General features: G+C 42.5%; 1 protein-coding gene and 2 long non-coding RNA genes across 5 annotated transcripts; 2 read left to right on the top strand and 1 right to left on the bottom strand.

The window, feature by feature from the left end:
* Positions 1 to 29,996: 29,996 nt before the first annotated feature.
* LOC112202065 lies at positions 29,997 to 31,371 on the bottom strand. The gene is made up of 2 exons (XR_002937110.2): positions 31,339 to 31,371; positions 29,997 to 30,164 (listed from the first exon to the last, which is right to left on the bottom strand). It is a non-coding gene; the product is annotated as an uncharacterized LOC112202065 (long non-coding RNA).
* A 2,098-nt stretch (positions 31,372 to 33,469) lies between these two features.
* Positions 33,470 to 36,383, top strand: LOC112165881. 3 transcript variants are annotated; one of them, XR_002923047.2, is made up of 6 exons: positions 33,470 to 33,688; positions 33,812 to 34,031; positions 34,128 to 34,244; positions 34,574 to 34,637; positions 35,345 to 35,431; positions 35,778 to 36,383. It is a non-coding gene; the product is annotated as an uncharacterized LOC112165881 (long non-coding RNA). The 3 variants fall into 3 exon arrangements; XR_005810593.1 differs by having other exon boundaries at positions 33,812 to 34,244; XR_002923049.2 differs by lacking the exon at positions 33,812 to 34,031 and having other exon boundaries at positions 33,472 to 33,688.
* A 1,193-nt stretch (positions 36,384 to 37,576) lies between these two features.
* Positions 37,577 to 38,131, top strand: LOC112164136 (rRNA 2'-O-methyltransferase fibrillarin-like). The gene has a single exon (XM_024300373.1). The coding sequence runs from the start codon at positions 37,577 to 37,579 to the stop codon at positions 38,129 to 38,131; it is 555 nt and encodes a 184-aa protein (XP_024156141.1).
* The last annotated feature ends 33,958 nt before the right edge of the window (positions 38,132 to 72,089 follow it).

Here is a 72,089-nt window from a genome sequence, read left to right as displayed (position 1 = left end):
GAACATGATTTTAGCATAATGGAACTTGTAGCAAAGTTATTTCCTTCTCTTTTTCTATCTCTATTCTCTAATGACAGAACACTACCATGAAAACTTCTCCCAACTTTAATTTTTCTTTTTTCTTTGACTCATTTAAGTTTTAAATAATTTTGTACTCCAATCTCTGCAAAATGCACAAGTTTTACCTTATGGTTATCTGATGAGTTGTGCAACTAAGTGAACTGATCTTAGCGCACTTTTAAATCAACACAATATTACATATGATATTAGTTGACTTGAGTTCCATAATCAAACAATATACCCCTGTAATAATATGCAGGAAGTGAGACCTATTATTTCTGTTTGCTTATTTATTAGGGAAATAGTAGAAGAACTTCAGAGGCTGACCATGAGGATAATTGATAGCTACAAGAAGTACTACTTCGTTGCTAATGTTAAATCAGTAGAAGACTTGTCTATGCAAAAGCAAGAAGCAGTGAAGAATGAAGATATGGTTTAAGAGCCCAATATTTTTATTCTCCACTATTTTTTTTTTTTGAGGGCAACGGAACACTGATCCATTGATATTAAAATCATACGACCTCACTCTGTCAAGTTTGAGAGGTCCATAGACCCCTCATATTACAAATCAATGCTCGCATAAAAGGACTAAAATCCAAAACTGAAACTCCAAAAAACTAAAATCCTAAAGGAACTGCAGAAACAAAATGCAGAAATTAAAAACTCCCTAACCCTACACAGCCCAAAAATGGAACCACTGGATTGAACATCTTGACGCCTAAGACCTTCATGGTGTACGTCGCGACCCTCAACACAGCCACAACAACATTCGAGGAACAATACAGGGTAAAGAGCAGGATAGGCCACCTTCCAGAAATCTCAAAACCAAGCCCAACCCAAGTGTTGGAGGAAAGGGGAACTGAACCAACTAGGCCCAGTTCACCAGCTTGCATCTGCAGCCCAGATCGGTAGAGGCCCAAAAGCCCACTACCCAAATCCTTCGTCTCCCACCCCCAGATCGACCGGTTCAGACCTTGCAGAAGAGGCGGCCTCCGCCCATCACTGCTCCGGTGGCCGTCCACGGCCTTCCCCCATCAAGATTGCTGGAAAGAGACCTCCTGGATTGGGCTCACCTGCAATCGAAGGAATAGGCTAGGAGATCCTAATAAAGCCTCCGGCGAAGCCCCGACAAGCACTCACGCCTCCACAGAAAAACTAGGTTGTTGCTTCCTCACGCCCCGCCATCCTGCAACTCGATGCCCTCCGATTACAACAACCTACATCGCAAACCAGACCTCACGTCACCCTTGCCTTCAAACCTAGCACCAGATCAAAATCCCTGCCGCTGTCCACGTACTAGACAAGTACGATGCCGTAAGACGTCCTCTTGCAGGCAGGATCGAACCCAACGCCGCCGCTCTGCTGCACGAAACCCTAGGTTTCGGTATACGGAGCTCCAAATTTTTAGGAGCTAATTCTACTCATGACACTGAAAATACCACTACAGTTTTTTATTCTCCACTATTCTTTGCTCATGTTCTATTTTTAATTCCCTAGTACTTTTACAATTATGGTTGTTATGACTTTCTCTATTTTTGTAAGACTCGTTGATGAATTTCTTGGTTCAATAAAATGTAACTTAATCTTTTTTGTTGTGGAATATTATTTATCTTTTTAATATTTATTTTTATTCAAAAAGAACGCTTGAAAATATAATTTTTATTACAAATCCTCGGAAATACTATTGTCAAAAATGGTTAGTTTTGACGAATGTTATTGGTAAATAATAGTAAAATGTTTTAGTCAGAAATAATTATTCTGACGAAGTAAGTCGTCATAAATATGTTGTCAGAAATACATGAGTCGTCGTTTACATAATGTATTTTCGACAGCATTAAAATATTTTCGACGGAATATTTTGATGGAAAAATTAATCTTTCCGACCACCACCGACAGCAAAATGTGGTCCAAAATGCTTGTTATTCCTACGACTGGTCGGTAATAGAGTATTTATGATGAGAATATTCTCGACCACCACCAACGGAGATTTTTGGTCGGACACACGTATTTCCGACATTTTTATTTCCGACCAAAAAATGTCTTTTTCGACCGAATTTAGCCGTCAGAAATGATGTTTCCTGTTGTAGTGCCATATATGGGGTATGTAAGTATCTGAAAATATAAACCTGTATAATAAGTTGTTGAAAAGTAGGCAACCTCTTAATCTGGGAGATATTGAATCTGACCTATAGTTGTTGTAAATAAACAAAGTGTACATATGGGGTTCTAATCAACCTGAAAGGCTAACAGGTACATTGCTGCAAATCAATCAACAATAACATGTGTTAACTCAAAAATCTAACATGCCCAACAATTTAGCAAATTAATCAAGCAAGACACAATTTGAACCTACTGCTGCGTAGTAGAATGCATTAGATCGAGGAGACAAAAAACATGCAATTCTCCCTTGTCTGATGCTTATATATATCCAAGGGAATCACAATCCCCAAATTAAACTTTGTTTTGTTCAGTCAATCCAGATCTGCACCTTGTGTTGAGGTGTATAGCTACCACGTAGACATTATCCCTTTGCCAGCATCCACTCTACAACATTAAAAATCAATTTTTTTGGGGGAAACCAGACCTTGCCACATGTTTGTAAAGCTTGATCTAATTTGCAGCTGCGTGATTCTAGTCAACGATGAGGCTTTGAATTGAAGTGATGGATTGAAACACTTTTATGTTGACATCAACCAAGATTGAAGTCGAAATTTGTGTTTTGCATGTTTGATCGATCTCTGATGGCAATGGATACCATTTCATACAATATTGAACCCCAACATATAGTATATTTTGCACATGATTTTACTACACTAGACTAGAATTTTCAATATATTTGTTAATAGTGTAGTTTCGTATGTTTCGATTCTGGGTGCTTTTGTTTATGGCATTGGCTCTGTAGGAAATTAGGAGATGGGAGTGAAAAGAAGACAGTTTGGCTGGAATCGATTTCATTCATTCACGATTGAATTGATATACAAGCAGTATTTATCTCTACAAGGTAACTATCCCTACAATTACGGTGTACAGAATATTCACAATTGATTACTAATACAAACAAATCACTACATTCCTAATAAAGAAGATACGAACTGATTTACTTCTCAACACTCCCCCTCAAGTTGGAGAGTGGATACCCCGAACGCCCAACTTGCGAATCATAGGAATCAGGAAAGTTTCCTTTCCCAAGGCTTTGGTAAGGATATCAGCCAACTGATGTGTAGAACTCACAAACTTTGTTGCAACTGAGCCATCTTGAATTTTATCTCTGATGTAGTGGCAGTCTATTTCTATGTGTCGAGTTCTTTCATGGAAAACAGGGTTGGCTGCAATGTGCAGTGCTGCCTTATTGTCACAATACAACAAGGCAGGTTGTTGATGCGATACCCCTAGATCTTTAAGGAGATATCGAAGCCATGTTAATTCACAACACGCACCTGTCATTGCTCGATACTCCGCTTCGGCTGAAGAAAGCGACACAGTTTTCTATTGCTTTGACCTCCATGAGATTAATGAAGATCCAAGAAAAACACAATAACCTGTGGTTGATCTTCGAGTTAATGGACATCCTGCCCAATCTGAGTCACAAAAAGCACGCAAGCTGAGGTCATTACTACATGAAAAGAACAACCCTTGACCTGGAGCACCCTTAAGATACCTCACAACACGGAGTGCACTCTCCATGTGACATTTGTTTGGCTCATGCATAAATCTACTCAAAACATGAATTGGATAAGTAATATCAGGTCTTGAGACAGTAAGGTAAATTAACCTTCCAACTAGCCTCTTGTACCTAGATGGATCTTTAAGAACATCACTCTTATTTGACAACTTTAGGCCACGCTCCATGGGAGTATCAACAGGGGTTGCACCTAACAAGCCTGCATCTTTAATAATCTTCAAGGCATATTTGCGTTGGGAAATAAAAGTCCCATGAGCTGAGGAAGAGACTTCGATGCCAAGGAAATATTTCAAATCACCCATGTCTTTAATATGAAATTGACTATGCAGGATTTTCTTGAGTGCAGCAATACTATCAGAATCATTACCAGTAATTAGGATGTCATCAACATATATCAGAAGAACAGTAAAGGGCTTGCCTTGTCGTCTTGTGAATAGCGAATAATAAGCTCTTGATTGAACATAACCGGTTGACTGTATAGCATATGAAAACTTGGCAAACCACTGCCGAGATGCTTGCTTCAAACCATATAGAGATTTGTGAAGGCGACAAACAAGATGTTCCTCCTCCTTTCGCCGAAGACCAGGAGGAGGTGTCATATAAATCTCCTCATGAAGATCGCCATGTAAAAAGGCGTTGTTAACATCGAGCTGAGAAAGGGACCAACACTAAAGCAATAAGACAACGCACTGTGATAATTTTGGCAGTGGGAGAAAAAGTGTCTTGGTAATCAACACCTTCCATCTGAGTAAAGCCCTTAGCAACCAAACAAGCTTTATAACGCGCTCAATAGAACCATCAGAACGATGCTTAATCTTGTATACCCAACGACAACCAATGGGTTTCTTGCCGGCAAGAAGAGGTGTGAGGGACCAAGTACCATTAGTGTGGAGAGCCTGGAGCTCATGACGCATAGTGTCTTGCCATTCAGGATGAGGTGCAGCTTCGGCATAAGTACGAGGCTCAATGGCGTGACTGATCTGTGCAATAAAGGAGTGGTATCCAGGTGTATAACGAGCATAGGAAACATAATTGGATAAGGGATACCGGGTACCTTTAGCTGGACCAGGAAACAAGGAAGACAATGGATCCGGAGATGACAACGTGATGTGAGAGCACACGTAATCCCGCATTATGAGTGGTGGAGCAATGGAGCTACTAGAACGACTGAGAGGAGACGGTGGAGGAGGTGATGGAGTATGGTCATTTGAAAGCGTAGGAGGGGCTGGAGGAGGAAACGATTGATCGCTGGTAGGGGACGATCGATCGTTTGGGGTAGGAGGTTCTAGAGGCGAAAACGATCTGTCGCTGGGAGGGACGATCGATCGTTCGAAAGTGCAGCAGGTCTGGAGGGAGAAACGATCGATCACTGGTAGGGGACAATCGATCGTTTAGGGCAGGAGGTTCTGGAGGCGAAAAAGATCGATTGCCTAGAGTAAGAGATCGATCGTTGGGAAACTGGACAGGTTCTAGAGGTGACGACGATCGATCGTCAAGAGGTAGCGATCGATCGCTGCTAAACTTAAAAAGGTCTTGTGAATCAGATGGCTCGGCAATTGGAGAGGGTATTGGTCCAACTGGTGAGGAAGGGTGAGGAACTTGACAACTAGGTTCATAAGGGAAGACAAACTCATGGAAGATAACATCACGACTTGTGAACACCTTATGAGAGGAAAGGTCGTACAATTTGTAAGCCTTCTGACCTAATGGCTAACCAATGAAGACACACCGAATAGCACGAGAAGAAAACTTGTGTTGGACATGAGGGTTTGTGGCATAGGCTAGACATCCGAAGACACGAAGGTGTGAGAAGGAAGGGGATCGTTGATACAAACGCTCAAAGGAGTTTGAAAAGAGAGGATAGGAGTAGGGAGACGATTAATAAGGTGCACAGCAGTGAGGACACATTCTCCATAAAATTGAAAAGGAAGGTGTGCGTGGAAATTGAGTGCTCGTGCGACTTGTAAAATATGACGATGCTTGCGTTCCACAACCCCATTTTGTTGAGGCGTGTAAACGCAAGAATGCTGAAAGACAATCCCGTTTTCTTTGAAGATGACCTACGGAAACATAGCCAAGCAGGCTACAGCCTGAGCCCCGGCTCACCCCCAGATCACCGCCGACGCGGCGTGTCAGGATAGCATCAGAAGCTCCAGAAGCTGAGAACTGAAGCATATTAGTCCCACATCGAAAACATGGAAGATGTCAGCCTTTTCCTCACTTATAAAAGGTTCTCTCATCTCTCCTCATTAATTACGCATTTTGCTACTTACCTACTATTGTTCTGTCAACATAAATACATTAACTAACTTAGGCATCGGAGAAGAGAAGACCGCCTAACGTGGTCTCCCTATGACGCCCTTTGTATTTTACTTGACAGGTAGTGGAAGCTCTAAGAACATCACAAGTAGCGGTCCGCCCATCGGATTAGCGTTAACCGAGATTTGGGCTATCGCTCAATCTTAGACATTAACACCTTTATATAGGCAGAGACTTACTTGGGGGACAAGCCGCCATTACTCACGCTTTTTTATGATCGCATTAACTTACTCATTTATGGAGACAATCATTGCTGCATTAACGACGGTTAATCATGATTTATTTACGACGGTCATTCATTGTGCATTCATGACTGGAATTTATCTCCATATTAGTTGCGGAGTTAATCGCCTTAATTGTGGGCGCATCAAAAGTTAACCACTCCCACAATGCCCCCAAATTTTCTCCTTGGGAATTCATCACAAGAGAAAATTTCCAAAGCTCAAATTTCTCTATGGGCTTCATATCTTTATATTTCTCTTTGGGCACCCTTCTTTGAATTCCATCTAGGCCTTGCTCGTGTTGAAAATGTAGATGTGCTCGTATAAGAAGATCCTCATTTCTTATTCATAGTCGGCATCTCATCGACAATGCCGACGCGCCCAAACCAGGACTTAGATCTGCCTTTGTCTTACAACCATTCCAGTGTGGGGTCTTCGCGTTCCGGACTCGTCTGCTTGTGGCATCTCTGGTGCCTCGCCCACCACGCCAAAGCCTAGTTTCCAGTCTTACCTGCATTCGATGCCCTCGCTGAGCTGCCTCGTTCCTGAGTTGCACCCCCAGCGCAGCTCAAACAAGACGCCGCCCTGCTGCGAAACTCTTCCTCTTCTCCCTTCTTAGTCGCCTAGCATTCTGCGACGTCGGCCTCGACGTCGTGACGTCTCCTTCACAATGACTGTGTCGTCGGCGTCGGCGTTGATGACGTCTTCTTTAATTTCTGTAGTGTCAACCTTGATGTCGGTGACGTTTTTCTCAATAATATCGACACCAGCCTTGATGTCGGTGACGTCCTTCTTAATAACTACGACGCCAGCCTCGATGTCGATGATGTCTTTCTCAATAACCTAGGCGCTAACCGCAACGTCAGTGTTATCCTCGACGTCGGCGCCAACCTCGATGTTGGTAGCGTCTTTCTCAATAACGCCGGCGTCAACCTTGACTTCGATGTCTATTTTGACGTCAGTGTCAATAACCTCTTCACCAACCTCGACGTCAGTGTCAACCTCGACGTCGACATAGGCATCTTTCTCAATAACCTCGACACCCACCTCGACGTTGGTGATGTCTTTCTCAATAACCTCGACGTCAGTGTTAACCTCGATGTTGGCGCCAACCTCAACGTTGACCTAGATGATAATGATAGCTGCCTCAATGATCGTCACTGACGTTTCCATCGCCTCAATGTATATTTCATTGATTCGGCCTTGAGAAAAACTCGCCTGTCCTCGAGAGTTCTAAACATCACGTAATTGTCCTGTGCTTGGTGCCCCTGCTGAGCTACCTCAAGAGCTTGCCTCCTTAAAAGTTCACTTTTTTGTCTTTTCGAAAATTCACCTCCTCGAGAGAAACGTACTCACCTCCACGAGCCTTTGTTTCCTTGAGAGTTTTTCTCTTTGTAAACAACTCTTTGAGAAAAACTCTTCTCCTTAAGAATTCTTTTTCATGACATATAATTTACTTCCCTATATGCCCCCTTGTTTTTCTTCTCTGTGCACGCAGTCACTCGGGAAAAAAACAAAAGAAAACGCAATGTATTAGAGAATTTGAAACCAAACCTGGGTTACCAGCTGATGATATCTTATGGGATTGCCCCCATGCCCGGGGGACCTGGGGTCCACATCTTCTGAGAATTTTTAATCTACATTGCTCCACATCCCATGAGAGTAAGATCTGCCACCTCGTTCCACCCTCGTGTACAGCGAAGGTGAGGTCCATCACCCCACCCCTCCCTGCAGCGAGGGTGAGGCATGCCATCCCACCTCCACCCCAGGGGAGGGTGTGGTCCATCATCCCACCCTCTCCTGTGGTGAGGGTGGGGCGCTCCATCCCACTCCCGCCGCTGGCCAGGGTGTGGTTCATCATCCCACCCCCGCATGTAGCGATGGTGAGACACCCCATCCCACCCCCAACCCAGAGGAGGGTGTGGACCATCATCCCGCCCCGCCTGCAGCGAGGGTGAGGCACTCCATCCTACCTCTGCCGCTGGCCAGGGTGTGGTCCATCATCCCACCCCCGCCTGCAGCGAGGGTGAGGCACGCCATCCCACCTAGCCACCGGCAAGGGTGTGGTCCATTATCTCGCCCCGCTGCAACTAGGATGAGGCACGCCATCCCACCCCTGCCTGCAGCGAGGGTGTGGTCCATCATCCCATCTCTGCAACTAGAGGTGGCAAACGGGCCGGGCCGGGCCTGCTCGGCTCATTTTAAGCGGGACTAATCATGCTTCGTGCCGTGCTCGGGCCGGCCCATTTATTATCATGCCGGGCTCGTACCGGCCCATTTATTATCATGCCGGGCTCGTACCGGCCCATTTACTTAAACATTAAGCCCGGCCCGACCCATGGCCCGAGCCCATATCGTGCCTGGCCGTGCTCGTGCCGGGTCAATAACGGGCCGTGCTCGTGCTTACCCACTATAAAACACGATTTAAAAATCTTAATTTGAACAAATACAAATTAATTTTATTTAATTATTTAGAAAATTAAAATAAATTAAGTTATACAATGTTTTTCTTAATCTTAGCTTTTTAAGATTAGATTTCTAATAATTTTTTATATTTCACTATAAGAAAGAAAGAAGAAAAAAAACTCAAAATATATTGGTTTTAGTATATTATTGTGAGATTAATCGTTATTAATATAATGAAGATTTAGTATCTATTATTCTTTCCTTCATTCTATAGTTGTATTATTATGAGATTAGTTTTTATTAATAAACATATATTTAATATTTAGAAAAAATACTTATGTCAAAACAAGGATATAATGTTTTGTTTCATTATTTTGACAATATAAAAGAAAGTATTGGTGGAATTGTCATGAGATTTTAGATAAAAATGTCTCATATTCAAATCTCATCATTGTAGTTTTTTAATATATTTTTTTTTTAAAAAATGAAATTTTGTGTTTGTAACGGGCCGGCCCACAATATGTCATGTTCGGGCCGTGCCGGGCCCATTACGGGCTCGGCCCTGGCCGGGCCAATGGGCCAATATTCTTAGGCCTAGCTCGACCCATTATTCTAACGTGCTCGAGTCGTGTCGGGCCACTAATGGGCTTGGGCAGTACCGGGCCACTTTTAAGCGTGCCGGGCCTGTGCCGTGCTCGTGCTTTGTGGCCTGTTTGCCACCTCTATCTGCAGCCGGCAAGGGTGAGGCACGCCATCCCACCCCTACTACAGCGAGGGTGTGGTCCATCATCCCACCCTCGCCTACAGCGAGGGTGAAGCACGCCATCCCACCCCCGCCTGCAGCGAGGGTATGGTCCATCATCCCACCCTTGCGTACAGTGAGGGTGAGGTCCAGGAGCTCTGACAAGTTAAGCAAACAATATTTTAGTCATTACGGCCACCAGCTTCCATTACATTTCAAGATCAATTGTAAACGAAAATCACAGGGATAACTGCTAAATACTTATTGGTGTTACCTGGGTTGATGCCCGTTTACTAGTTTGAATGGAGACTTACCGGCGTCCCCTTAGAGGACTGGCTCGGTTACATTCATCGATCACTTTCCTCAGCACATACTTCCTTGGATTGGCCTATACTGGTTCTTCCAATTATTCATCCAATCAGTATGTTGCATGCCTCGGTGAGAGGTATGTTTACGCCTTCGTTGGTGGCGCCGCTGGCAACCGCGTTTGTTACTTTGTTGGTTTGGCAAGCACGGTTGCTGGCCTCACTGCTACCTCAGTCTTTACATCTCATCATTCAGAGGTAAGTTTGGATCTTGGATTAGGTTCGAGGCAAGTCTGTTTAAGGATTGGATTTCGTCACTGCCATTCCTCAGTGACAGAAATGAGATGTCTTGAGGTGCAACTCCCGCCATCACTTTTTAGGGAAAATTGGTTCCCACAAACGGCGCCACTTGTTGGTGACGAAAAATTCTGTAGATGATTTGGACTCACCAATGAATGCGGACTGGAGCGGAAGCTGACCAGGATTGATCGAGAAGCTTCCTTGGTGTGTTAACTCGAAGTTTGACCGTCGAGTCGAGGAGGAGGGGGGTATCTGCAGAAAACCCTTCGATGCCTAAGTCAGTATATTTCTTAGTACTGAAGTACAAAGAGTTGGAATGAGATGCTTTACCTTGACGTTGAGTGGCCTTTATATAGGCAGGGACTTACTTGGGGGACAAGTCGCCATTATTCATGCTTTTTATGATTGCATTAACTTACTCATTTATAGAGACAATCATTGCTGCATTAACGACGGTTAACCATGACTTATTTACGACAGTCATTCATTGCGCATTCGTATGAGACTAGAATTTATCTCCATACTAATTGTGGAGTTAATCGCGTTAATTGTGGGCACAGCAAAAGTTGACCACTCCCACATTGGGTTCACGAACATAGCAGATTATCAAATTTAAGATGAGCATAACTGTTAACTCAATTATCTGCTCACAGTCCCTGATATACCAAAAAAAAAAAAAAGACAAAACTTGGCAAGAATCTTATATATGGAAAATTGGAATGTTCTGATAATTTTTCAGTTTTCATTCTTATGGGAAGTGAAAGAAAATATTGTGTCGTGATTTCTGTCGTTATTTTACCATTCTTACATCTATCAAGTGAAAATATTATTTCAAAACTTTGTATGGAACGTTTTAGACAAATTTCATAATACCAAAAAGGGATTAGAGTGTCAATTTTATTTTTGCGTCATGTCTCTCCTAATAGTATTTTTTTTAATGACTTGTATGGAGAGGAGAGTGGTTTGCAACTTTGCCTCCCCCTATCAAAAATATTGAAAAAAGCCTTGATCCTATAAAGTAAGGCCACACTAAACTAATTATCCAGCTTCACTCCTCCGCACAACTTTTGTTTGTTAGGGTTTGCAGTTACTGTATGAAGAGGATACGGAGGTGACGAGAACGTGGGGGATCAAAAGAAACCGATGCGTCTTCCTCACCTCCCTTTGGAGGTCATGAACGAGATTCTTTCATGGCTACCAATGAAGTCTGTATGCCGATTCAGGTGTGTATCAAAGTCATGGCATTCTCTAATATTAGACCCCCAATTTGTGAAATTACACTCTAAGAAAACCCTTGAGCATGATGATGTGCTCTACCAAAGACAATGAGTCATTGTTATTCGTTAAAGATGATTCTACTCGCTACTTGTACTCTTTCGACCTCGATGAGTTTTTCAATCAAAATGATATTGATTATATTGGTGATGATAATGAAAATCATGATTTATTAGTCACCAAGTTCAACGTACTGAGATCTAAAGATATTGATTATGTAGATTATACGATGAAGATATCTATGAAAGGGATTGTATTTAGGCTAGCGTGGTACTTAGTTGCAACGACGTGTTGTTGTTTCTAGGGTTATATAGGTTCTTTGGGAAGTTCTATTTATTTGGCTTGGGGAAACCAGGGAATATAATCCAGGGTATTACCTGACCGACCAGAAACGTTTATTCCGAACAAACGAATTCATGATTACCTATTTGGGTTTGCATTTGATCGGTGCACCCAAGATTACAAGGTTATTGAAGGGGGAGAGGGAAGGAGGGGGATTGGGGGGTGTGGGGGTGGGGGGTGTTGCTATGAAGGGGAGCTTAAGTTTAGTGTTTATTCATTGAAAAAACGATTATTGGCGAGTGATTGAGAGGCAATATCGCTACGCAGGTTTACAAACTGCTATGGAGGGGAAACTACTGAATGGAGGTATTCATTGGTTGGTTTGGAGAAATTTCAAGGAGCTATCCACGGTTCTCTCGTCTTTTCTTTTATCAAATGAGGGGGTTTGAGAGATTCCACTGCCACCTGATTTCAATGTTGGAGGTATTCATTGGTTGGTTTGGGAGAAATTTCAAGGAGCCATCCACGGTTCTCGTCTTTTCTTTTATTAGAGGAGGAGGTTCGAGAGATTCCACTGTCGCCTGATTTCAATGTTGGAGAATGCCTATGTATGACACTGGAGTATTATGAGTGGTATGAAGCGTTCTGGGTCATGAAGGAATACAGAGTGAGAGAGTCATGAACTAAAATAAGGGTTTGTATCCCTTCTTCTGGATGGTTACATTCAAGTTTCTGGAAGAATTATTATGATTTGGTGTTGTTCGAAGACAAAGGCAAGTTGGTTCTACTTAATTCCGATGAAGAAAACTTTCGCAATATATTATTCGATGAAATTCAAAAAGTTGGTTATGTTGAGATCTATGCAGAGCGCCTTTTTTCACCCAATGTCCTTGGCATCACTGATTGACCACGTTAAGGATAGGATTGACGTAGATAGCAGAATCGAGGTAAAGATGTGCATCCGCTAAATCTCCTGTTTGTTTTTCATTTTCGGTTGGAAAGAAATTCACTAACCAGCCCTGGTCAGGGTAGGCTGACCACATCCACTAACAATTTAACACCTGGCCATTTTTTTTTTTGCATCATTTGTGTCTTCAGTCTTCTGTTCTCCTTCTCCTTCTTCCTCTTGTCCACTCCTTGTCAGCTCCTCACCCCAACCAACTTGACCATCTCTAAACCTCATTCCTCCTCTTTAATTCTATGAGGACTGACCCGACCCACGGAGGTGGTGGTCGGGGAGATGAATCAGACGGTGGTGGTCGGAGAGGTAGGTCTTTTCCGTGAAAATCAATCATGGGAGTTCGAGCTCCAATGATCGCTTTGGTGAGTCGAATCGGAGACGATTTCTGAGCTCCAATCCGTCTACATGTACTAGAAATCCAAGGATGGATAGAAGGTTTGACAACAAATTTGGGGATAATGCTGTGAAGGAAGATGGGTTTTCATGGAGGAGAGGTCCGAATTTCAGAGGGAATTGAATGCAAGTTCGAGTTCTTTGAGTAGGAGAGGAGGGAGAGAGGTGGATTCGGGTTTCAGATAAGGCGGCGAGGGGTTGAGGAAAGGTGGGAGAGATTTGAGAAAGGTTGCGGTGGATGATAGGGAGTGCAGAAGAGGAAGAAGTAGAACTGAAGACACGCAAAAAAAAAAAAAAGGAAAAAAAAGAAACCCGTGTTGGACCGCGAGTGAGACACGCCACTCTTGGCTAGGAAGGACTGCCCATAGTTGGGCAGCGAAGTATTGTCCTTTTCGGTTTAATGATTCTTATGCACTACTGAACATGGTTGAATAGTTATAACGCTAGTTAGACCATCTCCAATGGAGTGGTCATTTGCCACATGGAATGTTCAACGGTTACAAATGAAAGATGAATTCAATTCAATAGATATGTCAAATCCTACGTGGATTTGACATTCCAATTCTTAATGTCAAAATTGACAGACCCAAACTCGTCTGTCTTTTCTTTTTTTATTCATTCTCTCTCTCTCCTTCTCCCTTCTTTCTCGTCTCTCTCTCTCTCTTTATTCATACCCAGAACCAGACCAAAGAAGATAGATGGTATAACGACGAAACAAGAAGGGTTCATACTGAAACAAGAAGGGAATATGTACAAGATCTCTTCATGTTTGTTTCTCCTTCTCCCTTCTTTCTCGTCTCTCTCTCTTTGAAGATGCTTAAACCAAGTTCTTTGACCCAATTGCTTAAACCCAAGCAAATACAATCGGATCCAATATAATCACCAATTAGAACAACTATCGTAGAACACTCAGATTCATCATTCACATCCTAGCAGGATAGAAATTTAGACACAACAGTAGAAAAAGGAGGAGACAAAGAAGAGAACCAGAAGGAGAAGAAGATAAGAGGAAGATGATGTGATGATGAAAGAGAAGGGAAGGAAGATGGAGGAAAAGAGTAGAAACAGAATGGGAGCCGATCTGGGGATGAGGATGGAGAGAGAGAAAAAGCACTCTTGATTTTTTTTATATTAAATAGTTTGACAAATAATAAAATAATATTTAAATTTAACATATCTGCTGGAGTAAAAATTTGTCAAAAATGACATTTGACACATCAACTGTCAAATTTGAATTTGACACAAGCATTTTAACACTACCATTGGAGATGCTCTTAACAACTCTGAAACTGTCTGTTTTCATATACTTTTTACTAAAAGGACTCCACAGAATGGCAAGATACAAACTGATATTATGATAATAAAAGGTAAATGTTTCTATTTCTATATGAGTTTGGACTGCTGTACTGTATTTGGTTATTTAACTTTTGTCCGAGCTAGCATTCTGTTTCACTATTGTATAGTTGCTAGTATTGGTATATAGGTTTTAGGAATGGAAAAAAAATTTCTTGTGGTTTTTTGCATTGTTTCTTGCTAAATACTCGATAGAGGTAGCAAATGTTCCTGTTGGACATAGATCTTCGGTTTATAGATATAAGCATTGAATTCATAATCAATGTTATTGTTTAGTCTCTCATATATGTTTTTGATTTTTGGTGCTTTTTCTTGTGACACTAGCTTTGTATTTTCCAAGGGAATTAGGAGACGAGAGAATCTATGAGAGCACCTTAGGTATGTCTTCTTTTTTCTATAGGCTTTAAAGTCAATAGAAAAGAAAAGAAAGAAAATTCATTCCTTAGCAGAAGTGGAGGAAAAAAAAAGGTTAGCATGATCCCATTAGCTAGGTATGTACCTAAGAAGTGACAGGTGTGGATTTCAATTTTATTTATTTATTTATTTTTCATCAAGTTGTTCATCTTCTTAAATGAACCGAAGATGATTTGACAAAAAAGAAGAAGAAGAAGAATTTGGTTGTAATAAATAAACCCTATGGTCGTGTGATGAATAAACCTTAGGGTTGGGTGCTAGGGTTAGCTTGCATAGGTTCTTTTCTTAAATACAATTTGTTTGAGCCCAAAAGTAATTTTGGCAAGATCGTTTAGTGGATTTAGCACAGCGGGCCGAAGCCTACTTGGGTTTGGGTTACAGCTTCGCCCATTCCATGATCCATAAGGAAAACGAAAACTTATTGGAGTCAAGTAGCAGAGATTGAATAGGAAACTTCAATCAATAATCCTTCTATAGCAAGGAACAGTCGAAACCCTAGGTATAAATACCAGGTTTCAAGGACAAAGAAAGGACCTCTCTCAAATCAATCAATCACAGCGATTACAAAGCCTCCCCGGAGAAAACCTTCAACCTCGTTGAAACCCGGTGACGTCGCGCCAGTCTTAGTCTCTCCAAGAGCCGATTGTCAGCATCACCAGATCAACTCGGCGACCATACTTCCAGTCCTAGTCTCTCTAAGAGCAGACTGCCAGTACCACTGCCACCGAGACTCTCTCAACCAGGGAAGCAAGGGTAACGCCCTCGCAACCCAATGAAGCTAAAGTCACGCTTTAGCAACCCGTGCTTTCTCCAAACTTCCCAGTGATTGCTCTGATTAGCCTACAACATTGAGTATCGATTCGGTGACGCGAAGAGATCACATCCAAAGTCCTTATCCGTAAGACAGGAAGTCCTTTCTCGTAAGGCTAGAAAAGAACTTTGTGGTGAGGTTGGTGCTCTCCTCGTCCACAACGCTTGAAGAAGAAGTCAGGTCAAGGGACTCCCCCGACGACTGCACCCCACGGTGCTGGCACGCCCGCACACACGCTCAAAAGAGACAGTTTACACGCCAACTGGTTTTGGAGCCAAACACAATTTAGAGAGAATTTCACAAATGATCACTCAACTATAATTCATTCGACACTTTGGTCACTCAATTTTAAAAAATATCACTTTGGTCACTCAACAATTATTCTGTGAATCACATTAGTCACCGAAGAGGCATTTTGTCTCACTTCAATCACTTCTCCCAATATTTCCAATTCAAACTTCTCAATTTCTCACAATTAGTCAGACGAAAATATTGTCGCAAATAAAGTTTTTTTTTAATGAAAAAAATTAACAGAGTGACTAAAGTGAATAACATAGTTAAAGTTGAGTGACCAAAGTGATATACTTAAAAGATGAGTGACCAAAGTATCAAACAGGTAAAAGTTGAGTGACAATTTGTGATATTATCCATAGAATTTAAACCTAAACTTAATTAGTAGTGGACGAGTTCACAAAGGGTTTCAGGGTTTCCCTATCCCCAAAATTTAAAGATAAAATCCTAACCGTGGGTAGGTTAGCATGTCAATATCAGCCATTCTTCCAAGTTTCCAATAGTCAGGACTCTTACATAGGCGTACTTTTCAGGTGTTTGATATTTTCTGAAAAGGGGTTTAATTGATAATCAAATAATGAACTGCAGGAATCTATTAAGGGAAGCCAAATATTATTAAGACTCACCTTGTGGTGAAGAATGAAGGCAAAGATGGACGCAGAAAAGGCATTAGTTTCTGATCAGTGTGCCGACACATGGCATATCCATCCCTAGCCTAAACCCTAAACCTCAAAAGGTTGCTTTTGCGTAGATTAAGCCAACTGCATGTAATGGACTTCTAAAGTAGATGCATACATTTCCAATAAGTTGACTAATCTGGTAGAACAACTCAAGGTTTTGTTTGACACCGAGTTTAAGATGTCCTCAACGAAACACTACAAATTATTCCTGATATATCTCTACTACTATAAGCGAACTTTTTAGAAACTTTATCAAATTTTGAACTATCCTAATTACCCCTATTGAATTAATTGAAATAAATAAATACAAGGGTTATTATAGTAAGAAGCAAAAGAAATAAACAAAAAAATAAATAAATAGAAAGATAGTTATGGAAGAGAGAGGTGTGTAGTGGGAAGTATAGTTATCTACATTCAATTAAAATTCTCACGTCTAAAAACAAGTGGATAAACTAACAAACCAAAAATTAACTACTTTTGCTTTTTTATTTATATTTATATTTATAATATTATGTGAGTTCGTGCAGATGCACGGAAGAGGTTTTCTGGAAACAAAAGTCGAGAAATACTTGGCTGAGAGAAGGGGATAAGAACACCAGTTTCTTTCATCTGTCCACCATTATTCGTAGAAGAAGAAACATAATTGAAGGTCTTGAAGATGAGTATGACATTTGGAGGACTAATAGAGATGACCTGCATACTATTGTTGTGAACTATTTCAAGGGGTTATTCAGAGAGAAGAATACTATAGGAGTGAGTGAAGCTATTCCTAATCTGTTCCCAAGAATAGAACCAAGCGATCTTGGTGACCTTAGTCATGATGTTTTTGAAGAAGAAATAAAGAATAGTATGTTCTCCATTGGTGGTCTCAAAGCACCAGGCCCAGATGGAATTCTTGCAAAGTTTTTCCAGGTTCATTGGTCGACTTGTAAAGATGACATTATTAAGATGGTTAAAGAGTGCTTTGATAAATGCGAGCTTCCTGAGAATCTGAATAACACACTCATTGCCTTAATTCCCAAAGTGGCAAGCCCTCTCTCTATGAAGCAGATGCGACCAACTAGTCTTTGCAATACTTTATATAAAGTGGTCTCAAAGATTATTGTGCAAAGATTAAGGTCCATGATGAGTACGCTGGTCTCTCCTACACAGGTTAGTTTTATTCCTGGCTGAAATATAACTGACAATATTATTGTAGCTCAAGAACTTTTGTATAAGTTTCGCAACTCACAAGGGAACCTTGGGTTTATGGCATGGAAGATTGATCTTGATAAAGCGTATGATAAGCTACAATGGAAATTTATTAAAAATGTGCTATGGGAAGTGGGTATTCGGGATAAACTTTTACAGCTGATGATCTAATGCTTTACTTCTGTTAATTCCAGAGTCATTGTTAATGGAGAAGCTACTGAAAATTTCAGTCCAGAGAGTGGGCTAAGGTAGGGTGATCCTTTGTCCCCTTACCTTTCTGTCTTGTGTGTGGAGAAACTATCGCATTTAATTAATTTTCAGGTGGAACAAGGTACCTGGAAACCTGTGAAAACTTCTAGAAATGGTCCTGCTGTCTCTTATCTTTTGTTTGCGGATAACTTGATCTTATTTGCAGAGGCTTCTCTATCTCAAGCTGATGTGATGCGCTCTTGTATTGATTGCTTTTGCTTAAATTCAGGCCAAGAAGTCAGTTTTGAGAAATCATCCCTTTTCTGTTCTCCAAATACTGAGGAAGGTCTAGCTGCTCAATTATCAGATATATGTGGTTCTCCGTTAACGGATGACTTAGGGAATTATCTTGGAGTGCCTTTGTTACACTCGAGAGTTACTCCTGAAACTTATAAAGGCCTAGTTTAAAAAGTTCAACTCAGACTTGCCTCATGGAAAAGCCACACCCTTTCTATGGCTGGGAGACACACTTTAATTCAATCGGTTATAGCTGGCCTACTAGTTTATACTATGCAATCAGTAAGACTTCCTATGTCCATTTGTAATACTCTTGATAGATTGAACATGAACTTTCTCTGGGGCCACACTGAAGAACAGAAGAAAATTCATCTTGTGAAGTGGGATATTGTCTATAAACCTAAATGTTATGGTGGGTTGGGATTGAAGAAGACATGTATAATGAATCAGGCTTTGTTAGCCAAAACTGGATGGAGGCTTCTACAATAGGAACAATGGTTGTGGGCTCAGGCTTTGAATAAAAAATATCTTAAAGATAATTGCATTATGCAGAAGCTCTCATCACCTTTTCCTTTTCTAGTTCTTGTACATGGAAAGGCATCCTCTACGGAGCTCAACTGCTCCCTTAGGGGTCTAAATGGAGGATTGGATTTGGTACGCAAGCATCCTTCTGGAATGATAATTGGATAGGTCTTGATTGTCTGTCTGCTATAGCCTTGAAGCCTATTCCTCCCAATGTTGAAGGGCTAAGAGTGTGCGATGTTCTGGGTGATGATGGATGGGATTTACAGTGGGTGGTGCAAGAATTTTGATTTGAGGATGTGAAATTAAAAATTTTGAGTCTGCATGCAGGAGGTATTCAAAGTGGTGATGACATGATCATATGGAGGTTATCTCAGAATGGTAACTTTTCTGTTAAATCTGCTTATTACTCTCTGTTTTTGAATTTAGAACCTCAACCATGGCCATGGAACTTTATTTGGAAGCTTCAAGTTCCTCCTAAGGTGAAAACCTTTTCATGGACCCTTGTGCATGATAGATTGTTAACGAATGAAGTAAGGGTTCGTAGAGGTTTGGCTATAGATACTCGTTGTCCAAGATGCGGCTTCCCGCTTGAATCCTTGGACCATCTCTTCAAAGACTGCACTATTTCTATGAGGATTTGGTCTACCCTCCATCCTACAAGTGAGTTCTCTTCCACTTACAACCTTCCCTTTAATCATTGGTTGCTTATCAATTTGAAGTCCTCTGTGAGAATGCATTATGAGGTTCCTTGGTGTTGCTATTTTGCTATAGGGCTTTGGTATATATGGAAATGGAGGTGCAGCATCATCTTGGATCATAATTTTAAATTTCCAGTTTGGCCTTCTTTAATTATTCATCAGTTTACCAGAGAATATTTTGAAGCAAATACGATTACACATGCCAAACCTTCATGACAGGTGGCTCAACTGTGTTGGCATTTTCCGCCTAAGGATTGGCTCAAGTTAAATGTTGATGGCAGTTTGCATAAAAGTACTGGATTATATGTGCTGGAGGAGCCCTTTGAAATGGTAACGGTGAATGGATGAATGGGTTTTCTGCCAAGTTGGGCATTGGTCAAGTTGTTGAGGTTGAACTTTGGGGGCTTCTGAAAGGAATGGAAATGGCTTGGCAAAATGGTTGTAGACAGTTGAAAATAGAAATGGATTCACTTGTTGCGGTTAAGTTGGTTCTCTCTCCTATTGATCATCTCCATCCTCTTTATAGTATTGTGGCAAGTTGTCAAGAGTTGTTGAGTAGGGATTGGAATGTGTCCCTTACCCATGTTTACAGAGAGTGTAACTCAGTGGCTGATTTGTTAGCAAATATTGGGCATAGTTATGAGCCTGGCTGCATATTCTTTAGCTCCCCTCCTACTGATGTCGTGCCTCTTTTGGAAGCTGATCTATTAGGCTTGTCTAAGCCAAGATTAATTTTGATTTAGGTTTTTGTCCTTTGCCTTCGGGCATCCTTGTAATAATTTTTTTTTTCAGAGATATATAGTGAACCTCATTTCTTGGTGTTGACCTTTAGATGAATATACGATTGTCTTTGTATGGTTTATGCATCATTTTATTTCCATATGAACATATATTTAAATAAAAGCTTCAAATTAGAAACCCAATTGACTGCTAATCATGATTAATATGACCTGACAAAATTTTGTCACCTTTCCAAATTCTATCTCGGGTTCCTTCTATCTCATGCTAGAATTTTCGCAGTGGACTGAGAATAACATTTGAATATTGTAGGCTTGCCTTTGCTTAAGTTATGTCACTGTTTATTGGTGGTGTTTGCCCCAAGGCACCTACATTAGAGGGGACCGAACCTCTATTAGTGGCTGCGTAGATGCAAAGGGTACTACAACTATACTGTGGAATGGATAAATTTTTAGTACTGGTTGTAGCTTGTGATTGTGTATACATTCTGTTGCGTGAATGTATTTTTAATAATTATACCATGCACAAATTTCTTTTACGAGAGATTGAACCGAATCCCAGAAATGGATAAATAATATGTGTTGTTTTAGCTAAGAGGTCTTTCCAACAAATGTACTACTAGTACAAGTATGCAAGAACGACAAGCACGAATGACGCAGCAAAAACCTGCCTGCCTCATTTTTGAGCTTCTAATTTCAAGGCCTTGAGCTCAAAGACTTGGTCTCTCGCTCAGCTTCTCACACAATTAGACTTTCTAGCTCGCTGTGGACTGCGGTACCTTCAGAGACACTAAGACATGATTTACAATGGAGTTTTTTTTTTTTTTATCAAAGTGTCGTCCCTATGTAAATAAGGATAGAAGCCTAGATCCTTGTAAAACATCGCCTACTTCTTCCATCCTTCACCTTCCCGTCCGGCGATGTAACCTTGATCGGATCAGAAGGGAGGGACTGGCGCTTCTTGAGCAGTTGAGCCTGGATGGACTCGAAGGTATAAGTGTAAACCTGCAGTATAAATATATGCTGAAGCTCTTCGTTAGTTTGATGAGGGGGACCAAGCATGAAGATAGAACAGAGAAAATGTTGAGGAGAGCTTAACCCTTTTGTGAAAAGATTAGCTAGCTGTTCTTTAGAGGTGACAAACTGAAGTATGATGGAACCATATATCCTTGACTTTGTCCTTTGTTCTATGAACGTCTATGGAATAAAGCATCCATGTGAGAACCACACACCATGTAGAAAACTTCACCGGACATCAAATCCTCTCCATGGATCATAAGATTTACCGTTTAGTTTAATCAACGATAGTTTAGAAGCTAAATCGTTGTTTTCTCTTTAATTCGAGATATACTAGCCAGGAAAAAGGTGCAAAAAGTGCCAGACAAAAGAAAGAGAATTAAAAAAAAAAGAAAAAAGGTTATGTCCTAAACAAGTTTTTATGGCGGTAGAAACTTGGCTAGACTTGCAAGTTTGGCGAATGTGTGCTGAATACTGAAAGAGGTCCAGTGTTCGATCATCCACTTGAGAAAAACACCTCCTAAGAGAGCTTTATCCAAATCAGGTCCCGGGTCAGAGTGGTAGATTGGTAGTACACTTTACCACTAGTTTTTCTAACTAAAAACAAATAAACAAGCTTGGGCTCAGTACCTAAAACTAAGCTTGGGCTGAATACCTAAATTTAGCTTGGGCTCATATCCTAAAACAAAACTTTGGGCTGAAGGATGACCCGAACCCAAACTTGAAGAGGGTCAATGCCTCCGCAGAAGTTCATTCGTTTCAGTTGGATTCTAGGGTTTTGGAGTACAAAAATGGCGGACGAACCGACAGAACTCCCAAACCTTCCGATGGAGATCATTCGCGAGATTCTCACCTGGCTTCCGGTGAAGCCGTTATGCAGATTCAGGTGCGTATCGAAGTCATGGAATTCCCTAACTTTTGATCCCAAATTTGTGAAAATGCACTTTAACAAAGCCCTTGAGCACGACGATGTACTCTACCAAAGACGAAGAGTCATGGTCAGCGACTGTAATTCCGGCAAGTTTTACTCTTTTAACTTAGATGAGTTTCTCAATCATGATCATATTGATAATGTTGGTGGTGGTGATGGTGGTGAGAATCATGAATTGTTAGTCACTGAAGTCGATAGAGTCGGAGATGTTTCGGGTTGATTTGTTTTTTACTCCAATGCCTTGTTGTTGTTCCAGTCAACTGAGAGGTTTTCCTTGTTTAACCCGGTAACCAGGGAATCCAAGGTAGTACCTGAGTTTCCAAGACTTGGTCCATGGAGTAGAATTTTTGGGAAGCTATATGGATTTGGCTTTGATCCATCCACCAGGATTACAAGATGGTTTATGGGATTAGTGGGGTTTGCTCTACAACCGAACTTAAGTTTAGTGTCTATTCATTGAAAACCGGTTCTTGGCTAGTGATTGAGAAGGGATATCCCTATTAAAGTTTCCACCATGGTATGCAGGGAAGACTGCTGAATGGAGGTATTCATTGGTTGGTTTATTGAGACTATAGATATGATCTATGGTTCTGTTATCTTTTGTTTTAGCAGAGGAGGAAGTGCGAGAGATTCCACTACCGCCTTGTTTCAGTATCGAGGGGGAAGATGTTTATTTAAGTGTCTTCAGAGAATGCTTGTGTATGATACTGGGGTATAATGAAGAGCTTTGGGTCATGAAGGAATATGGAGGGAGAGAGTCTTGGACTAAAATAAGGATATCCATCCCCCCTTGTCAGTGGTTACACTCGGGGTTCAGGAAGAAAAATTATGATCTACTGCTGTTGGAAGATGCCAATGACAAGTTGGTTCTGCTCAATTTTGATGAGGACACCTTTCGCAATCTATCAATTCGTGGAGTTTCGCAAGTTGGTTATGTTGTGGTCTACTTGGAGAGCCTTGTTTCACCCAATTACTTTGGCGTCACAGATTGACAACCTTGAGAATGAGACGGATGTAGATAGCAGAGGTGAAAAATATGCATCCACTCAATCTCTTTCTTCTATGTTTTGCAATTGTTTTGGTATGGAGTTTTTGTGCTCCACTGAATAAGATTGGATAGTTTTGTTATTGGTTGACAACTTTGACATTGTTTGTTTTTCGTACTGGGTTTAGATTTTGACTAAAAGAAGTCTGCAGATGTGGGCATGTGGATAGGGTTTTTCAATGAACAAAGAGCCAATTGTGCCTGGGAAACAAACTGATCTTATGATAAGAAGAGAAAAATGTTTTCCTCTATACATTTGTTTATGACCATGGACTGCTGTGCTGGTTCTGGTGGTTTAAGTTTTTTTCCCATTGTTCTGTTCTACTGTTATAATGATAGATAATGGTATACTTAATTGCTAGTTACGGTACATGGGGTTTAGGATGGAAATAGTGTTACTAGAGTTTTATTTCGTTTTGGTTTTTGTATTTTTTTTTTCTTGGTAAAACTGAATAAAGGAACAGTTCTGTTTGACTAAGCTCTTTGGTTCATAGATGTAAGTCCTGATGTTGTTGTCTAGTCTCATAGTTTTCTGATTTTGGTAGCTTTTGTTTGTGACATTGGCTTTGTAAGGACTTTAGGAGACAAGAGACTCTAACTGGTTGCTCCTATTACATTTTCATGTCTTTTTTATAAGCTTATAAAAAGTACCTAATGGGTTCATGCATAACTTATTCTTTCCCAATTCTCATTGTGAATGAATTTTCACTATGGTTATGCTTGATTTTCATTGTTGACTTATAACTGATACATTCTTCCTGTAATCTGTTAAAGGATGGTAGGCGTGTTTTTTCCTTCTTTTTTTTTTTTTTAAAAATTTTTTTTTCCTAGTAGCGTGTTTATTTTTAGTTATTTTTTATTATATGAATTCTCTTGCTTATGATTAGTTTAAAACTTTAAGTGCATAACTGCTTTTGCCATATGATAATGCTGAAAACTTTTGATGGAAATGACTGCTGAAGATCATTTTCTCATTATCTACCTTATGTTGCAGGGGGATCTGTTTTCACTAGAAGAACTGAGCTTCAAAACTAATGAATTTGCTGGTGTAGCTATATTCATGCACAGTTTTTTTTTCATGATTTTGTTCATCTTACTATGATTCTGTTCATCTTCAGAATTGCAAAATTCTTTGTGGATATCCCAAGATGGTAGTCTGCAGAAATTTTAGGCGCTATCCCTGAATTAGAAATAGGACTGGTGGATTTGTTGTTCGCGGTGGACAATTAGTATGCATTGCATGAGTTGCTTCTACTGTGTTTCTCGTTTTCATGTTTGCTACCCTGATTGTAATCTAAATGTCATGCTTATTATGTGATACAAGCTTCAGTCTCTCATGCATAATGGATGCACAAATAAGCATATCCCTGCTTATATCATCCATCTGGCCTCGTATTGTCTTCGAATTCTCACTACTTTTGGCACGGCTTTGATGAAGGTACACATAGGTAGTTAGGTCTATTGTATATTCTTTGAAATTTGGTTTTTGCCGAGAGATTGAGAGACAATATATGTTAAACAACGACAAGTGTGGCCCGTGTCCCACCATTGTACCGATATTGTCTCCAACTTAACCACTTGTTAGGTGTTGAGTTTTAATAACAAAAGACCTCGTTATAGTCAAGTGTGATAAGTTATATTATATTTTGTTATTTTTTTAATATGAGTCTTTATTTTGCAACACACTCTTTTATATGCAATCTAACTCTAAGTCTGCATGTGAAATCAATTAACAAATCCAAATCTTACATTGAAAATTGGGACACAAATCTCATTGGAAAATTGATCAAATCAAGTAACAATCCTAGTCCCACATTACAACGGCATCATCTGCTGTGATTATAAATTTGTCCCAATTGGAGAAATCCCATTTCCGATGTTATAAAACTGCATAAAACCATCCTATTAGCTCATCTGATTTGGTTATTTGGTCATTCATTACTCTCGTCACAAAGAGGCTTGATGCCCCCAAAATGATCCTTTCTTCAGCTTCTCCAGAGCCCGTGAAAGTTGCGTTTATATTGCATGTAGTTCGGTCGTGGTGGTCTTATCTTCTTCCTTTTAGTGTCAGTTAATGCTATAGCAGCAGCTTTCCTCTTTTGTCTTGTCCTTTTTGTTCTTGTTGCTTCTTCAACAGGTGTTTTCCTTTTTTTCTTTGCCCTTATGATTGATATGTGTATATGATATGCAAATGTAATTTTCAGTATTGCTAAAAACTAAAATTATTGACCTTTTGTGTAACATTTTTATGAAAAATACTGTCGCTCAGCTTACTCAATATCCATATATCTTATCCTAACTATGGTGTGACGGAAAATGAAGGACAAAAAAAATCTACAAACTACAATTGAGAGAGCTAGCAAGAACAATATCAACAACCCAAAGCACAATTCTAAGAAGCAAAACAACTGCAGCACTGCTACATGGTTTATCATACAGTTTTGTGCTACTTATGATGCATACACAGGATGAAAGTGAGTTTTGAGTAAATTTAGCATTTTCCGTGAAACTACATGTTTTACATACGAGTACGAAACGAATCTCAAATGATAAAGCGACTGAGGCTTAATAACTTTGAAAAAGGTATTGAGACTCATAACTTTGGTGTCAATCCTGTTAGCAGACCAAAGAAAATCCAAAATGATAAACCTACTAACCCTCAATATGCATATTAAAGATGAGAACTCATCAATTTCCATGGTAATCCTATTTAGCAGACCAAAGAAATCCCAAATGATAAACCTACTAATCCTCGATGAGAACTCATTAATTTTCATCAAACCAAATTAATTCCAAACGATAAAGGTACAAACTCTCAATAAGCATGGTTAAAAACAAGAACTCATCAATTTTCATCAGATCAAATAAATCTCAAACAATAAAGTTACTGACCCTCAATAGAAATTATTAAAAACGTGAACTCATCAATTTCCATTAGAACAAACAAATATCAGAAACTAAAACTACACCCTCAATAAACATAGTTAAAAAATGAGTACTCGTCAATTACCATCAGAACAAACAAAACGATAAGGGTCAATAAAGTTCTGGACTTACACATGCATATTGCAAAAAAGTAAACCTGTTGACCCTTAGTAAGGTCCATAAAACTTTTATTAAGAAAAATGATGAAAAGCAAAAAACTGTTTAAGTTGAATGCCTTATGCAATCAGCTAAAACTATTTACCCTCATAAATAAACATAAACATGAGCTTGCAATACACATAGGGTTAGACATACAAATAAAAGCATGAAGCTAAAGCTACTGACCCTCATAAACTAAAACTACTGATTTTTGGAGTGTCCATATAACTCTAGATTGCACATATTGCAACATTTTGATGTTGTTGACTCACAATAAGCTCATAAAACTCATTTTGTACTATTCTTAATCACAAAACTCATTATTTTTCATCAAACCAAACAAATGTCAAAAACTAAACTTACTGCCCTCAAAAGCTAAAGATACTGATCTTTAGAGGGTCTATATAATCCTAGATTGCACATATTGACTTCGATAAGCTCATAAAATTCATTTTTTACTGTTTTTAATCACATGACTCATCTATTTCCATAAGAACAAACAAAACTTAGAAACTAAAGCTACTAACCCTCACAAACTGAAGATACTCATCTTTATAGGTTCGTACAATCCTAGTTTGCACATATTGCAGCATTTTAAAGCTACTGACTCTAAAAAAGCTCATAAAATTCGTCTTTACTATTCTTAATCACAAAATCAGTCAATTTGCATCATAAAAAACAAATCTCATAAATTAAAGCTACTGACCCTTAGAAACTAAAGTTAATGATTTCAAATGACATTGACCTCCTTGCTCAACGATGGATTTGCAGGCAAGGGGCAATCTCTAGCTTCGCTGCCTTGCTCGATGATGGATTTGTGGGAGGGGACCAAACACTAGCTTTGCCTTCTTGTTCAATGGCAAATTTGAAGGTTAGGAGCAATCCCTAGCTTTGTCGCCTTGCTCGATGGTGGGTTTGTAGGTCAGGGCCAAACCTTAGCTTGGACACTTTGTTAGATGATAGATTTGCAGGGCTGGACCAAACCCTAGCTTCACCGCCTTGCTCGCCACCTAACTTCACTGAAATGGATGAGAAGGTTTTGATTTTGGGAGAAATAGATTTAATGGGTTTGGTTTGGGAGAAAATTGAAATGACAGTTATGGCAATTGTCGTAATCAAGGTTTGGTTACTGTGCCCTTTTGTTTTTGTGCAAAATGGGTCGTTACTGTTACTCATCCCAAATTGCAAAATATAAATCGTGCGCGTGGGAAGAATCAATAGCCTATGTAGTTAATGTTCACTATCCCTTTTTTTTTTCGATATTAATGAAATTTCATTAATAATTACCAATGAGAGTGAACTCAATGAAAGGTGCCCAAAAGAAGGCCCAAGTACAAATAAACCCAATAAGGAAAATTACAACTCAACCATAATCCACATGGATAGGGCAAAAGAGTGTAACCCAATAAAGAAAATTACAACTCACTATCCCTTTTAGTGGTCAAGAGTTTTGGGCCATGAAGGAGATAGTCTTGGACTCAAATACAGATCTCCATCTCGCGTGATGGATGCTTAAATTCCGGTTTGAGGCCGAAACATTGAAAGGTTGGTTCCGTATAGTTTTGATAAAGAAACCTTCATCAAACTGTCGATTCGTGGACTTGAGATAAAATGCATTGATTATGTAGGGATTTACGTGGAGAGCCTTGTTTCCCCAAGTCGCTACAGCATCAATCATTGATCGATGGAGAAAGCATTAAGCATGAGGCATATCAGCATATGTACGCTGATAGGAAATTGACGGCTTGGTTTTCACTTTTGGGTGAATGAATTGTTACCTTCGTTGTGCTTGGTTTTCATACTGACTTGTAACTGTACGTTCTTCCTCTTCCTTGTTACGTCCTAATTTCCTTTTTATCATCAACTGTGGTTGTTTTCATCAGTGATCCTTATAACTGTACGTTCTTCCTCTTGTAACGTCCTAATTTCGTTTTTTATTTTTATTTTTTATGTGTTTAATCAGTGACAAAGGAAATAGTTTTGGCTTTCATTTAGTTAGTGTTATTGAACTAATTCCTTTGCACACTATTTAGGGATCTCAATGTTAACTATGAAATTATATATATATACTATTTGTAATAGATTTTTTTTTTAAAAGAAAATTGAAAAAAAAAAAATAAAACAGTTATTGCAGAGAGAAAATAGTGGGAGAGAAAAGTGGAGATGGGAATTTTTTTTTTTAATAAAAATTCATTTTGTAATTGTCATATTTACCCTTGTGATTTAATTTATTTTCAAAGTTTTTTAATCTTTCAGGGTTAAATCGATCAAAATTTTTTATTTTGGCTAACAAAGCCTCTTCTCTTAATAATAGTGTGTATATATATATATATATATATATATATATATGGATTTATGGAGCTACGACTCTGATTCGATCAGTTTGGCAGATCGACTCTGGGATAGACTTAGAAAAGTGAGAAAAACACTACATAGTTAATCCATGCCAATGACATCATGGAAAAAAAAAACAAAAAAAAACTTCAACTACATCGAATCCTTGATTCATCGTGTATCAAATCATTCATACGTGTACATCTATTAGTCAAGGTAGTGCAAGTCAATAAGGACCAAATTAGGTAGCAAGGTTGGGCTTGCTATACATTAATGTATATTGGGTTATTTCCATTCAACACATACTCTCTTGAGGCTACTAGGAGATCAGAGTTTTCAAAAGATTAGGAGAGTCTTTCTCTCCTACTTTCTTGGTGGTCCAAGGAAATTGAAGGATGAGCAAGAAAGCGGAAATCAAGCTCACTAATTTTAAGATAAAGGTAATATGCACATCATATCAATTTGCATGTTTCGTGGATCTAAATTGTTATGCATTTCTTTAAATTGTTTTGGAAATCTTATATGCATTCAAACGTTTTCAAAATACATATTAGATAAAGATTGCGTTTACATATAGTTAGCGAGGATTGATTGCGTATCAAAGAATCAGTTTTGAAAACCTTTCTATTAGGGTTGGCAAATTGGGCCGAATGGGCTGAATCAGCTAAGTTTCGAACTGACCTGAACCGTTATGGGCCGAAATATAGGCCTACCGACAATTTAGCTAGGCTGAGCTGTGTTTCAGTGGTCTCGAGGGTGGTCTCGTCCGGCTGAACACGAGTTGTATCAGTATGCTACTATCGCTATCGGTCTCGCTTATCTACAAAACGGATAAAGGTCAGAGGGAAGATCGGGTGTGCCGGCCTTCAACTCTCCGATGCTTAAGTCAATATCGAATAAGATAATGATAATGGAAAGCGATAGTAAACAGTTACCTCTTTAGGTTGTTGGAGATGAGCTTAATGTAGCAGATTTGTGGGAGCTTGGTCTCGTTTCTTTCGGTGTGGGACACTCGGGATCCCGATATCCCCCGAGGGGTATCGGGACCCTCTGTTGGGAGCTTATCTCGCTGGTGCATTGGCGATACGAGCCTTGTGCTTCCGATACTTGTGCCTAGGAGGTATGTGTATACCAACAAGTCCCCTAAGTCCCCGGTCAAGAGTTCTCTTGGGTGGGGAGTTTGTTGCTGGTAAAAGTATCGGAAGTTCAAGGCGAGTTTATGCCACGTGGCTTCCGTACAACCGTTGACAGGAGCCGCCCCGGATTTCACCCTGAAATCCGAAGTGGACCTGCGGGGCCCACCTTAGAAGAAATTTTGCCAAAAAATTTGGCAGAACTTCCCCTAAAGTGGACAACCCAAAACCTGTAGAAAGAAAATTTACACTTCTAAATCACCCATCCTTATTCTCCTGGAGCCACCCTGCTCCCCCAAACAACATCAACCAAAATCATATGACACAAAACACAACTTAAATAACATTAATTTCCTCATGTAATCAGAGCAAATCTAATAGCAAGGGTGATCAAGGAAAACCTAAATCAAATAAAAACGCGGAAGCCACGCTGTTGTCTATGCCTCAACTCCAATGTACGCCCGACCTCAACTAATTTCGCCTGCAAACTGGGCATTTGAAATCGAAGGGCCCAGGGGAAAGTAATTGAAAAACACGTTAGCGTGAGTGGACAAAAATAAATAATTTAATATGAATAAAACAAAATAAAACTTCATACTTTCCAACATTTTTCGATATATATAAAATCCGGATGCATGCAACATTTATAAAACACTTAAGAAAGTAATCCGAAAAACGTTGAACTCCAGAAAACCGACTAGCCCGGCTAGCCACAACAACAGAGTAAAAGGTTGAAATTTCAATACTCGAAAATATAAAACCAGCCCCGCTGGTTAAGAAAACTCAGACTAGTCCCCGCTAGTCAAAAATAGTATAAGTAGGGGAAGATGATAGCCATACGAATGAGCCTCCCAGGCTTGGGTGATAGCCTCCCAGGCTAAAGTACTCCCATTACTCCCATAATATACCCTTACGCCACTAAGTGTAGCGATAGGATACCGGGCTACAGAATTACTGTCACAGAGACAGTAACCTGCGCCACAAAGGCGGAGGGCTACGGTGATCCCATCACCGCGCCACAAAGGCGGAAAAATCAATGCTAGCATGATAAAATCACCCCTCAGTATGGCACAGGGAAACATAACCGAAAATCCAGTAAATCCAAAATACATAAGGCTTCCCCCATCTCTCGTAAAAGAATTTCCAACGACGTGTCCCACACGCCAAAAGTATCTCCAAATCAATAGCAAAAAGGCGAGAAAAAATAATAAATCGTAATCCCCGTAAACCGAAACAATACCAATTCTAAAATCATCATCAAGGCATTCCCAATGCCAAAATCGAAAGTCGATAAATAAATAGGAAAGATCAATAAATCAACGGCGTGTCCCACACGCCAAAATATTCTCGGGTCAATAATGAATAAGCAAGGAAGTTCAATAATGAACTAATATTCCATTTTGGAAAATACCCTGGAAAATACTTTATTGAAAAACAACATAAATCATAATTTGAAATCCGAGCATAACAAAATTAATATCCGAAAATCACAACCGGAATAATTCATAATAACTTCATGAAAATCGTCAATGAAAGTAATTCCACGAGATAAATCAAAATTTTAAACAATCCTATGCTCAGAAGATAATATGATAATTAAATAGAGCACTAATTCAAGAATTAAATGCATGCATCATTATTTAAAAACAAGAGTCCACTCACAGTACTATTCAGGCGATCATGCATACGAGTTCCTTCGTCGAGCAATAGCTCGGTACATCGCCCTGTACACAATTATATTCCGTGAATAGTTATTCAACAAATTAATACGATTCCTAAATCAATTCCTCATAATTACATCTCCACTTCTCCTCGGATGCAACCCAAATTATACCACTAATACCAATTCGTTTATTTAAAGGTTCCAAGGCAGAACCGAGAGATATCTGACGGCCGGATTCTCGTAATTCGATAATCGAAACCCTAAACTTCAAAAATTCATAATTAATTCCAAGCTTCTCCAAAATTCACCAAATTTCATATACAAGCTCTACAATATTTATAGGATTTAATGGGCTAAAAACTGGAATTAAAACACAGCCCAACACGCCTCCACGCGCCGGCGGCCACCACCTCCGATGGCCACCAAAAATTGACAGTAGCTGCAAAACTACAAACCCAACAAATTTCTCAACTGCAACAAGTCCCAATTTTACCTTTAAGAGCTCGGATTAAGCCGATGAAGAAAACCCAGAAATCAAGCTTTGGACCCTAGGATGTTCTTCGTCGATTCGACCTCCACGATGCAAATCGGAGCAAGAGGCCTTAGGGGAAACGTTCGCCGGCTCAAGGCGCTCCTACGGTCCCAATTTGGTGGTCGGAAACGGCCGGAAATGGAAGATTTGCCGGAAAAAAGCCAAACTGCACCTATGAGGAACTTTGCTTCGATTCAAGGTTTTTCGGCCAAATTGCCACAACCTAAAGCTACTAGGGTACAGAGGGGAGGGATGAGCTCTTGTGGTGGTCGGCTGCACGCCGGTTGGTGGCAGGAATGCGCGGAATCGAAGGGAGGAAGAAGGACCGGAAAGGGAAAGAAGAGAGTTCGGGGGAGAGGAAAGAGAAGGTAGATTTCCGGAAATGGAAATCTACCACAGTAACTTTCTATATATGTAGAAAGTTACCATGAACAGTAACGTTCACCTTTTCGCTTATAACGTTCGTATACGAGCTCCGATTTTTACGTACCACATATGCACGCGCTTGGTTTAACGTCATCTACAACTTCCGTGAAGAAAAGTTTCTCAAATTCTGATCCGAACAAAAAGTCGACTTTTAGGGTCACTAAAGTTACCGAAAAAGAGTAAAAGTAAAACAAATTATCGTTTACTGTCCAAATGACTAGTAAACTGGTAAATTTAGGTTCGGGACGTTACAACCGTTACCCCCCCAGTCCCCCATGTCCCCACTTAAGAGGAGTCTTGGCTGGGGTGAGTGAGTTGTGTTGGCATTCGACGTGGTGTCGCTATTACGAATCTGTGGTGGGTTTGTATGTGTCTCTTAGAGCATAGGCTGTGCCCTGGTGACACGTGTGGTGAGCTTATTCGTTTTCGTGTGCTGGAAGACCGGTGTACTGGGATCCGTAACATGTAATAATGGTGTAATGGTGAGTAGCCGAGGCAACGACGCATGACCTCTGTAACGTTCGGGGATGTCGGACACATGGTGAGATCTGGTGTTGTCGTCCTTGCATGTCCAACGGTCCCGATGTTCTCGAGGTGCTTATACAAGAACAGGGGAGAGAGGTGGAGATGGTTACTATTCCTTCATTTGTGTTGGAGCTTGAAAGAAAACTAGGTTAGACTTGGGTCGTAGCTGAGTGGAGAGCTTCTAAGTGGTCGTGGAGTGGCCGTCGCTATCTCTGTAATCGATCGGAAGAGTGAACAGGTACGCCACCTCTTGACCTTTTCTAGGTTTATTTGAGGGTATTGGTGTGTGTGTACCTTGTGAGGGTAGTGCTCCGGGAGATTTTTATCACTATAGGAGAAAGTGAATCAGACGACACATAACAGACAACATATTGAATTTATATGTCGTCTGAGTACGTCAGACGACATACATGCTAAACCTGTCGTTTCTCTTTTCCTTAGCCAACACAGGCTCAAAAATGAAATTTGCAAAATTTGGGACAACACTTGCAATGATATGTGTTGTCTGAAAAACCCATAAAAAAAATTCAATTAATTGGGTGGGTTGAAAATCCTAGAAACCTTTTGTATCCAAAAAAAAAAAAAAACCTCGAAATCTATCTAGTTTAGGGTTCCCTCCCTTAGCTAAAAAAATTGGCCCTTCTCTTCCCCTGCGTATTTGACTCAGCCTCGCTCACCCGCTAGCTTCTCTTAGTAACGATACACTCTAATCAGATTCAGTCGATTACTCCCTCTCTCGCTCTCTCTCTCTCTCTCTCTCTCTCTCTCTCTCTCTCTCTCTCTCTCTCTCTCTCTCCACCGCGAGTTCTCTCCCCCTCGGTCGTGACTCTCTTCACTCTTCAGCCTCCATCTCTCTCTCTCTCCTTGTAAGTTCTTCTTCTCTGTCTCTTACTTGTTAATCAGATTCACTTCGTTTTCTCATTGGGTTTTGGTTGGGTTTCTGAATTCCGATATGACTAGGTTTTCTGGTATTGTTGTGTATTGATTAGGTTCTGAAATCGATTGATACTTTTAATTTTGAAATTGGATGGTGCCCAGAAGTCTATATATAGAATCTATGGCTCGGAGCCAACAGTCTCAGAGTCAGAGCCCAAGTGCCAAAGCTCCGACCTTTATCTTCCACAATCTACCTCAACCTCCCGACCGCGTAACTGGGCTCGAAGGAGAACAACCCATCCTGTGTTAGGGTTTCAAGAACCCTAGAATTAAGTTAAGGAAATCTGGGGTTGATTGAGTTTGAATTTTTAGGGCTCAAAGTTGATTGAATATTATTAGGATTTTAATTATGATTTTGGTTTCTGACAGGGTTCATTGGAGGTTTCGGCGACAGAGATGAAGAGATGGACGCCCGGTGACTTTGATATTGGAAAGCCTCTGGGACATCGAAAGTTTAGTCATGTCTATTTGGCAAGAGAGAAGAGGGTATGGTCCTTCTTCTTACTATGGGGATTTATTTGTTCAATTTGTTTTTTACTTAGCTTTTTTCGATTACAATCTTGGTACTTTTCTTATTGATTATGTAGTTTATGGGGTTTATGGAGTGGTTCTGCTATAGCTGTTGACAAAAGGGACTGCACTGATTAGTATACATAAGTGATTAGATGTTCAATGATCTACTGATTTCTAGGAGTATGCTGTAAAAATTTTGGTAACTTGAGTGTTAAGGGGGCGACAACAACTCTGGAGTTATCTCTTTCTGTGAAACAAGGCTTTACAGTTGTTTAATTTGTTCTTTTTATTAATTTTTCTAGGTGTCATGGATACCTATCTACCTCTTAATAAATTGGCTATGCATTTGGTTAATCAGAATGACAAGTAAGTATACCTTATCTGGTATTATTATATCACTTCTATGTGGTTTTGTTTGGTACTGAACGATTTGGATATGTTGGCTTTTGCAGAATAGATTTAGACGGAATTTAATACAGGGAGGAATTGCATACACAACATAATGTTTTTGTTAATTTGTTTTTCTCTGTTTTGGTCAGTAACTTAGCTACTCCTATTGCTATCTATCTTGAAACTCAGTAGATTTTTACTTTGCAGCAGAATTGGGTTTGTTTGTGAATTTCCAATTGGGTTTTTGTTTTGAATTGGAGTTTGAGGACGTTGGAATGAAAATGATCTATGCTTTTGATTTTTGTTTTGAGTGTGTGACATGAATTGGTGAATAACAGTGTTAGTTATTGATGATTCACTTTCTTTTGGTCTTAGCTGTTTGTGATTATTTGATTATGTGGCCTATTCACTGTGCTTGGGACTGTTTATTAAGCAAGGTTGATCCTAAGTGATATGGGTTTATGGGGTTTTTACAAAGGCCAAAGTTAGTTTGTGTTCTTTATGCACACCTGGAGATCTTAGCTTTGCATTATTTTATATTGAAAGTTTGAAACCCATTAACAGAGGTATAGGAATTCCAGAATTGAAATTATATCAATAAGATTATATATACTAAATTATATATGTTGTTCTTTTAGGTGTTTGCTTTGATGTATTAATGTTATATATGACTCCTACTGTAGGCATTGAACCTTTTGTGAGCTGTTGCACTTTGACTTGCCACAAGCCCTGGAAGACAAGTATAAAGGCTACATGAATCGCAGATTTGTGTAAGTCTTGAACCCTAAGCTCTAACCACTGTTGGATTGTAAACATGATTTGAAACAAATAGGAAAGGCTGCCTACTTTTTCTGCAGAAGAGTATGTTAAAAATTAGATTTTGTTGCGATCAATTACTATAAGTCATAGAGTATGTTAAAAATTAGCAACCATCTACTACTGAAGAGCGACGCTATTCTATTGAAGTAGCAACTGAACAAACAAGTAGAGTATTATTTATCTATCTAATTGTAGGTTTGAACAGAAATGGGATTCCTCTTGGCTTGGTACGAAAACTCAAATCTTTATATATCTGCATATCTACTCATGTACTTATAACTTATGTTTACATTGCAGGACAAGGGAGATTGGCCAGACGGGTTGGAGAAACTGATGGTCTATATAAAGCAAAAATATCAAAACCCAAAAATCTATATTGCTGAAAATGGTTTGATTTCTTAAACTTCAGCTAAGCCCCGTTTATACTAAAAAATTATCCTAACATGATTTTTTTATATCTTATCCGTGTCTTTTCGATCAATGTAAGATTTCCTCTTTCCAGGAAGGACAACTTACCACTTCCTGAACAGAGGACTTAGATCGAATCTCCTATATTGTTTCTTTTTAGACAGTAGTTGTTTTTTGCTTGGGCAGATGAGTTTCAATTTTACTGGCAAGTTGTTTATTCTGCAGTTTGAGTTGCTGCAGTGTCATTGTTTATGGTCAACCAAAAAATGGCTAAGAGCTGGGGTCTCGGCACAGTATTGCTCACTCTTGTGGTTAAAATTTGGTTGGACATGAATTGCAAGTTGTACTTTGAACTGATACATAAGAAGTACATTGTAGTAGGAGACCTCTTTGTAGTTTTTTGTATGTTTTGGCAATCTATGAGAATGATGTGCTACTAAATGACATTTGGAACTTATTTGTATCAACATTTTCATATTTGCCTATTTCCAGGAAGCAATTGTGTCAATTCAATTCAAACAACATACAGGACAAGTAACTGTAGTAGTGCAAAGTTATCAGACAACACATGCATCCAGTAACTTGTTATATTAAATGCAATTCAAACAACAAAAAGAAATAGTAAGGGTAGTGTGAGGATCATTTAAGACAACACATGCATCCCTCACTTGTTATCTAAAATGTATTTCAGACTACATATATATCCTGGAAATTGTTATCCTAAATCAAATTCAGACAACATAAAGGGAAAGAATGTGTAATCTGAGGTTCATTTCAGACGACAAATTATCCCACACATGTTATCTTAAATGAATTTCAGACAACAAAGTCATCCTCAAACTTGTTATTCAAAGTAATATTCAGACAACATAAAGGGAAAACATGTGTAGTGTGAGGTTCATTCAAGACGACAACTGGTCCTACACATGTCATCTGAAGCTTATTTCAGACAACAGGGCCATCAAACAAATTGTTATCTAAGGGTGAATTCAGACAATAGAAGGAAATAGTATTTATAGTATGAGGTTTACTTCAGACGACATATTTATCATTGCCAAATGAACTCTTGTTTGAGGTTCACTCCAGACAACATATTTATCATATCTATGTTGTTGGATGAATCACACAACCACACAGACATGGAAAAATTGTTGTGCTAAGATCATTTCACACAACACTTGGGCAATGAACTGTTGTGTGATTCTATACTCTACGACAGTTTAGCCAAATTAATAGAAATTGCATAAATTCAGACAACACATATTTATATATACATGTTGTATGAATGAGAAAAAAGACGACATAAAAAGCCTGTCATCTGATTGAATGCAATCAGACGACAGGCTACTAGACAACAGCCTCATTTTCAATCAGACAACAGGCTTTAGCCCGTCGTCTGATTCACTTTGTCCTATAGTGTATCGGTGGGTTTTGGTGTGTATGTACCTTGTGAGGGTTGTGCTCCTAGAGCGATTTACCGGTGGGTTTTGGTGTGTATGTACCTTGTGAGGGTCGTGCTCCGAGAGCGATTTATCGGTGGGTTATGGGTTGCTTTAGGTCTGGTGAGATTGTGGAGGGGTTGAATTGTGGGTCGCGCTGAGTCTCATTTGGTTGCTCCGGATAGGGCTGGAGCAGTGGAATTTTGTGGGGGAGTCTTGGAGAAGGCGATATTGAGGGAAAACCGTAGTATGGTGTGTGAGAATCGTAGTCGTGGTAGGAGAGAGCGTTCCTCTCGTGAAGGGCTGGGGGCTTCTCGCGGTGGTGTCGGTGAGTCCCGTGGCGGGGGAGAAGGTGCCTCTCGTAGTCATGATGGAAGTGGTTCTCAGAGAACTGGCGAGGGCGATTCCCGAGGAGGTGGTGGAGCTCCCCGCGGGAGTATTGTGGGGAGTTCCCTAGGGAGTGGCAAAGGCTCGTCTCGTGGAGTTTCGAGTAGGGTTGAGCGACTCATGGTCGCTGATGTACCTGAAGCGGAGGTCATTAAAGTATTGGATATCTACCGTTCGCCACTGGGGCGGTTACTCCTTGGCGCTACGCGCATTGATCAACAGGGTCCGAGTATGACTGAAGAGCAGATTGCCGAGATGAGGACCGCTTGGGCCATTCCGGACAATATCTCGTTACGTCCCTTAAGGGATGGTGAAACGTTCAGCCACCCCCAGTTAGGATGGGCGTGCTTTTATGAGTATCAGCTCAGGTGTGGGTTGAGTTTCCCGATACCGGAGGAGTTGCAGTATCTGCTATAGTGCCTGAATGTAGCGGTAGGGCAGCTGTTGCCCAATGCCCTGAGGCAAATAATGGGAGTATTGCTGTTGTGGAAGCTAAGCAAGTTGCTGTGTCCCAGTATCAGTGAGTTCAATTCCATGTTCAAGATGCAGTACTCGACCAAAGCCAGTGATAGCGGCTGTGTGAATTTTAGGGCGCGCGGTCGTACTGTTATCGAGGACTTGCCTTCAAATATCTATGCTTGGTGGCGGGGGAGGCCGTGCTTAGTAGGCGGCTAGTAGCAGAATCCGGATATGGTGCACCGGGCCCCGAGCTGGTTCCAACCCATCTGTGAGTATCGTGATTGCCTTTGTTGGTGGATTTTCTTGTCTTTAGTGTGTACTAATAGCGTTTTTGTGCATCGTAGTGAGGCAAGAGGTGGAGTTGACCACGCTGGAGCGGAAGTGTGTGGCGAGGGTGATGGGTGGGTTTCCCAAGGGGGCGAGGGGGTTCTATCGTCTCTGTAGGCTCCCGATATACGAGAGATTTGATTTGGGGAGGTTTCCAGGTGAGGGATTTTCTATTTGTGTGGTGTGGTGTGTTGTGTGTTATCCTTGCTGACATTGTATTTATTTTGCAGCAGATATGTCAAACGAGGCCCCTAGCAAAAGTGACGCCCCGTATGCTGACATCGATCCCGATGCCATTATTCAGGGACTATTGCGAGAATCGCACACGGCGAGGTGAGTGGATGTTGGCCTACCGGATAAAGTACGTGTGATTGATCATCGGGTTAGCATGTCGTTGCCCGATGAGATGTATCTGAGGTTTCCTAATACCGTGCTAGAGTATTTCAATCAACGGGCTGAGGAAGAAGCTGGCGCTGAGAGGCATAAAGGTGGCGTTTCCTGGGAGCTGACATAAGATGTCCAAGGGCCACCCATGCATGCTGGTGAGGAGAGTGAGCGTCTCCAAGTGCGTGGTGGCGAGCGTCAGTCCCCTAAGATGCAAGAAGTGACGAGCCTGGGTCCCTACAAGAGAGAAGGGTCTTGGTGACGTGGCTGGGGTCTCGGAGCCCACGGTGGAGGTAGAGATTTCCGTCGAGGACTTGCTGGAGGAGGTGGAGCGGCGTTAGAGTGATACCAGCGCTCGTGCTTGCTTGGTGTAAGATGCGGTTCTGGGATAGTTGGAAACCGTTCTAATTTGGGGATGAAATTGGTGATCCTGTCTCACGGAAGTCATCACTGTGGATAGTGGGGAGGCGGAGGTGACCAGCCATGCCATTGGCGAGACAGGGCTGACAGTCGAGGTGCCCGAGGGACAACCTGAGTCTGGAGAGGGTATAATTGGGGTCGCCCAAGTCACCAAAACGGGGACTCAAGATGGTGAGGGGGATGGAGTCTGAGTGTTGGACACGTGTGCTCGGACGGATGGGGTCAAGTCGAGGAAGAGGACGGACTCTCAGCTCTATCTCGGGAGTCCCCCAGTTGGTGTTGCTATCGACACTCGCAGTAGTAAGAGGTCTCGGGTTGACAATGTGTCGCGCTCGAGATTTACAAGTGGGGGTTCACGGGGTTCTCGCGATGAGGTTGCTGGTGGTCTCGCGCGCACCCTGGGCAAGATTGGAACTATCGATGGGGCCATCCTTCACATGGTTGCTGAATTGCGAAATTGTCATCGCAATCGTGGTCGTGTGAGTGCTGAGGGCCCACGTCTGGGGTATCGGGAAGCTCAGGAGAAGTTGATGAGGGTATGCATCGTTATGAGTTTGCCTCTTCTCTATTTTTTTTTTTTTTTTTGCATTCACGTAGATGTGTTGACAATGTTGTGTGCTGCAGGCTGTGAACCTGAATTACCACGCCTCGAGCGAGTTGGTGGCTCATTTTGATAAAGAGATAGCTCGGCTGCAAGGGGAGCTGGAAGCCGAGAGGGAGTGGGCGCGCGAGCTTCAGAATGTGGTGGACCAAGGTCGGGTGGAGTGTGAGGATATGAGGCGAGTAATCGAGGAAGGGATCGAGAGGAGGATGGAGCTGGAACGAGCACTTGCTATATAGGAGGCTCGTCGTTAGGGAGCCGAGGATGCTATCGCTCCACTGAGGGAGGCGAACCTCGATTTGATTGGGAAGCTGCAGCTGGCAGAGGATGGCCTGAGGTTGGTGGAGCTAGTTAGGGCTCGGGTGGCAGAGGCCGAAGAGCGTCTGCGAGATTTGGAAAGGCAGGTCCAGAAGCGTGATACCGAATTGGAGCTTCGTGCTGTTGCCTCGGAGAGTTTGGCTACCTATCCCGATCGCGTGGTGGATTTGGAGGGGCAGGTTGGGAATCTGCAGAGGGAGGTGGACCGTTTACTGGATGTGGAGCTGGAAGCAGGCGAGAGGGAGGCAGAGATGGAGTGGCTCAGGACGGAGTTAGCTGAGCAGCAGGCTCGATCGAGTGACTTCACCGAGGAGTGCATTCGCTTGCGCGCGGCTGCCGAGATGCATCGGGACAAGCTCGCCAAGGCTAGACGAGATGGTGCGGATAAGGCGGTGGATCTCTATCTCCGGACACCCCACTTTCAAGAGAAAATGAATAAAGCCTTCTCGGATGGAGTCTTGCAATCGATTTGAGATGGTATCGCTACTGGGTGGATTGACCATGAGAAAGTGGTACGTGACATGCAGGCCAAGAAAGCGGCGAGATCGCAAGCCAGCGCCGCAAGTGGTGGCCAGAGTTCTGGCATTGTGATAAGAGAGCAGCCTGTTCCGGAGCGTGCATCAGGACAGGCTGGTGAGCCCGAGGTGGAGGGTGTTGTCGGCGAATAGGAGGCCTTCACGTGTGTCGGGGACGAGGTGCAAGGCGAGAATGTTGGAGAGCGAGACGGAGTGGAGGGGCGAGATCGGGTAGAGGAGCAGACACGTAGTGCCGAGGGCGAGACCTAGCCTTTGTACATCGTTTTGGGCTAGCGATAGGTTTTTCCTGTTCTTGTAAATGCGTTGGATTTTGTTTGGAAAATTGACCGAGTGTTCTGACTTTTGAGATGTCTGTTTGGTATAGGAACTTGTGAAGTTTATGGGGAATTGATAGTGTTGGGCGATAGTCCCTCGTTCGTTGAATATATTTATTACTTTGTCAATTGGTTGCCTTGTCATTAATGTAGGTCATTAAGGCGACGCGACAATTGGTCTTCTGGAGTCGGTTGGTGGTGATGGCGTCCCCTATAAATAGGCAGTAAGGAGAAGGGTGGATTATATTTTCAACATGGCGTTTTCTTTGTTTTTCATTGTGCTCTTGCTTCTGAAATCTTCTCTTCGCTATAGGCAATATGCGTTTCTAGATTTCTGGGCTTTATAGCTTAATCTCATCTTGGGTTATGGGCTTTATAGCCTAATCTCATAAGGACTCGGCTTCATCACCCGCTTGGGGATTGCACAATCTGTGCCTCTGTGAAACTGAAAACCCGTCCGACTGAGAAACCCAACGGCCAAGATCACTGGAGGGGGCGGTGGGCTATAACAATGGAGATCGGGTGGCGATATGGCGGAGAGTGGTGCGGTGCAACTGCTCCCAGTCTTTTGCACTGGAACCTGGCCAGCCTATCAATCCTCCAATTCAGTGATCTTCTTCTGAGGCTCCTCCAATTCCAAAGAATCAAACTTGATTGGAGCCATCCTGTAATGGACTCAGAAGGGCAAGCGAGGATAGTGATGTGTGTACCGCATTTGTTTGAATATGTAATATGTTTTTGTGTATCGCACTTGTGCGAAGTAGCAATTGATGTATCGTTATTGGCGGCAAAGCCTTTTGTAATGAATATTTCATTTTGGAGTATGTATCGCATTTCATTGCTCTGTCGTTCGGTATTTCTGTAGCTTGGTATGGTGTATCGCCCATCGCGGAGTGCGAGAGTGTAGGAGCCAAATGGCGAGGCAGCATAATGTCGGTGCTGGAGGCGAGAGCGAATGGCGAGGCAATACATAACGCACTACTACAAAAAACGGATATAAGGACATTGAACAAGGACACATTTATTATGTGGAGTCCTTGAAAGTTTATAAGGACACTGGACACCGGACACCCAACGTTTAAATGGAATTTTTAAGTGGAGGGCGAGTCTTTCAAGGACAAACGATATCCGTACATGCCGTGTCCTAAACTCCCAGGTCAATTGGCTCCAGTTGAAAAACTGAAATCCAATTGAAATAAGAAAACGCGCTACATTTCGCGTACTCCGCGTTTTCGATTCCCTCCCCAAATTTCACTTCCCTCCTCCTCCAATTTTCGACTTCCCTCTTCAATTGAAAGTTTGAAACCCACCGCAAGATAAAAGATGTTGTTTCATTCACTCTATTTCCATTTTTAGTTGTAATAGAAAGAAAAAGAAAAAGAAAAAGACTCGAGCTCAAGATACAGTCGATCTGATTCGACTCGGCAGAGAAGGCGGCGACTCGTAACAAGGGCTCAACTCGTAGTAAGGCGTGAGACATATTCTGGGTTGATAAATTCTGGGAAAAATTTCAGTATAAGGTGCGGTTACTCGATCCTCTTTTTCTTTTTTTTTCCTAATCTTTTGTTTACATAATTTGTTTGATATGTCAACTGTGTATTGATATTGGATTGTGTTATACTGATGATAAGATAGTGTAGATATTGTATTGTGTACACTATTGATAAGATAGTGTTGGAATACTACTCTAGCATTTATGGTTTGGGAAATTAGGGTTCTTGCTGATTGTGTAGTAATTCAATTTTGGATTTTGAACTGTTATTGATGCTTAATTGTGGTTCTTTTTATTCTTATAATTTTAATATCTACCAATAATTGTAAAGGTGCTAGTATTCAATCTGCTAGTTCTGAATTTTGATTCCGTCAAGAGGAATGACGCCACTGGGCAACCTGCTACTGCAACTACTGGAGGGTAAGTAAATACCTTTATCTGGAGACTGTAGATCTAGTCTCTAAACAAACAGCTTCATAGTATAATATGGATATTATCTACAATGAGATGAATTTCATATTTTCTTAGATAATCTTAATAAACTTTGTAGTTCCAGCATAACAATAGCTTTGGATGTATAATGATTGCCACATTCTTGAAGGATAAGTACTTTGGAAGTTGAGAAACTCCCGGCTCATAGCTGCAATGAATTAGATTATATACAAAGTTTTACTGATAGGATATATTTTGTACATACTGGGGTTGTATTGTACACTTGCAGAAACTTAATATTCCTATGGCTGAGCTCGTCTATAAGACGCCCTATATGTTAGAGGATGGAGCAGTTACACTTGGATCAAAGAAGACCACTATCTTTGTGATTGATCCGATGACTGAGGGATAATTCACAAATACACTTCATCCGGTGGAGAGGAGCAGGGTGTTCTATACCCTGATATTATTAAAGGCATTAAGCAATTGATCAAGCCTGTTCCAACGAATCCAAATGCTGCTAAGCCGCTACTATATGTCACGGTGACAGTTCCCTGGTTAGAAATTAGATAATGCCAACTTGTTAGATGATGCCCTTCTTATTTCTAATCATTGTAGTCTGCTTGGGATTTTGATCAGGGAAAATAAGTTCACTTGGATTGTTGATAAAACCTTAAAAACAAACTTTGGTCATCTCCTGGAATTAATTGAATTAAATAAGTCAAGGGATAAAGGGTGGCAGGGAATAAAGTTCTAACATAATCATTTTGATCATACCAAAACCTAAATAGATTTTAGTATGCCTCTCTAATACTGTTTTTATATTCTTGCAGGTGCTACTAATAAGCCTCAGGAACTAGATGACGCAGTTCTTAGGAGATTTGTTAGTTTTATTTTCTTCTCTCTTTCACTTTGCTGAGACTATCTTGTGAATCAATATTTTAAAATTTGTGTTAGTCTGAGGGTGCATATTAATACTATTCCAACGTTGGTAGCCTAGTTTTGGCAGGGGTTGGGTTCAAGGAAATTGTTTGGACTTTCAAGTGAGTAGCGACCACCTTATTTGGTTCTTCTGTTACTTGGACAGTGGTCATGTATCTAAGTGGTCTTCTCTAAAAAAAAAGAAAAAAAAATACACACAAAAAATACGTTTTGTATTCTGAAAGATTTTAAGCAAAGAAATCAGTATGGAAAGAGGGGAAGTTGATCGACACATTCTGAAGTATCATTATCCTGTGTTTAGCTATTATTATGTCCATTATGTTTACTTTCTATTGCTTTTTTCTGGTTAAACTCACTGTAAATTGAAACTCTAACAGGTGAAAAGAGTATACATACCTTTATCATAGAGGGAGGGAAACATAAGGGAGAAAGCAGGGAGGGAGAGATGAAGAAGAATATATGAAAACAATAGCTAGAAAAGAAAACGTAGTGAGAATTGTTTCCGGTGTTTAGTTATTATGTTTCATTTGATTTACCATTCCATTTGCATTATCATGCTTCCTCACTTACAAGAGGGCTGTCCTGTATATTTTTGGCAGCGTTTTCTATAGCTGATTTTCCTGTGAGACAAATTGTAGCTGTCAAAATCTGATTAGAAGCTTGACTTAAGCTGCCAAATGATTGACATATATATGGCAACGACATCATGCATTTCTTACCTTGCAGAATGCTATTAATTTAGTGCTTTTAGATCACCCTTGCATAATGACATTAGTGTTTTAGTTAGTAGGTTCAGAGTTGAATATATTTGTTAAATCTTTGTTTCTGTAATTGTCTTTCTGACCATGTATCATATGATTGCAGATATAATTGCAGGCTGATGAGAGGTTCAAGTTAATCTTGTTGTAACTTCTAAGGGAAGGAGAGGGCTAAAAAATTCTGAGTCATTGACTATTGTGTTGAAAGCTAGGAAGTGACATATTGTTTTGACTGAAAAGGCTCTCATATAAATATATAAGTTCAGATACACATGTATACATGAATAGCGGGCTCAATTATATGTAATGGTGTTTTTGATTAGTTGCGCATGCTTACCTGGGCTAATATGTAAGTAATATGCCTTATTCATGCAACTATGTATTGTTCTATTTTTTTTTTTTCCTGATGACATCTATGTTTGCTGCAAGGTTGTACAGTTTGAAATTGGTTACTAGCTTTCTTATTCAATCATGAAGAATGTATGCTTTTGGTGTTATGACTTCAAATGTGGAATGAATATTTATGGGATTGTAGATTATCTTCTTTGTTCATTTTTAATTACTTTTAGAGTCTAACAATTACCTTGAGTATTAGATATAATTATTCTGATATTTAATTTGACATAAGTTTATGATTTCTAAATGTTTTAGTTGACTGCAGGAAGGTTGCAGGGAGAGACAGCGGCAGCAGCTAGGAGAAGATCTGAGACTAATCCTGAGCTGGACAAGCCAACAACCAGGTAATTCAAACTTCGTCTAACGCAATTATGGCCTATGTAAATTCTACATATGTTTTAGTTAATTTATCTAAATCCCTGTGAGTTCCTTAACAGCTAGGTTGGGTTCTGTTATGTTGTTCAAGTGCTTTTAGGTTAGGACATTATTAATCAGACAGGGTCAAGTATTTAAATAGATAAGAAAAGGATTCTTTCATTTGTTCATTTGCATAATTTTGGTCATTATTCAATATTTGGAAGCTTAGCAAATAGTAATTCTATTTGCAGTTTTTGTATATGGATGAAGTGAAGCTTGCAAACTACTCAGCCTTAATGATGCTTTCGGTTTGTGCAGATCAATACTATAAGGATAAATTCTCTTTGGAAGTTGGAGGTTATGGCAGTGATTAGAGTGAAAGTTCAGTTTAGTAACTGTTAAGTTAGGACAAAAGAGGTTTGAATGATAAACTTTTTTTTCCTTCTCTGTTTTGTTGATTTATAGGAAATGGATAGGTCTGGATTTGTGTAGCTGTAGGATTCTTTTTTCAATGATAGATAGTTGTAGTGAGCGCTGTATGATGTTTTTGATGATTTAGGGGTTTGCAATTATCATAATTGGCTTGTTGTCGATAAAGAGAAGGAGGATAAGTTTTGGAGTTTTATTGAGGAAAGCGAGACAGCTGCAGGTCAAATATTCTTTCTTGTCTTATATATATATATATATATATATATATATATATATATATATAAGTTGATGCTTATTTTGCTTGATATATATTCACACCTAATTTAGAAGATATATATAAGTTTTCATTATGTTCATCCGGATTTTCATTATTTCTTCCTTGTAGTGAGGTATTACTTTCTGACACAAGAACTTATCACTTGTGATCAGATTTCATACTAGATCATGTATACTAATTTTATCTTCCCTTTGCCAGTGGAAATTTGCATTTATCTTCCCGTTTTAAATGTTCATTGCTTTGTTCCATTTCTGCCTGTAGAGAACAAAAGTTTCTGGTGATTGTGAGCAATATCTTGGACTGGAGCATGCTAGTGTAGTTTCTGGTGAAAGTTGCTATCTGAACCCTTCACTTTCAAGAAATCAATTATACTGTAAACAATTAGAATGCTAGTATAGTCTATCCCAAATACTCAATATTTTGAACTATTCTCATTTGTAATTGAGTATAGCTGGAAGATTTGATATTGTATTGAACTAAATATTACTAGTTTGCATATTGGTTTGGTCGGCCAAGTCATATGTATTGTGATATGGACTTGAATTGGAGTACGGATCATACTTTTAATATTTTTTTTTTTGGACAATTTTTTAGTTTTAAGGACACAGGTTATGTGTCCACTATTATATTTAAGGACATCTATTTTTGGGATGTAAGGACACAATTTAGGTGTCCTCTTATACATATAAGGACACTGTTTTTGATAATACAAGGACACAAATGAAGTGTCCTCTTATAGTTACAAGGACACTGTTTTTGATGATATAAGGACACAATTCAAGTGTCCTTTTATAGATACAAGGACACTAGATTTTTACTTTTAAGGACACAGTTTCGGTGTCCTAGTAGGGAAAAGAGGACTCTTTTCCAGTGTCCTTGTAAATGACTTACAATGACTGCTGGATAGAGGACTCTTTTTTAGAGTGTCCTTAAATGTAATAGAGGACTCTGTTCCAGTGTCCTTATATGCAGTTTTTGTAGTAGTGACGTAATCTTGTTTGACGCGGTATCGAGGTGGCCTTGGCCATCGCTGTTTTACATCGCGTGTCTTCGCAATGTTAAGGGGGCTCGTGAATCGCGATGTGTCGTGTAGCAGTAACTGTTCATGGAGATGTACCACCCGGTATTCGACTAGTTGATTCATGGCGAAGTATAACGTTACATTCACTCATTCGTTCATTGGCGCATCACGTAGCATTCATTCGTTCATTCATTGGTGTATCGCGTAACGTTCATTCATTCGTTCATTGTCGTATTGCGTAACAGTCGTTCATTCGTTCATTGGTGTATTGCTTAACATTCATTCATTTATTGGATCGCCACTGGCAACGCAAGGGTTCGAGATGGACAGCATCTTGCTGTGTCAGCAAGACCGGTCGTGGGCGATACCGCATTAAAATTCATTCATTGGTTGGCGTATTGCGTAACATTCATTCATTCATTGGCATATCGCGTAGTGTTCGTTTGTTCGTTCATTCATTGGATTGCACCTGGTAATGCAAAGGTTCGCGAGAGACAGCACTTTTGCTATGTCAACGAGACCGGCTGTAGGCGATACCGCATTAACATTCATTCATTGGTTGACGTATCGCGTAACATTCATTCATTCATTGGCTTATAGCTTAACTTTCGTTTATTCATTGGCGTATCGCGCAGCATTCGTTCATTCATTCATTTGATCGTACCTAGCAACGCAAAGGTTCATGAGGGATAGCACTTTGCAGTGTCAGCGAGACCGGCTGTAGGCAATATCGCATTAACATTCATTCAGGCGTATCGTGTAACATTCGTTTACTTATTGGCGTATCGCACAGCGTTCGTTCATTCATTCATTGGATCTCACTGGCAAAGCAAGGGTTCACGAGGGACAGCATTTTGCTGTGTCAGCGAGACCTGCCGTGGGCGATATCGCATTAACAATCATTAGCATTCATTCATTAGTTGGCATATCGCATAGGCAATAAGTTGGGATTACTGTACAGCGTGCCCTTGCCTGTTGTTTTATGATGGCCATCGTAAGGCCTATGGCGATAATATCAAGAGAAATGTGGCCAATTATAGGTCAAAAGGTGAGAAACGTTAACATTTTGTTGATAAGTAGGTGTGACGATGAGGAACGTCGTGTTCATTATGAGAGCATGCGAGATATATGTGATGTCATAGCATATAATACTGCGCGGAGATAGTTGCAAAATACATGACAAGGAAAGGTAAAGGAGATAATATTGACACTTACAAGCATGAGGGGGGGGGGGTTGCGATAGTGCTGTGGAAGCGAGTCTGGAGCTCTTGCCCTACTTGGCGTAGTATCGGAGATGCTGGGCGTTCCATGGGTGTGGGAGGGTGACACCATCTGCCCCCATCAAGTAGAAGGTGGTGGGTCCGACGGCCTCAACGATTTCGTACGGCCCCTCCCAGGTGGCCTTGAGCCCTGTTGGGGTTGGCATCTTTTCTTTCATCACCCAGTCCCTGACGGAGAGGAGGCAAGGCAGGACCCTGGCGTTGTAATAGCAAGCGATACGCTGTTTGTTGTTGATATTCCTGATGTGGGCCCGCTCGCATCGCTATTCCAGGAGGTCCGAGTCAAGGTTTAACCCCTCCGAGTTGGTGAGCGGGTAAAAGCATGTGACTTTCTCGCTATGCACCTCCTGCTTGACAGGGATCACGGCTTCAGTGCAGAAGGATAGGTAGAAAGGGGACTCGCCATTTGCCTCTGTCGGGGTTGTCCTTATCGCCCATAACACCTCGGGGAGTTTTTAGGCCCATAGGTCCTGGGTATCGTCGAGCCTCTTCTTCAAGTTCTGCTTGATTATTTTATTGACAGCCTCGACTTGGCCATTTGTCTGCGGGTGTGCGGGGGAGGCATATCTGATCTGCGTGCCATACTGGCCAATGAAGTCCCGGAGAGTGTTGTTGTCGAATTGGGCATCGTTATCGGTGATGATGGTCTCAGAGATTCCGAATCTGCAGTAGATGTTCTTCCACAGGAAGTTAATAACTTTGGCAACTGTGATCGTGACTAAAGCCTCGGTCTCGACCCACTTGGTGTTGTAGTCCACTGCAACGATGGCAAATTTAAGTTGTCCCGGTGCTGTTAGGAACTTACACATGAAGTCGAGGCCCTACTAGCAATATGCCCAAGGGGCAATGATGATCGAGAGTGGTACCGATGATGCGAGAGGGGAGTTGGCGAATTGGTGGCATTTGAGGCAGGTGCTAGCAATGAGTTTTGCGTCTTGTTCAATTGTAGGCCAATAGTACCATGTACGCAAAATCTTGAATGCTAGGTTCCTCGCTCATGCATGGTTGCCGCAAATGCCGCTATGCAGCGATAGTAGGACTCGCTGTCCCTCTTCGAGGGAGATGCACTTTAGCAGGGGGAAGGACCTGCCTTTCCTGTATAGTTTGCCTTCTCGTACTGTGTACAGCGTCGCTCTTCTGCGGAGCCTGGTGGCGATAATCTTGTCCTGGGTCGCGATACCCATAGAGAGGTAGTCAATAAATGGGTCCATCCATGATGGCGGACGCTCGCTCTCGGTCAGGAATATTTTCGAGAATGGATTATCAATGCTTGGTTTGTCGAGGATTTCCAATTTGAGGCTTCCGATATTGGTGTCTGGGGGCGATGTTGCCAACCTCATGACGGCGTCTGCCTTGCTGTTCTATGCCCGAGGGATTAGGGCGATTGTATAGTTGGGGAGACATCGCTGGAGTAAAGTCTTGACGAGAGATTGGTAGTGGGATAGATGCGGCTCCTTGGCTTGGAAATCGCCGCCGACCTGGTTGACGACGAGTTGGGAATCGCTAAAGATTGCCAGTCTCGTAACGCCTAATTCCTTGGCTAGCTGGATGCCGGCGATCAGTGGTTCTTACTCGGCTGCGTTGTTTGAGGCTGTAAACCTAAATTGTAGCGCGTACTCACATGTGTTCCCCTCTGGGTCAGTCAAGACCACCCTAGCGCCACTGAGTTTACTATCGGAGGATCCATCTACGTGGAGAGTCCATGGGGGCGTGATATGGGGTCCCGAGATAGTCTCGCCCAAGAGCGCGATATCTTTTAGGGGTATGAACTCTACGATTAAGTCGGCAACGGCCTGCCCCTTGATGGCCGTGCATGGCGTGTAATGAATGTCGAACTCTCCAGTTCGATGGACCATTTTACCAGTCTTCCTGAAGATTTTGGTTTCTAGAGAACTTACTTTAGGGGTTGGTTGGTCAAGACATGTATTGTGTGCGCCTGAAAATATTGCCGTAATCACCGAGCGGTCGTAAGGAGTGCGAGGGCGAACTTCTCTATATCGGAGTACCTGGACTCGTCATCGTTGAATCCCTTGCTGGTGTAGTAGACTGGTAGCTCATTGTTGTCCTCTCGCCTGACCAGGGTAGCGCTGATCGCAGTGCCTGATACAGCTAGGTAGATGTATAGGACCTTTCTTAGGATAGGTTTTAAAAAAGTGGGTACTGACGCTAGATAATCTCGGAGGCCCTGGAAAGCCTTGTCGTGCTCGGGTTCCCAATTGATCACCTCGGTATGGTGAGCTTTAAGGAGCTTGAAGAATGGAGTGCACTTGTCTGTTAGACGCGATATGAACCGGGCGAGGGCAACAACCTTCCCAGTGAGGGACTGGACCTCATTCCTGGTTTACAGTGGTGCCATATAGAGAATTACTTGTACCTTCTCGGGGTTGGCTTCGATGCCCCTCTCGCTGACCACGAAACCCAGGAACTTGCCTCCCCGTACGCCAAATATGCACTTGTTTGGGTTAAGTCACATGCCATATTGGATTAAGATGTCGTAGACGATACCCAGGTTTTTAATGTGACCTTCAAGGGTGACACTTTTGACGAGCATATCATCCACATATACCTCTATGATCTTACCGATATGATTTGCGAACATGGCGTTAACCAGTCACTGGTACGTGGCCCCAACGTTCTTTAGACCAAACAACATTACGTTGTAACAGTACAAACCCTTTATCGGTGGTGAAGGATGTGTGCTCTTGATCGGAGGGTTCCATGGCAATTCGGTTATAGTCGGAGAAGGCGTCCATAAAACTAAGGAGCTTGTGGCCTGCGGTGGAGTCAACTAGCTGGTCGATTCTCGGGAGGGGAAAACTATCCTTTGGCCAAGCTTTGTTCAAGTTGGTGTAATCGACACACATGCGCCATTTTCATTTGGGCTTCTTTACCATTACAACATTAGAGAGCCATGTCGGGTAGGAGACTTCTTGGACAAACCCAATGTCTTGGAGTTTCTTGACCTCTACCTGGATTGCTTTATATTTCTCCTATGTGAAGGCCCTTCATTTTTGGCGAATTAGGGGAACGTCCGGCTAGATGGTTAGTTTGTGGGTCAACAACTCTAGCGAGATTCCTGGCATATCGGCGTATGACCATGCAAACACTTCCTGTCGGGACTTAAGGAAGGCGATGAGCTATGCTTGGAACTGTGGATCCGTCTTGGACCCGATCTTGACTTTTCTCTTTGGGTATGCATTGAAAATGGAGACCGATATCAGGTCTTCCAAAGCATCTGGTCTCGGTTGCTTGAGTTTGCGCTTATCCTCCTTCCTTTTGCCGGGTGTATTGCAATCATCTGAGGTTTCAGGATCTTCCCTTGGGTCATCGGGCTTGTCGGATGGGGAGGGCGGGTAGGAGGTTAGGAGTACCTCTTGTCTGGTGTGTCCTCTTCTGACAGTCAAGGAGTTGCACTGTCTCGCTAGCTCTTGATCGCCTCTAACGGTGAGGATGCCACCCGGGGTGGGTATCTTTATCATTAGCATGTGTCCTGCCACAAAGCATTGGAATCCCCGTATGGCGTCACGCCCTAGGATGACATTGTAGGATGAGGGGCAGTTGACGATGATGAAATGTGCTGTCATGGTGGCGATAGTGCTGTCGCCACCTAGTGTGATCCACAAATTAGCAGATCCTAAGGGTTATGTAATTTCTCCTGCGAAGCTGATTAGGGGTTCATGATCGGGGTGAGTTTCTTCCTATCTCGGTTGAGGCCCTTGTAGCAGCTGCAGAACATGACGCTGACCGCTGCGCCACTATCTACCAAGACCCTGTGGCAGCGATAGTGGTCGATGACCATGGTGATTAAGAGTGGGTCGTTGTGGTGCTTCTGGATGGTGTCCTCGCTGCGGTTAAAGGCTATCGAGTTCCATTCGACTTGGGGGGTGTGGCAGCCATGGCTGAGTCCCAATATTTCTTGGCCCCGAGGGCATTAGCGCTTATGGGCATGGTGGGTCTCAAGTGTTCGGGGGCACCACCGTGCATCGTTAAGATCTGGCTGTAGACTTATATGGTGTTAGGGCCAGTGGCGGGAGTACGATATTGTGAGAGTTGGCCGCTCTGGATGAGGTGCTCGATGGCAATTTTCAGTGCCCAGCAGATATTGGTGGGGTGGCCGGATTCCTCGTGATATGTGCAGTATTTACCATTATCTTGGGGTTTGGATTGGCCGGACTTGCGCTTTGGTGGGCGCGGAATGATGTCCTTGTGATTGTTCCAGTTGTCCTCATAAGAGGCAGTGAGTGTGGTGTAAATCTCATATCGGGGTGCCGCAAATCGCTTGTCATCCCTGTGTCGGGTGTCGCCGTATGGTGCATCGCGATGTCGATTGCTTGAGGAGTTGTATTTTGGCTTCTCGGGGCTCTTGCCGTATTGCTTGTCTCTCCTATCGCTATAGCCTTGTCGTTCCTGTGGGGCCCTGTCGTTTGGCTGGGCAGGTTTGTCTTGATTGGTGTCTTTATTTCTGGTATCTGGATTGTTCACTTGAGGTGCAGTGGTTAGATGCGCATTGGTGTTGGTATCGCGGCCAAAGGTGTTATACTCGAGGAGGTCATCGTATGTTGCAGGGGGATTGGTGTTGATCTGCAACAAGAAGTATCCAGGCTGGAGTGCCTGTTTAAAAGTCGACGCCGCGAGGACTGGGTCCAGGGAGCGGCATTGGGTGGCCTGCTTCTGCCATCAGCCAACAAAGTCTCGCAGTTGCTCCTTCGGTCGTTGCTTGAGTAGAAATAGGTTGGGAGTTGTGCGATATCCACCGCTGCACAGGATGAATCGTCGCAGGAACTTGTCTCCCAGTTCTTAGAAACTATCAATGGAGTTGGTGGGTAGGTTGAGGAACCAACGTAGGGCCTCGTCCATCAAATTTTCCTCTAACGCGTGGCAAGCCATGGCGTCGATGTATCGAGTTCATGGAGTATGGATTGGAAGATTTCTAAATGATGGTATGGGTCCCGGGTCCCATTATACTTTTTGATCTTGAGGGACTTGGCTTCTGGTGGGCGATTCTCGGCCTGTATGTGGGTGCTTCTCGGACTGTATGCGGGCACTTCTCGGCCACTGAGGAAACATCACTGTGAGGTTGTTCATGTAGCCGACACAAGAATGCAATCCACTATGAAATCAAGTCTTTACAATACACAAGTAGTGGTATTCAACACAACCACTTTACAAGCAAAATAGCTAACTTGTTTACAACTTGAAAGACCTATTCTACACAAGAATGAATCAATCTATTATTGTAACCGAGACTTGAAAGTCGTTCCTTTTCTGTTTGAATCAAGGCCTCACTGATCTCAAGTATGATGTATGGGATGAATGCAGTAAGAAAGCAAAGTAAATAAACAATCAAAGAGTGTTTTCAAAGACAATAGTTTGTGAGGACTATGCAACACACAAGATGACCATTTAGACACCAAAAACACTGACTTACTGAATCCAGTTTCAAAGCCTTTTATAGGGGAACATGACTCCCCCTCAATCAAATCACCTTAACCACAGAATAGGAGAAACATAGAAAGTAGGGCTGGATTCAGTACTAAACCGAGGCCATTTCTCGTCAACCGCCTGCCAAACCGACCTTCGTTGGTAGCCAATTTTTCAAACCGTTACCGTCCAATATAATCGGTATACTGACTAGTCAGTAACTGAGATTTCAGTTTGCTATTGGTCGGCAACCGCAATGAAACCCAGAGAAGAAATCTGATGAAAAAACAAAGATGATCGATCAGTTTGCAGACACCCAATTGTTGTGGGAGTGATAAATTGATTGGTGTTTTGTAAAGAATAGAAATTTGCATGACCCAATTTGTCTTCTGTGGATTAACAACTCAGAATTTGACTTCTTGGATTTTGATTATTAGGAAATTTGGAGTTTCAACAGTTCACTTGATAAAGAGAAGAAAGAAGACGGAAAAGCAGACGAAGAGAGAAAAAGACGAAATGGAAGAGAGAAGAAAGAAGACGAAGAGAGAAAAAGAAGAAATGGATGAGAGAAGAAAGAAGACGAAGAGGGAAGAAGAAGAAAGAGGAGGATAGTATTTTGGCATTCTGCAAGCTGTGTTTGATGAAAGAGGGAGGAAGAAAGAATATTGAGTTTCTCGAATTGGGGGAAAACAATGACTGAAGACATTTTGTTTTAATTCGATAGTAACCAAGTAGTAATAAATATAAAATTTGAACATATTATATTGAGAGCACAAGCTGCTTTGGTGGTCGGGAGCAGGGGTGGTGTGTAAGAGGTTTAAGGTTCGAACCTTACCCTCTCACGAGTTTTCATCCATTTTGACATATAAACTTGGTATATATACGTATACAGTTAGTACTCTATACCGATGGTATGCGGATATCCATACCGTAGCCGAGCCGAAGAGTCAACTTGGTACGGCTTGTTGGTATACACATACCTTCTAGGCACAAGTATCGGAAGTACAAGGCTCGCACCGAGATAAGCTCTCAACCGAGGGTCCCGATACCCCTCGGGACGATATGGGGATTCCAAGCATCCCACACCGAAAGAAACGGGACCAATCTCCCACAAATCTGCTACATTAAGCTCATCTCCAACAACCTAAAGAGGTAACTGTTTACTATCGCTTTCCATTATCATTATCTTATTTGATATTGACTTAGGCATCGGAGTGTTGAAGGCCAGAACACCCGGTCTTCCCTCTGACCTTTGTCCGTTTTACAGATAAGTGAGACCGATAGCGATAGTAGCATACTGATATAACCAGTGTTCAGCGGGACGAGACCACCCTTGAGACCACTGAAACATTTGGCGTTAGAAGGACTCCCCTCGCTCCTTGTTGGCAGGACAACACATCGATAGCTACCCGCAATCCCGATACCAGCAGCAAGGATCCGCCTATTGAGACAACTACCCATGAGGTCCAGCGTACCCTCCAGTTTCAGAGCCCAAGTACCGAGACTGGATCAGTCGTGACCACCTACCCAACCACAACGCTACAGATAGCAATGCGCGACCTCATGGAGACACGTGCATAGGTCGAGGCTGAGCACGCAGCGGCCATGGCTGCCCGTTGGGAGGTCGAAAACATAACCAACCAGAATCGCACCCTATGAGAAGCACTCCAGCGGCGAGTCACGCATGACGACGTCTTAGACAGGGCCCACCAGCAGGAGACCCCGATACCAACCATTAGCGTGTCCCCACACCGGGATCGACCCTCACTGTAGACCCCACCACTGGCCTCGCTGGCACCTTCATCCCTACAAACCTCCTGTCGGGAAGGCTCGCTGGCCCCAAGCCAATACCGCCCGCATACAGGCCGAGAAGAGCCCACCAGAAGCCAAGCCCCTCAAGATCAAAAAGTATAATGGGACCCGGGACCTATACCATCATTTAGAAGTCTTCCAATCCATCTCTATGGAACTCGATACACCAACGCCATGGCCTGCCATGCGTTTGAGGAAACTTTGACGGACGAGGCCCTACGTTGGTTCCTCAACCTACCTACCAACTCCATTGATAGTTTCTAAGAACTAGGAGACAAGTTCTTGCGACGATTAATCTTGTGCGGCGGTGGATATCGCACAACTCTAGACCTATTTCGACTCAAGCAACGATCGAATGAGCGACTGCGAGACTTTGTTGGCTGATGGCAGAAGCAGGCCACCTAATACCGCTCCCCAGACCCGGTCCTGGCGGCGTCAGCATTTAAACAGGCACTCCAGCCTAGATACTTCTTGTTATAGATCAACACCAATCCCCCTGTAATACACTATGAGAATGGAACTGAATACCTCTATATTACCTCTAATTAATGTGGAAGGGAACACATTTTAGAGAAACTAGTGAGTCAATCTAGTGGACTGTACCTCATTACTATTCGGATCATTGAATCCTATGCTGTCACTAATAATGAAATGTGGGACACTGACTCTGTAGATACCTCTACTAGTGACACTAGTTTGCTATCTCATCAAGCATAAGTAACACCCTCTTTGGGACACCCACAATCCATGGTGAGGCCCAACCGCTACTTGCATCTTGTAGCCCAATGTTCAAGCTACGCTACGGTATTCGGAAGTCGCAAATCCGTCGCCGGGAAGCCACCTTTCCGGCCTTGCAAAAGTTGCCTTCACAAACATGCTTTCTAGACTAGAATAGTGATTTTAGTCATCCCACATCTAAAAAAATGTAAAGGAGAAGCATTCCTTCACCTATAAAAGGAATGCCTCCTCCCACTTAAACACCATCCCCATTACATCTTTTGTAATCCCCTTGGGCCACAAGGCTCAACACACTAGTGTAACATTCAAGTGGACGTAGTTTCCCGCTAAGGCGGGAGACGAACCACTATACATCTCATGTCACTCTCTCTCTCTCTCTCTCTCTCTCTCTCTCTCTCTCTAAAGCTAACTAGAGATCCCACAGATCACTAACGTTAACATTGGCGTCGTCTGTGGGAAGCCAACACAAAGGCTTCGTCACCTACCACAAGCTTTGACCCGAAAGAGTCGAGTCAACGCTCGTTCAACACCAAAATAGGGCTGGTCAACGCCCAACTCAAAGGTCAACGCTGACCTACACAAAAAAAAATAATAATAAATTCTGGTGCCAATCTTCTCTGGACACCTAGAAATCTTTTCTGGACACCTCCTATCCTTCTTGATGTGTTGAACGGCACCGGGTTCTCCTCTGAGAACCGTCTTCTCCACTGAGCTAATTGCCAGAAGCCCAAAACCAACAGTCCCCAAGCCGACACCGCCAGAGCATGCAGGCCCTGTGACCGCTAGGCACCACCGCCAACTCAAGGTGTCGCTAACCTCAACTGCTCCGCCAGAGAACCATCAGCGGCACTTCTTCCGCTAATCTCTGTCGGCCACTGGTTTCTGTTTCGATCGATCATCAATGGTAGCCACGAACCGCTGACCAGCAAGCCTCTGCTGAACTCCAAATCTCTGCTGAGAACCAAGTTCACTTGCCGGCAAAACCCCGCTGAACAACTTCTCCCTCGACCAGCAAACCTCCGCTAGCAACAGCTCCGCTGTCAAGGGTTCCGACAAGCCTCCGCTCAGTAAAGCTAGCGGCACCATCAGACCGCTGATGATCAGGCTCCGCCAACCATCACCTCTAGCACAGCTCCGCTCCGCCGAGATTCTCCGCTGGCCCAAACCCCGCTCCGCCTATCCGCCGAGTTTCACAGCTCCGCTCCGCCGAGTTTCCTCCACAAGCCAGCTCCGCCGGCAAAGCTCCGCCGGGCTCTGTTCCGCTGACCCGAGCTTCTGCCACTAGCCAACCTCAGCGGCCCCACCGGCGGAACCGCTAGCCTCAAACCAGAGGAACCGGCCTCCTCCGCCAGCTGTTAGGCTATCCTCCTCTGCGGGGCATCACCGCTCTCCATGGCTGAATATAGCTCCTCTGATCGCTAGCCATCCTCTGCCGGAAAATCACCCGCTGGCCACAACTCACCCAAGACTAACGCTCCACTTGCTCATTGCCGCCAAGCACCATCCACTAACAATCTTGACGCACTGCCGGTGTAGTCATCTCGGAAAACCGCCAGAAGTTCTTGGCCACACACCAACATCTTCTCTTCACACCCAGAAATTCTACCTGCACACCCAAAACTCTTGGACACTGAGCTTGACGCACGCGAGAAGCTTACACGCCGACTGTGCAGCGTTCACCATGTCTTCTCTCTACGCACGAGCACAATGCCCGCCGTTGCCGACATCGTTCGTCTCTAGGCTCTCACGAAAACTTCAACAGAAGCCATCAATTGCCAGTAATCAACCATGCATCGGCTTCATCCGTGATGACTGGGTTGGGCTCATCTTCTTCTTCCACCGCCTACTTTGAATTTCTCTGGTTTGAAGTTTTGAACGCTTGCCTACTTCGAAGTGTTGAAGTTTTGCAGCAAGGACAACCATAAGATAAGTCTTGCTATCCTTTCCTGTGCTACACACGTGCCTTTGCAGAGGCATGGCTTATAATTTAAACGCTACTAATAGCTATACCACTATCTGTCTGGCTCACAAGTACCCTCTTTTAATGCATTGCACACTTGCAACGAGCCTTACCGCTCAAAACACGTCCATTTGTTTGCTTGTGTACACCTACAGCACACGTCACTTATTTGAACATGGGCTGCTTTTGTACAAGTACCCAGCTGCCACCTGCTAGGAATCTTGCCTCTTGCCATATTTACATATAATTAAAGAGACATATACATATATATATGGGCTGTTCCAGACACCACGTGTCCAACTACCTTTAGGCAGTGACCTGCTAGGCATGTGTTCTCTACTTCTTTCATATCATCATGTATATCTTTCACTTATATACATGATACATCGTTTCAAGATCAAGGCCACCGCATCAACAACATGGTCAAATGATATATCTTTCACTCATGTATATCTTTCAATTATATACATGATATAATTATTTATGCAAGCACATATATAACTAGTGCCATTTGGCTAGTGGTCATTACAATGTTCCAATTATCATTGCACATAATGAGTTCGGTCGAACACAAATTCAAAATAGACATATATACATGTTATTTGTCATCAACCACCACTTGCTTATACACTTTGTTTACAATTTTGTCAAAGTCCATATGCAAATCATTGTTGTTGATTTTACAAATCCACATATTAATCATCTATTTTATTTCAAGGAAATACAACTATTTCTATGGGGCATTCAACCTCAACTGCGAGTTGACGTGCATTATCGGAACACTTTATCCGCCAATACAATGGAGCGTCATGCTCAGACAACTCCGCTAGCCTCCAAATCGGCATAAGATAAGCAATTATACCTTCTCTTTTACGCTCTTGCGATTAGAGCTAGTGCCATACACATGCCATGCTTTAACTACTTCTAAGCATGCCTACAATATATCACACTTGATATATCTTTACATGCTTCTATAACTTTTAAGCATGCCTACAACATTTCGTAGATTTGGCAACACTTTCTAGGTCTCACATGCTAGATATGTCATGCTTCACATACCGATCTCAATGATCCTTTACCATATCTACAAAAATGCAAAAAATGATATTAGCATCCACATTACTAGTACATGCTATACACATATGCCATGCTCCTATTTAATTGCAACCCAATTAAATAAGTATGGGACACTCAAACAAAATATTATAACTCGCTCTATTTGTTTGTCATGTTTCATACAAGTACAAACTTTACGAGTCTATGGTTACCACCAAGCGGTAAGGCAGCGACTCATAATGACAATGACCGCTACGCGGCATTGCAGTCAAGTTTCTCCTCCAAGAAATAGTAAAAGGACTAGTTAATACAGCCCACGGCAGCTATTGATCCGGCAGTTAACCCCGATGCTTGGGTACCAAAGATTGGGCTCGCTACCCAACACCCTCTGCTCCGTGCAGCTCCCCCTCAACAAACAATTTACCGACCATCCGGAGGTTCATCATGGCTGGGAAGTAGGGGACTCCCTGGCGGGACTAGCAGGGGCCCACCAAAAGGGCAAAAGCGTTCGTATCAACCCGCAAGAACACCCTCCTTGACTGGGGACTTCGGGGACTTGTACATACAGCCCAGCATAATTAGCAACGGTCACGCTCATGCCTCAGGGCATCACCCTCGAGCTACCCGTTAAAGCCTCAGCGGCATCCTCGAGCTCTCACACTCTCGCCGCAGCGGTACCGCCGAGCTGTCGCGCTCTCGGCTCAGCGGCATCCACGACCTCTCACGCTCTCGCCTCAACGGCACCGCCGAGCTGTCATGCTCTCACCTCAGCGGCATCCTCGAGCTCTCACGCTCTCGCCGCAGCGGTACCGCCGAGCTGTCGTGCTCTCGGCTCAACGGCATCCTCGAGCTCTCACGCTCTTGCCGCAGCGGTACCGCCGAGCTGTCGCGATCTCGGCTCAGCGGCATCCACGAGCTCTCACGCTCTCGCCTCAGCGGCACCGCCGAGCTGTCATGCTCTCACCTCAGCGGCATCCTCGAGCTCTCACGCTCTCGCCACAGCGGTACCGTCGAGCCGTTTTGCTCTCGGCTCAGCTGCATCCACGAGCTCTCACGCTCTCGCTGTAGCGGTACCACCAAGCTGTCGCTCTCTCGGCTCAATGGCATCCACGAGCTCTCACGCTCTAGCCTCAGCGGCACCGCCGAGCTGTCATGCTCTCGCCTCAGCGGCATCCTCGAGCTCTCACGCTCTCGCCTCAGCGGTACCACGGAGCTGTCGTGCTCTCGGCTCAGCGGTATCCACGAGCTCTCACGCTCTCGCCTCAGCGGCACAGCCGAGCTGTCAGGCTCTCGCCTCAGCGGCATCCTCCAGCTCTCTCGCTCTCGCCTCAGTGGCACTGCCTAACTGTCATGCTCTCGCCCTAGCGGCATCCTCGAGCTGCCGAGCTCATGCCTTCACGGCACCCCCGAGCTTCCGCTCATGCCTTCGCGGCACCCCCAAGCTTCCTGCTCACGCCTTCGCGACATCCACGAACTTTCCGCTCATGCCTTCGCAGCACCCCCGAGCTTCCGCTCATGCCTTCGCGGCACCCCCGAGCTTCCCGCTCACGCCTTCGCGGCATCCCTGAGCTTCCGCGCTCATGCCTTCGCGGCACCACGAGCTTCCACTCATGCCTTCGCGGCACCCTTGAACTTCCCGCTCATGCCTTCCCGGCAACCCTGGAGCTTCCCTCTCATGCCTTCCCTGCAACCCACGAGCTTCCCACTCGTGCCTTCCCAGGCAACCCACTAGCTTCCGCTCATGCCTTCCCAGGAAACCCACGAGCTTCCGCTCATGCCTTCCCAGGAAACCCACGAGCTTCCGCTCATGCCTTCCCAGGCAACCCACGAGCTTCCGCTCATGCCTTCCCAGGCAACCCACGAGCTTCCGCTCATGCCTTCCCGGCAACCCTTGAGCCTCCGCTCATGCCTTCCCGGCAACCCTGGAGCTTCCCGCTCATGCCTTCCCGGCAACCCTTGAGCCTCCGCTCATGCCTTCCCGGCAACCCTGGAGCTTCCCGCTCATGTCTTCCCGGCAACCCTTGAGCCTCCCGTTCATGCCTTCCCGGCAACCCACGAGCTTCCCGCTCATGCCTTCCCGACAACCCTTGAGCTTCCCGCTCATGCCTTCCCGGCAACCCTTGAGCTTCCCGCTCATGCCTTCCTGGTAACCCTGGAGCTTCCCGCTCATGCCTTCCCGGCAACCCACGAGCTTCCCGCTCATGCCTTCCCGGCAACCCACGAGCTTCCCGCTCATGCCTTCCCGGCAACCCACGAGCTTCCCGCTCATGCCTTCCCGGCAACCCACGAGCTTCCCGCTCATGCCTTCCCAAGAAACCCACGAGCTTCCACTCATGCCTTCCCTGTAACCCTGAGTTTCCCGCTCACAAGCTTTCCGCTCATGCTTTCCCGGTAGTCCTTGAGCTTTACACTCATGTCTACCCGACACACCACACGTTAATGGAACATTGAATTCTTCTACCATTGGTCGCTTGCGAAAAATTGAATTCTTTTCGCGTTCCATTAATACGAGACAACCAAACAAACACAAGCGTTCACGTATTCATCATTCACGAATTACAAACGTTTACCTTCGCAGCGCTCATGCAACTTACATTTATCATATGCAATCCATATGCTCACACGACCATACGCGTTCTCGAGTTTGTACGTCATAATCGATCGTACTCGGCACCATTCGCGTGTATACATCAACATGTATCACGGACCCCATACGTTCATATATGCCAACGCATATCAATGCAACTCACATTTATTGCCCAATGCAACGAGCATTCTACATATGCCTGTTTTTTGTCTTTGTTGTGCAGGTTAACGAGTCCCTTCCTGCTTACGGAGTTCGGGGACTTGTAGGGGCTCCGTCCCGCCCGGTTACTTATGCTTGATGACTTCATGATATAACTCCCCAACCAAGAAGCTCTTCTTACTTGGGGACTTCGGGGACTTGTAGATACCTCTACTAGTGACACTAGTTTGCTATCTCACCAAGCATAAGTAACACCCTCTTTGGGACACCCACAAGCCATGGTGAGGCCCAACCGCTACTTGCATCTTGTAGCCCTATGTTCAAGCTACGCTACGGTATCTGGAAGTCACAAATCCGTTGCCGGGAAGCCACCTTTCCGGCCTTGCAAAAGTTACCTTCACAAACATGCTTTCTAGACTAGAATAGTGATTTTAGTCATCCCACATCTAAGAAAATGTAAAGGAGAACCATTCCTTTACCTATAAAAGGAATGCCTCCTCCCACTTAAACATCATCCCCATTACATCTTTTGTAATCCCCTTAGGCCGCAAGGCTCAACACACTAGTGTAACATTCAAGTTGACGTAGTTTCCCGCTAAGGTGGGAGACGAACCACTATACATCTCATGTCACTCACACTCTCTCTCTCTTTCTAAAGCTAACTAGAGATCCCACGGAACACTAACGTTAACAGACTCATACAGGCTTTGGCATGACTGCCTAGGGCATCCTGGTTGTGACATGATGATTCTTATTTTAAAGAACTCACACGGACATCCCTTATTTAGAGTGAAAAATAAAATGGGAGAAAAATCCACCACACTGCAAGGTGTCGGTCGTAGTACTGCTCAAATGCATCCATTGCCTTCTGAAGTACCAGAAGCACTGCCTCTCTCCCATTATGCCTCATCGACTATTTCAAAGGCACATCACTCGTTTTGCAAAGTCTGCTCTTTTGCAAAAACAGGATCGAGACCTTCTTATGCTAAAGATACAAAACAAAACATTCTATTCTTAAAAACGATACAAGGAGATATATGTGGACCTATCCATCCAGAATGCAGACTATTCAAGTACTTTATGGTTCTGGTGGTTGTTTAGACATGCTGGTCACATGTTGCTTTATTGTCCACAAGAAATGCTGCATTTGCAAAACTCCTATCACAGATTATACGTTTAACAGCTCACCACCCTGATCACTCTGTCAAGTCTATAAGGCTTGATAATGCTGGAGAGTTTACATCAAAAGCATTTGATGACTATTGGGATTGATGTGAAGCATCTTGTACCCTATGTGCATACACAAAAATTAACAGGACCCGCCCCCTGCAGGGCCTACCTTAGAAGGAATTTTACCAAGAATTTGGAAGAACTTCCCCCGAAAGTGGACTACCCACAACCTGTAAAACACACAAAACACTTCAACCAAACCAACCTTATACTCCTGGAGCCACCCTGCTCCCCATTACCATCAACTCCACTTTCACAAAACACAAAACTCAACTTAACAATACTAATCTCAAAGGTTATCAGAGCAATACTAATACGCAACGATATAAAAAGAAGAGTAAAGGATCAAGGTAGGCCTCATCATGGGCCGAGCTAGGGCCAGCCCTACCCTAAATTTTAGGGCTTAGGGTAGGGCCGAGCCGGGCTTTGACCAAGTCAACAAAATTTAGGGCCGGGCCAGCCCTTTTAGATAGGATCGGGCCAGGCTTTACTTAAAATAAACTCAATCTGGAAAAAAAAAAAAAAACAGTTCTTCAATATATGCAATTAAATAGAAGTCCTTTAAAACTAAAGTAAGTAGTCTGAAGTCTAATGATATCAATTACATCAAGTGAAACTGAAACTTTCAATCACTTCTTCAAAAACAATGAGAAGAACAAAGATATAAATAGCAGTCTGCTGATATCAATTACTTCTTTAAAAACAAAAAATTACAAAATAAATCATTCTTGTGGAGTTGAAGATTCCTGCAATTATGTCAATCGACTTCCACTATGTCTATTGTACTCAAAATTTCCTGCAATTATGAATAAAGATTTCTAATTGATCAGTACTCATTCAATTTATATGAGAATATGCAAGTATATGATCTTAAGTATATGATATCATATCAGTTCATGGTGCATCAGCATCCATGGTATGAGTTGCCACCTTTCCTGCGATAATAGTTGGATCTGTTTCAAGTATCATCCTGCAGTACAAGTTAACTACATGAGATATATAATCAGACACTCATTGACAGAACTAAGACCAAGAACAAGCCAAGCCCACTTCACTTTGCCATACTCATCCCTTGCACATATAAGTTTGTACCAAGATGGACTCTACATACTTCATGTGTACAAATATCGTTTTAATATTCATATAAGTTTGGCACCAAGATGGAATCTTTTATAATATACATTCTGCAACCAACAAATATAGGCATTCAAGCATTCAACTTTTCATTAGGAAGATGAGGGGCCACTGAAATTACATGGATAAATGGTTTTCCCATTTCATCAAATAAATTACAATGTAGGGTAAAAAGAGAACCAGAAAAAGTGAATACGAAGCTGTTCAGGCTCACAAAGACAACTCTTCACCATCATTGTAATTTGGGAATGTGACACATTTGAAAACCTTACACTTTGAACACAGCACATACCCAATCTGCACCAAAAAATTCCAACCATAAAAATAAAATCTTTCACTTCAATCTGTTTTGGGTGTGCGTAAAAATGGAAAATTGAAAATCACACTTACGGCTCTAGAAGTTGGGCATCGCCGATAGATCCTATTAGAGTCAGATTTCACATTGGTTTTCTGGCCTTTACAGAAATCACAGAGTAACCACCCTTTGCCATTGCAAGGCTCGCACAAAATTGATGCAGAAGAAGAATCGACCTAACTGGACCAGTGTCAGTCAGATTTTAAACAACATGTCGTTATGGGAAGCCTTAATAATAATGGCCAACACTGATTGAAGCTCAGGAATGGAAAAATGAATGGGAAATCAAAGTACCTCTAGCCTAATCGATCCACTCAATTCACACCATCATGAGTTCTATTCAAACGGCATCAAGGAAGAACTGTGACTCTGTGAGAGAGAGAGAGAGAGAGAGAGAGAGAGAGAGAGAGAGATTCAAACCCAGAAGAACAGAACAAACAAAAATAGAGATCGAGGTCCTCACCTTCTGCGTCAGCGGTGGATGCATAACGAAGACTGGAAACAAAGTCCACACCGTCTGCGCTGACGTCACCTACTCCACAAGCTCGCATCGCCGACTCCGTCTACTCCTCGATCTGCAGTCCGACTCTATCTAAGGTGGAACATGTCTCGATCTGAGGTCCGACTCGTCGCAAGCCTACCTGAACAAGTCTCGATCTGAGCCTCTAAGGTCTGACTCGTCGCAAGCCTATCGGAATAAGTCTCCATCTGCCGCGGAGAAGCTAGGTTTGCTGGTCTGGACTCTAAAGGAGTAGTCGCAAGTCTCTACTGGTCCAAAACCGCCAGATGTGGTGGCTGGCGGCGGAGAAGTTTGAGAGAGACTCTGTGAGAGAGAGGCGGCCATGTTTGAGTCTTTGAGAGTTTGAGAGAATGAGAGAGAGTGTGAGAGACTCGATTAGGCCGATACTGGGATAGGTTTGGCATTTGCTACAGTGGCTAATTGAGTTGGACTTCGATGTACCTTCGGCGTTTGGGCCTTAAACAGCCAAAATGGCAGAATCGATTTAGGAGACCCAGATTGACAGATTCAAATACTTCATGTCTTCCCAAAACTTCTATAGTTTTTGTACACATGTAATATTGTAATAGAAAATAATAAAAATATAATATTAATTTTTAGGGCCAGGTTAGGGTCGGGCTTTTAGGGTTGGGTCGGGCCGTAGGGTAGGATCGGGCTTCATTTGTATGACCCATACCCTACCCTATTTTAGAAAGGGTCGGGCTGGGCTTAGGGAGAGCTTTGGGCCCAAGGGCCATATGATGAGACCTAGATCAAGGGATCCTACATTGCGGAAGTAGTGACAATTATGCCTCAAATGCCATGTAAGCCCGACCTCCACTAATTCGCCTGCAAAAGTACTATTTAGGCTATCACGCATACGTGTTCCTTCGTCGAGCTATGTATATCGCCCTCAACAATTAAGGAGAAGTATATCGCCCTCAACAATTAAGGAGAAGTTTGAACCCGATTTGTGAATAGTGACCCCAAATTTGAAACCGTCGATTCTTCCTCCACGCTTCAAATCGCTGCAAAATACTTGGGGAGCATCATCTACGTCTCAAGGCGCTTCCAAAGGGCTAAGGTTTGTCATCTGTGGCGGCCGGAATGGGGAGAAACCGGCGTTGACCTCAATCTACTATCGTGACAGTCCTATTCTTCTCGTTCCTGCACCTTCCATAGTTCAAATTAAGCTACCAAATGAACCCAGAAATGATGAGAAGGAAGAGAGCTTTCCAACGACATCTTATACGTCAAAATCGGTCGCTGGATGAAGGAGTTATGGCCGGAAGATGGTGAAGAGGTCGGAGAGGAAGAGAGTCTCGGGGAGAGAGGAGCGAGAGCTCGGTAAGTTTCCGAAAATGGAAACTTACCACAGTAACTCGGCTATTTATAGACAAATTATCATAAACAAAAACTTCCATTTTTCGCTTATAACTTTCGCATACGAACTCCGATTTTTACGTATCACACATGCACGCGCTCGGTTTAACGTCCTCTACAACTTTCATGAAGAACATTTTCTCAAATTTTGATCTGAATGGGCCACTAAAAGTACTGAAACGACAGTAAAAGTGAAAGTAAAGGTCGTTTACCGTCCAAATGGCTAGTAAACCGGTGAATTCAGGTTCGGGATGTTACAATCTCCCCTCATAAAAATTTCGTCCTCGAAATTTCATACTGCTGAAGAGTACACACCAACCCGAAGTACACATTTATGAAGAAAGATAACACATCAATCTCACAACAGTGGGGATGGTAAGACACAGGAAAGATGTGCCAAATTGCTCAAAACATGTAGAAATTAGCCAACTCTTCTTACTTAACTTAAGGCCAATACTGATAAACGACAATTTTCCTTACCAAAAAGAGGATTATATAGCCACAAATCCGCTCCTGTATCGACACTTGACTTATATAAGATTTTAGCTACAACAAGGATCCCTATGACTTTCCTGTGCTAACCAAAATTGTACCAAAAACTTTTCCAAATCTTCTCACTGAGAATTAATCCAATAACATAACTCAACCATAGTACCTCAACAATTAGTACTTATATATCTGTTAAACCCTTGATAGAACATAAGCCCAATTAATTTATTCCAACTCAATGCCTACTTCCTGTTCAATCGTTAGACAAGTGGTGACCGGATTTCACTCGTACCAACAACTTCCTATACATTTCCAATTAAGGGTCACCAGGGTGGCAAAACTCGCTCAATTCTTCCAAAGAAATCCATTACATATATTCGATTCAAGCAATAACCAATTCCCCGAGGTAGCTAACACAATTCACAAGATCTTTCCTGGACAATCCTTAATATAAATCAAAGGACACCCGTCCAACATCTGGTATCACACAAAGCGATATCCAGATCCGAACGTGGTCCCACCACAATAGTGATCCAATTTCCTCAAAGTAATCATCACTGAAGTATGTCACTTAAAAACAGGCTACAATACCTTCCAGCCAAAATAACAAGAGTCCTGGTCAAGCCTTGACTTAAAATATTTCTGGAGCCAACTGAAAACTTATTTCCTTAAATTTATTCCACCTACTACTAATATCATATCAGAACCCATCTGTCAGGCAAAACTTCCACCAAGAGCCTATCACAATTCAACCTTCAAGGCTCCGCGATTCAAAACTCGAATCAGATTCCGTATCATATAGTAATTCCGTTCGAACTTCTATGGACACCCATTTGCATAATATCACATACGAAGAGTTGATTCCAACTCTCCCAATTATTTACCGACCAAAGTCGTAACTCTATTATAAAACCTTAAGCATTCTTCCGATTTCTCGAACTTCAAGCACATATCAACTTCAAAAGCCCACTCTTGTTCATCTCCCTACTCGTTACCATCCAAGACTCAGGAAGACAAAACTATAAGTTGTGGTATCTGAAATCAATTTCTTTTATTCTAAGCAAAACTATGCTCATACACTCTGGTTAGGTCAACGACCCAAACCTACAATTTTTAAAAATCTCATTCTACTTACAATTCTCATTTACTGTTATCACTTCCCACTTAACAACATCAGTGACTATAACCACTTGAAAACACAGCCACTAGCCATTACAACCCAAAATATTTCTTCAATTTTCCCTGTTGTCTACCGAAGGGTGATGCGTACATGACGCCGACATAAGGTGTCCAGTTGGGATACATTTCAATCTGGATTCTCTATAAATGATTTCCAACAATGAGATTCACAAAGAATCTCCATCGAATTCTAGTAATATTTCACATGCCGCTTACAGGGCCGATTGTGTCAAGTAACACATTCCCCAAACTAGGTTCAAAGTCATAACCATCATTATTACTAATTCTAATTCCAACAACAATCCTGATTCTGAAATAGTTATAATACTCAGAGACAGCCCAAAACAATGGTCGCTCATCTCTAACAATCAAGCACAAAATCAAACTCCGATCTCGCGCCATAAACCATGCCCCATGAAACTTGTTGGCATCGAGGAAGAAATACCCACAACATTTCCTCGAATCATATTTCATAGCACAACTCGAATCTGTAGAGTAGTCTTACTCTACCATTACCAGGGAAAGGTGCATGACATGTAGGCAATCTGATACGCAGTGGAATCCCTATGAGGTGGGTGTACAGGAGGCATAGAACCTAAAGGAAAACCAACTAGACATGTACCGCACACACTTGATGAGTACAACAGCACCGAAGAGTACACGATGGGAAACTGCTGCAGTCGGGCCATCACTCGTGAGGCACTGAGTAACATCAAGCATATATAGTAACAAGATAGGAACAAGTCTACAGAATCTGACAACCTAATGCTCTGATACCAAATTGACAGGACCCGCCCCGAGTTTCACCTGAAACCCGAAGAGGTCCTGTAGGCCTACCTTAGAAGGAATTCTACCAAGAATTTGGAAGAACTTCCCCCGAAAGTGGACTACCCATAACCTGTAAAACACACAAAACACTTCAAGCAAACCAACCTTATACTCCTCGAGCCACCCTGCTCCCCATTACCATCAACTCCACTTTCACAAAACACAAAACTCTTCTTAACAATACTAATCTCAAAGGTTATCAGAGCAATACTAATACGCAACGATATAAAAAGAAGAGTAAAGGATCAAGGGATCCTACATTACGGAAGTAGTGACACTTATGCCTCAAATGCCATGTACGCCCGACCTCCACTAATTCGCCTGCAAAAGTAGTACTTATGCGATCACGCATACGAGTTCCTTCGTCGAGCTATGTACATTGACCTCAACAATTAAGGAGAAGTTTGAACCCGATTTGTGAATAGTGACCCCAAAATTGAAACCGTCGATTCTTCCTCCACGCTTCAAATCACTGCAAAATACTTGGGGTGCATCATCTATGTCTCAAGGCGCTTCCAAAAGACTAAGGTTTGTCGTCTGTGGTGGCTGGAATGGGGAGAAACCGGCGTTGACCTCAATCTGCTACAGTGACCGTCCTCTTCTTCTCATTTCTGCACCTTCCACAGTTCAAATTAAGCTACCAAACGAACCTAGAAATGAAGAGAAGGAAGAGAGCTTTCCAACGACATCTTATACGTCAAAATCCATAGCTGGATGAAGGAGTTATGGCCGGAAGATGGTGAAGAGGTCGGAGAAGAAGAGAGAATCGGGGAGAGAGGAGAGAGAGCTCGGTAAGTTTCCGAAAATGGAAACTTAGCATAGTAACTCGGCTATTTATAGACAAATTATCATAAACAGTAATTTCCATTTTTCGCTTATAACTTTCGCATAAGAACTCCGATTTTTACTTACCACATATGCACGCGCTCGGTTTAACGTCTTCTACAACTTTCATGAAGAAAATTTTCTCAAATTTTGACCTGAACGAAAAGTCAACTTTTTAGGGCCACTAAAAGTACTGAAACGACAGTAAAACTGAAAGTAAAGGTCGTTTACCGTCCAAATGACTAGTAAATCGGTGAATTCAGGTTTGGGATGTTATAAAAATGGTCTCGCAGAAGCCACCATCAAAAGGCTACAGATGGTGGCTAGGGCAGTGGTTATGCGCACCAACATGCCTATATCTGCCTGGGGTTAGGCTATATTGCACTGCTTTACTTATTCGTTTCAGACCTACTGCTAGCCAACTATTTTATGTGTACCAGTTGGTAACTGGATATGAGCTTGACATTTCACACTTACGCATATTTGGTTGGGCATATATGTGCCTATTGAACCCCCACAACGCACCAAAATGGGTCCTCAGAGACGATTAGGTGTTTATGTTGGATACAAATCTCTAACGATTATCCGCTATTTGGAACCCTTGACAGGCAATCTCTTTACCTCTAGATTTGCGGATTGTCACTTTGATGAAACAATATTCCCATCGTTAGGGGGAGATAGGAAAAAGAATTTTCAAGGGAATGACAGGAATTGTCGTGATTTGTCCCCACTCTGTCTCATTTTGATCCCCACACTTCATAATGTGAAAGTGAAGTGAAAAGAATAATCGATCTTCAAAATGTAGCAGATTCGATGCCTGATGCGTTTACTGATATCGTAAAAGTGATGAGATAACATATACCAACTACAAATGTGCTTGCAAGGTTAGAAGTCCCCAACAAGGGGGACATCGCCGCAGATAGAGAAGCTGCAACCACACTTAGTTGAGGTCGTGGCTCCCCAAAGGAAGAGGGGGAGGCCACTTGGTTCGATTGACACTCACCTAAGGAAGAAGAGGGTAAGTAAGGCACAAACCGATCCATTAATCATCAATGTAGAGAATCCCTCTCATGAGATTGTCTCTGATTATAGTTATGTTCATGAATCAATACTAGAGGATGCTCCGATGTTTGAAATGATTTCAGAGAACAAAGAAATCTCAATGGATTATGAGAGTACATATGAGTTGATAGAAAGATCTTCCATACACATTGATGATGTATTTGCATACACTGTTGCTCAAGAAATCATAGAGCACGATGATATCGAACCACGCTCTGTTGCAGAATGTCAACAAAGAGCAGATTGGCCTAAATGAATAAAAACAATCCAGGTAGAACTAGATTCTTTGGCAAAGAGACAGGTATTTGGTTTGGTAGTGCTAACCCTACCAAGTGTAAAGCCTGTAGGACATAAATGGGTCTTTGTCAGAAAGCGTAATGAGAAGAATGAAGTCCTGAGGTACAAGGCTCGTCTTTTGGAGCAAGGTTTCTCACAACGCCCTGGAATTGACTACGAGGAGACATACTCTCCTGTAATGGACGTTATAACGTTCCGCTACTTAGTTAGCTTGGTGGTTTCCAAAGGACTGGAAATGCAACTCATGGATGTAGTTACTGCATATCTCTATGGGGATTTTGATTCAGAGATATATATGAAAGTGTCTGATGGCCTTACATTACCCAAGTCAAGTGACTCTAAACCACGGAGTGCGTTTGCAATTAGGTTGAAACTCTCACTTTACGGATTGAAACAACATATCCGGGCGGATGTGGTATACCATCTAAGTGACTACTTGATTGGGAAGTAATATAAGAACGATGAATGATGCCCCTGTGTATTCATAAAGAAAACAAGTTCTGGATTTGCAATTGTAGCTGTATATGTCGATGATATGAACATAACAGGTGCTCTTTATGAAATAAGAGAAACCGCCAGCTGCTTGAAATCCTAAGTTGAGATGAAGGATCTTGGGAA

This window comes from Rosa chinensis, chromosome 5 (genome assembly GCF_002994745.2).
Source record: "Rosa chinensis cultivar Old Blush chromosome 5, RchiOBHm-V2, whole genome shotgun sequence".
NCBI lineage: Eukaryota > Viridiplantae > Streptophyta > Magnoliopsida > Rosales > Rosaceae > Rosa > Rosa chinensis.
This window is presented reverse-complemented; position numbering and strand designations above follow the sequence as displayed.

What these genes read in the sequence shown, in the direction of transcription:
- LOC112164136 (XM_024300373.1), top strand. Translation starts at nt 37,577, where the DNA reads ATGGTGTGTGAGAATCGTAGTCGTGGTAGGAGAGAGCGTTCCTCTCGT.